The sequence below is a fragment of the Oppia nitens genome, unplaced genomic scaffold (genome assembly GCF_028296485.1).
Source record: "Oppia nitens isolate AA-2021 unplaced genomic scaffold, nextdenovo-longstitch-racon4-pilon3 scaffold2_pilon_pilon_pilon, whole genome shotgun sequence".
In the NCBI taxonomy this organism is placed as follows: Eukaryota; Metazoa; Arthropoda; class Arachnida; order Sarcoptiformes; family Oppiidae; genus Oppia; species Oppia nitens.
In genome coordinates, this window is record NW_026533210.1 from 8,320,996 (window position 1) to 8,389,042 (window position 68,047).

At 27.2% G+C, this 68,047-nt stretch overlaps 13 protein-coding genes across 16 annotated transcripts; 4 read left to right on the plus strand and 9 right to left on the minus strand.

Annotated features, from left to right (window-relative positions):
• Positions 1-3,797: 3,797 nt before the first annotated feature.
• Positions 3,798-8,117, minus strand: LOC128955082 (TBC1 domain family member 13-like). Its single transcript, XM_054300718.1, has 10 exons — positions 7,892-8,117; positions 6,997-7,162; positions 6,786-6,920; positions 6,539-6,701; positions 6,265-6,412; positions 6,058-6,188; positions 5,880-5,975; positions 4,283-4,435; positions 4,064-4,145; positions 3,798-3,961 (listed from the first exon to the last, which is right to left on the minus strand). The coding sequence occupies exons 1-10, from the start codon at positions 7,915-7,917 to the stop codon at positions 3,838-3,840; spliced, it is 1,224 nt and encodes a 407-aa protein (XP_054156693.1). The 5' UTR covers positions 7,918-8,117; the 3' UTR covers positions 3,798-3,837.
• A 433-nt stretch (positions 8,118-8,550) lies between these two features.
• On the plus strand, positions 8,551-10,106 carry LOC128955268 (syntaxin-6-like). 2 transcript variants are annotated; one of them, XM_054300918.1, is made up of 4 exons: positions 8,551-8,913; positions 8,993-9,553; positions 9,633-9,727; positions 9,815-10,106. In XM_054300918.1, the coding sequence occupies exons 1-4, from the start codon at positions 8,879-8,881 to the stop codon at positions 9,889-9,891; spliced, it is 768 nt and encodes a 255-aa protein (XP_054156893.1). In that variant the 5' UTR covers positions 8,551-8,878; the 3' UTR covers positions 9,892-10,106. The 2 variants fall into 2 exon arrangements, with proteins under 2 accessions (XP_054156893.1, XP_054156894.1); XM_054300919.1 differs by having other exon boundaries at positions 9,818-10,106.
• A 607-nt stretch (positions 10,107-10,713) lies between these two features.
• LOC128956009 (guanylate-binding protein 1-like) lies at positions 10,714-13,325 on the minus strand. Its single transcript, XM_054301690.1, has 3 exons — positions 13,064-13,325; positions 10,995-12,983; positions 10,714-10,908 (listed from the first exon to the last, which is right to left on the minus strand). The coding sequence occupies exons 1-3, from the start codon at positions 13,280-13,282 to the stop codon at positions 10,714-10,716; spliced, it is 2,403 nt and encodes an 800-aa protein (XP_054157665.1). The 5' UTR covers positions 13,283-13,325.
• Positions 13,326-13,673: 348 nt separating this feature from the next.
• LOC128955194 (probable palmitoyltransferase ZDHHC24) lies at positions 13,674-15,075 on the plus strand. Its single transcript, XM_054300838.1, has 3 exons — positions 13,674-14,123; positions 14,249-14,515; positions 14,591-15,075. The coding sequence occupies exons 1-3, from the start codon at positions 14,018-14,020 to the stop codon at positions 15,073-15,075; spliced, it is 858 nt and encodes a 285-aa protein (XP_054156813.1). The 5' UTR covers positions 13,674-14,017.
• Positions 15,076-15,649: 574 nt separating this feature from the next.
• LOC128955175 (SUN domain-containing protein 2-like) lies at positions 15,650-20,526 on the minus strand. The gene is made up of 7 exons (XM_054300820.1): positions 20,303-20,526; positions 19,908-20,217; positions 19,545-19,826; positions 17,167-17,217; positions 16,972-17,086; positions 16,480-16,890; positions 15,650-16,200 (listed from the first exon to the last, which is right to left on the minus strand). The coding sequence occupies exons 2-7, from the start codon at positions 20,196-20,198 to the stop codon at positions 15,836-15,838; spliced, it is 1,515 nt and encodes a 504-aa protein (XP_054156795.1). The 5' UTR covers positions 20,199-20,217; positions 20,303-20,526; the 3' UTR covers positions 15,650-15,835.
• A 3,559-nt stretch (positions 20,527-24,085) lies between these two features.
• On the plus strand, positions 24,086-26,033 carry LOC128956377 (suppressor APC domain-containing protein 2-like). The gene is made up of 2 exons (XM_054302111.1): positions 24,086-25,302; positions 25,376-26,033. The coding sequence occupies exons 1-2, from the start codon at positions 24,103-24,105 to the stop codon at positions 25,910-25,912; spliced, it is 1,737 nt and encodes a 578-aa protein (XP_054158086.1). The 5' UTR covers positions 24,086-24,102; the 3' UTR covers positions 25,913-26,033.
• A 161-nt stretch (positions 26,034-26,194) lies between these two features.
• Positions 26,195-27,202, minus strand: LOC128956380 (prefoldin subunit 6-like). The gene is made up of 3 exons (XM_054302113.1): positions 26,862-27,202; positions 26,660-26,784; positions 26,195-26,562 (listed from the first exon to the last, which is right to left on the minus strand). Exons 1-3 carry the CDS (start codon positions 27,012-27,014, stop codon positions 26,439-26,441), a joined length of 402 nt encoding a protein of 133 aa, XP_054158088.1. The 5' UTR covers positions 27,015-27,202; the 3' UTR covers positions 26,195-26,438.
• An 86-nt stretch (positions 27,203-27,288) lies between these two features.
• On the plus strand, positions 27,289-30,520 carry LOC128956379 (N(G),N(G)-dimethylarginine dimethylaminohydrolase 1-like). Its single transcript, XM_054302112.1, has 6 exons — positions 27,289-27,950; positions 28,059-28,105; positions 29,561-29,663; positions 29,750-29,946; positions 30,051-30,141; positions 30,232-30,520. Exons 1-6 carry the CDS (start codon positions 27,710-27,712, stop codon positions 30,390-30,392), a joined length of 840 nt encoding a protein of 279 aa, XP_054158087.1. The 5' UTR covers positions 27,289-27,709; the 3' UTR covers positions 30,393-30,520.
• A 774-nt stretch (positions 30,521-31,294) lies between these two features.
• LOC128955199 (selenocysteine-specific elongation factor-like) lies at positions 31,295-33,246 on the minus strand. Its single transcript, XM_054300845.1, has 2 exons — positions 32,368-33,246; positions 31,295-32,289 (listed from the first exon to the last, which is right to left on the minus strand). Exons 1-2 carry the CDS (start codon positions 33,160-33,162, stop codon positions 31,327-31,329), a joined length of 1,758 nt encoding a protein of 585 aa, XP_054156820.1. The 5' UTR covers positions 33,163-33,246; the 3' UTR covers positions 31,295-31,326.
• Positions 33,247-33,683: 437 nt separating this feature from the next.
• Positions 33,684-34,693, minus strand: LOC128956140 (uncharacterized). The gene is made up of 2 exons (XM_054301822.1): positions 34,457-34,693; positions 33,684-34,365 (listed from the first exon to the last, which is right to left on the minus strand). The coding sequence occupies exons 1-2, from the start codon at positions 34,629-34,631 to the stop codon at positions 33,716-33,718; spliced, it is 825 nt and encodes a 274-aa protein (XP_054157797.1). The 5' UTR covers positions 34,632-34,693; the 3' UTR covers positions 33,684-33,715.
• Positions 34,694-36,389: 1,696 nt separating this feature from the next.
• Positions 36,390-49,352, minus strand: LOC128955108 (WD repeat-containing protein 47-like). 3 transcript variants are annotated; one of them, XM_054300746.1, is made up of 6 exons: positions 44,601-44,665; positions 39,718-40,650; positions 37,655-37,872; positions 37,495-37,566; positions 36,886-37,394; positions 36,390-36,814 (listed from the first exon to the last, which is right to left on the minus strand). In XM_054300746.1, the coding sequence occupies exons 2-6, from the start codon at positions 40,570-40,572 to the stop codon at positions 36,453-36,455; spliced, it is 2,016 nt and encodes a 671-aa protein (XP_054156721.1). In that variant the 5' UTR covers positions 40,573-40,650; positions 44,601-44,665; the 3' UTR covers positions 36,390-36,452. The 3 variants fall into 3 exon arrangements, with proteins under 3 accessions (XP_054156721.1, XP_054156722.1, XP_054156723.1); XM_054300747.1 differs by lacking the exon at positions 44,601-44,665 and having other exon boundaries at positions 36,886-37,026; positions 37,126-37,394; positions 39,718-40,911; XM_054300748.1 differs by lacking the exons at positions 39,718-40,650; positions 44,601-44,665 and adding an exon at positions 48,672-49,352.
• On the minus strand, positions 49,321-50,849 carry LOC128956010 (WD repeat-containing protein 47-like). The gene is made up of 2 exons (XM_054301691.1): positions 49,426-50,849; positions 49,321-49,336 (listed from the first exon to the last, which is right to left on the minus strand). The coding sequence occupies exons 1-2, from the start codon at positions 50,607-50,609 to the stop codon at positions 49,321-49,323; spliced, it is 1,200 nt and encodes a 399-aa protein (XP_054157666.1). The 5' UTR covers positions 50,610-50,849.
• A 5,402-nt stretch (positions 50,850-56,251) lies between these two features.
• On the minus strand, positions 56,252-59,952 carry LOC128954888 (failed axon connections-like). Its single transcript, XM_054300493.1, has 6 exons — positions 59,424-59,952; positions 58,596-59,143; positions 57,729-57,861; positions 57,454-57,591; positions 57,107-57,385; positions 56,252-57,025 (listed from the first exon to the last, which is right to left on the minus strand). Exons 2-6 carry the CDS (start codon positions 59,111-59,113, stop codon positions 56,684-56,686), a joined length of 1,410 nt encoding a protein of 469 aa, XP_054156468.1. The 5' UTR covers positions 59,114-59,143; positions 59,424-59,952; the 3' UTR covers positions 56,252-56,683.
• Positions 59,953-68,047: the final 8,095 nt, after the last annotated feature.

Consider the following 68,047-nt stretch of genomic DNA (forward strand, 5'->3'; position numbering starts at 1 on the left):
ACTTTTAAAATTTTTCCTACACTTTCAAAAAAATGACAATTTGTTTGTAAAAATCACATCTTTGTCTCAAAACATTAATTGTTTCCTCTCTTTAATTATTTAAGAAAAAGTAGCAATAATTTCACTATAAAAATGATATAACGGTTTAGTCTCTAATTGTCATTATTTACTAATCTATTAATTATTATTATTGCATATTCATTAATATTATAGTTAAATATATAAATTATCTGTTTGCCAATTGTATTTTTAAATAAATATAGTTTTAATTAATTAAAAAATAGATATAAGTTTCATCTAACTTACCAAATAGTTATGTTACAACTGTGAACCTTATAGTTGATTAATATGCATCAGAAAACACACAAAAAAATTATATAATAATCACACAAATATATATATATCCGATGATAATAATAATAATAGTCACACACAGTTAAATATTAAATAAATAATAATTAAATAATAAAACTAATAATAATTAAAAATTATTTGTTAAATTGATAAACATCCGGCAAAATAAAACAATACACATCACAGATATATATATATATATATATAAATATATTTTTATTATAACTATCTCTTTGAAAGAGACAATTCAGAGCCTCTTTCTCTAATAATAGACATCAAATAGTTTTGCTTAACATTGAATTTTTTGGTTGTTGTTGTTGAGAGATAACAATAAAATTGTTACAAAACTTTTTTTTCGCTTATTTTGCTACTAAATTGATAACACAAAACTTGTGTGCTTTAAAAAAATTTTTTTAAATGAGTATTTATAGTAATTCACTTAAAAAAAAATATTGAAATTTTTCAATTATATTATATTTATATATACTGTTGTGTATAGTAGTAGTCGAGTTGTAGTATGTTTTCTCTATGAAAGAGAGTGAGGCTATTAAACGACAAAAAGAGAGAGAAAACTATATGTTTTGACTAATAATAAAATCTTAGGGTATATACTGTGTGTAGTACACTGTGTACAGTAATGTATTACTACTACCAATGTATGGCATATGGAGCTCACCTGCCGTTCACTTTTGTGGCTATTTCTCTCTCTCTCTCTCTCCTCTCTCTCTCTCTCTCTTCAAACATTACCTGAGATGAGAGGACCGGTTGATTGCCCTTCGATGAGCACCTCATCGCTGGCAAAAAGCACTGGAAAACCTGCTTAAGGAACTCCGCCCCCAAAAAAGGCATTCTCCCCTTAAATTTGAAATTATTTACCTGAGATATACATCCATTCAATATATATACTATATTTATATTGAAACAAACTTTTACTTAATTATTATTTTTTTGACTAACTTTTTTTAGGTCTCAATTGTTTTGCAATTAAAAATTATGTGAAGATCTTGTTTATTGAGGTTTCGGAGTCTTTTTTTGTGGTGAATAATAAGTATAACACATGTCATACACAACTATACAGTAGACATGAGTTATATTATGCTAATACAGTATCATATATAATATAAGCCCTCATTTGTCTTCATAAACCTATTTTGTGGACCAAAATCAAGGGTAGTCTAGCGGTTGGCTTTGATTTATATTTATTTTTAAATTTATTTTCTAAAAATTTTATTTATTGTTTATTCTAAGAAAATAATAATAATAAATTTCTTATTATTACATGTAATTTAAATCCATAATTTATCCAAATAATATACATACTATTAATACTACTGTATTAATAATACAAAATTTAATATTTGACACACAAAAATAATATCAAGAAATTTTCGATATAAATAAATTATATTTAAATTTTAAGCTAAAGTGGAAAACATTTAAGGATATCAACAACAAAAAAAAGATTATAACATAATATTAATTGAAAAGATAAATAGATTTAGAAATTGAAATTCAATGAAATGAGAGTTACAATTAATGTACTTACAAATTATTTATTTAATTTTTGAAAACATTTATTATATTATTATAATACTTTGTTTTTAATTTTTTAATAAATTAATTTGAAAAAATTTAATTCTACACAATATATTTTAATAATAAAAACAAATAAATTTATAGCACTTTAAAAGTGAAGTTCATTATACAAGTTATAATACAAAATATAATATAAAACTGCGAAATAATCAAAATATAGATAAATAACAGTTATTTTTGTTTCATTTTTTTGGGATAAAAATTTAATTAAAACTGAAAAATCAACTATAAATGAAACTCAACATTCACTGAATAGAAATTAAGCAAAAATTGTTTTATTTATTATTAATACATACAAAATAACAAAATCATTATCTTGTTTGGAGGACAAATAGCCATTAAAAATTATTTGTATTAATCGTGTACTTAAAAATAAAGGGTTAATTATAATTATTTGTTTTTATTGAATAAAATAAATATCTTTCTAAAAAAATTATTTTGAGTGCAATAATTATATTTTTAAAGAAATAAAAGTTTGGACTTTTCTCAACTTAAACTGCAATTTTTTAATCATTTAATTTAGTTTAACCAACAAATAACAAATAATTTATTGAAAGTAATGATTCAAAAGTACTAAACAAATTTTTTTTTTGAAAACATTACAAGCAATGTATACACACACACAAAAAACTAAAATCTCATATGAAAACACTCAAAAATACAATCAATTGATTTCATGAATTTAATATTATTTAGTCTCAGGATTTTTGAAGACTACAAAAAATTATTTAACTTATTATTCACTAAAGTGGTCGCACCGGGACTGTTGACCCTTTGATGTTTGAATCAGTGAAAGATGAGAAATTAACAGTGAGTTAGACGAAAGAGAGATTGACTCCCGAGAGAGAGAGAGAGAGAGAAAGAGAGAGAGAGAGAGAGAGAGAGAGAGAGAGAGAGAGAGAGAGAGAGAGAGAGAGAGAGAATCAAGACTTAAATTTATAGCAAAAGATAAAACAAAATAATAAAATAATTTTTGAAGAGTAAAAAAAGTTAATGAAAAACATTTTTAAAGGAATTCTTGGATAAGAGAGAGAGAGAGAGAGAGAGAGAGAGAGAGAGAGAGAGAGAGAGAGAGAGACCACAAAAAATAAGTTAAAGGACTTTCACTCAAAGTGAGAGTTCATCACATCTTTTAGACCATTCAATAGAGACATACAGTATATTATAAAGTTTATATAAATTTACTTTTTATATATAACTAGCACTCGACTAATGGCATTAAATGCATTCATAATCTAGATTTACAGTGACATGAATTACATTTAACTTTTTATTTTATTTTAAATAACACTATTCACTACTTTTAACTTATAAATATAAACTGGTTTTTATCACTTTTCAATTAAATGATTGCTAACAACAACAACAACAACAACAAAAAATTAAAACTAATTTAACTCTCTATTTAAAAGTTATTTTATATAATCATTAATATATACATTCAAAGCTCTGGTCTGTCTGTTAGGGTTTTTGACAAGATTTTCATTATTATTATTTAAGTTGTCATTCAATTTAAATACAAATTCAGTAAAAGTTTTTAAATATTATTTTATATTTTATTAGTTTATTGTAGTTTTTTTTGTTAATAAATATCGAAAATTTTTATGTAAAAGTTATTATGAAATAAAACAATTTATATTACAAATACACAGTTTATATAAATAAATTTGTATATTCATTTTGGCAATAAATTACACAAATATATGCTAAATATATATATATATTTATATCTTATATTGTATATAAAAAATAAAATTTATGTTCAAAAAAAATTATCTCATTAACTATATATTATGCATAGTTGATGACAATTATTGTTGTTAATTATTTAATTTTAATTTAGTTGTTATTATTATTATACTAAAAAAATATCATATTATTATTATATCAAGTGATATGTATTTGTTTAGCTCTTGCGATGATCTGATTGATGTCGATATGTTCGGGAAAGTTCTGCAATAGTTTCATATTAGTGGCAAAATCACCGTTCATTAGTTCGGATCGGATTAAACTGTATTTATAATTCAAATTAAATACAAAACAAACATATTATTGGAAAATAAATTATCATTTAAAAAAATATTTTTAGTAATCATTGGTTTCAAATACTAACCAAATCATTGCACAACAAGTCTGAAGCAAGAAATTGAAACGCTTCTCATCCGAGAACAGGAAATCCCAGAGTCTGAGTACATCTGAAATAAATAAATAGTTGTTTTATTCAGTTATATAAAGTAAATAATACTTAAAAATAGTAATTTGTTTACATATAGTTTTAGTGTGTGTGTATGTATAAGTACTTTAAATATTTATGAGGAGAGAGTTTACATACCGGGTAGTGGAAACTCCTGCGATAATAGAAGGGTTAGCCATCGGAATGCATAATAATGTGGTTTTATTGCCTGAACTAAAGTGATTCTGTGGTATAAATCATTGTCTTCTTTGGATAACAGACCTGTTAGACGAGTCATTAGACTTACGATACCTACCAATAGATAAATAGTCAACAAAAAAATACTTTTTCTTAATATGTATAGTACTGTATATATATAAATATAGAAAGTACAGTATAATATTATTTTTATAAAATTATAATTTCTAATAATAATAATATTTTTTTATAAATTATTATTTTTATTTGCATGACTCTGTATATATAAATATATTTTTAACAAATTCGCTATTTTAAAAACTAATTTTTCGTACATTAGTACTTATTTTTTAATTTTATTTATTGATATTTACAAAAATACTATTTTAGAAACTAGAAGTTAATTATAATTAATACATTAGAAAAATGGATTTCTCTCCGGGAAATAAATACATTGATTTAATAAACATTATTTTATTTATTATTATTATTATTTTGTTTTTTCTCAAAAAACATTATAATAATGATTATTGATATCAATCTATAATAATAATAATTATTATTATTATGCAGTTTTCTAGTGATTAACATTAAAGTGTGTGTTGGTTTTGAAAGTGCATTGATCAGCACCAGATAAATGGCACAAATTAATTATTAATACTTTTTTATAAGTAAGGTTTGAGGTGTTTTACGTGATTATTGATATTAAACTTATTATTAAACATATAAAAAAATAATTTATAAATAAATACAACTATATTTTTTTATTTTATTATATTTTCAATTACATTGCTAGCATGTGTTAACTAATTTTATTATATATATATATAGTATTAATAATTTATACTGTGTATAAAGTAATATATTAAATAGATTTATAAATTTAAAAAAATATGCCTTATAGATACAGGAGGTCCGATAATATCATAAAAATTAATATTTTGTTAACTAAAATGACATTTACCGTAAGTAAAATAATCTCAATATTTACTATAAAAATAGTTATCAAAATATAATAACGATTTCAATGTCCTCTACATTATAATTGATTTTAAAAATCATTTAATATAAGCAAAAATAGTAATAGTAATAATAAATTTTAAATTATTCAAATAATTAAAAAAAAAATAACTGAAATATTTAATTAAATAGTATTTTTATAGAAATCCTTCATTAAAGGATAATTTTCTAAAATCTATAAATTAAATACTAGTATTTATTATCAAAAAATAAAATTAATGCAAGTTTTTTTCAAAAAGTAATTTTTTACATAAAAACAATACAAATGAAATGAAAATTAATATTGTATTGCATTTTCAATAATATTATTTTTTAAAATCCATTCGTCATTATATTGTGTTATTTAATACGTTAGGCAAACAAACATTAATTAATTATTGATAAAACCAGTAAATAAAAATTATTATTAATAATAAAATCATTTTTTTGTTGCTTATTGATAATTATACTTTCAGATTATAATTGTTATTATTATAGTAATAATTTTATTATTATTAAAAAGCACAAACAAAACAAAATAAATAAATAAATAAATTACCGGTTGAATGATCAGAATCTGCGTGACTGTTATAAATGTCTCGGATTTCACTCATCAAACTTGTAAAACACCAGAAAGTGTCGGCTTCTGAATGATCTGTATATTGAAAGACAATTGAAATGAAGCAATATATCGACTGTTGATATCATCTAAGAGGACAACAACATTAACAACTGACCACTCCATCCATTTTGATGATCGTTGGCAAACACGTAATACAATGGACCGATAATCTCATTCATTCCTTGAACATATCCCTGACCCGGATTCAGTTTGGCATATATGAATAGTACCCTGGCCACAATCTGCCTGTCCCATACATATACACACAAGTCATTTAAAATTACGGTAATTGTCAATCAATTAGATTTAGAATTATTATTACCAATGAAATTCTTGGCCGTCGAGGCTTTTAGTTGAGTCAAAGTCATTGTCATCGCTAGTATTGTATTTCTTTTGATTGTCTCTTATTTCTGTGGCACCAAAACAGTTGCGAATCACATCAATGGTATAGGCTTTGCTTGACGTACGACCTTTTCGGTTGTCAAAAAAAATATCAATATACAGTATATACAAAAATAATATATTTTATATACAGTTATAGTTATAAGCCTTTGAAATTAAAAAATAAAACAAAAAATTTATTTATATATCAATACCAATGACATCACAAGCTGTCGATTTGGTGAATGTCTTAGCAATTCTTTGCTGAAAGAATGATATGTCTGGATATAGACGTCTGACGTCTTTATAAATTTGAGACAACACTTCATTATCGCGAAAATAATTTTTCCAATGACTGTTTGGCGCAGTGTTTAATGGCTGTCAAAACAAAATTAACAAATTATATTAAAGACATGTTTAGTGTATATGTTTAAGACATCAATAATTGAATTAACAAAATACATGATCGTCGGGTGATTTGACATTATTGTCGTCACTTATGATAAGCTCAGAAACAAATTGATTGTAAAGTTTTCGTTTCTCTGCCAAATGACTCGTCCATTGGCTCCTATCTGATGGCAAATATCCCAACAAAATCTGTAAAAATGTTATCAAAGATATTATTAATATTATGGTCAACACAATAGCAAACCACAACAACAACAGCACTTACTTTCCAGACCAATGACCGCACGTGTTTGTGGTCATCGGGACAGCCGATATCAAAGCATAGTCGACGCAAACTTCGCGTATCAATCACTTGATCCTTGTCTTGTGCCTCATCCACATCGTTATCACCGTCTTTGTCGACATTCAACAACTCATTGAACTTTAAATATCTTCAGAGAGAGAGAGAGAGAGAGAGAGAGAGAGAGAGAGAGAGAGAGAGAGAGAGATCATATCAGAAATGCAAAAATCAAATGTAATGATAAAACAATTATTATTTTTTGATTAAAATTGTATTGAAATTATTTGCAATAATTATTACAAACAAAAAAACACAGAAATTCATTGCAATTATTATTATTATTATTATAATACTAACTAATCGTACAATGAATTGACTGAATATTTATAATTAGAAAAACAAATCAAATAATAACTAAACACTTAATTAATTGAGTGTTTGTCGCCAACAGGTAATCATAACAACAAATCAATAACCGATTCAATGATTTACAACTAATATATGATATAATAGTATATTATATTTCATTATAATTGATAGCCATTTGGGTTTTTACCGATTGATAAACTAAACAACAAAACGGGTTTCTGTTTCGGGTCGGGATTCGATGTCAACACTACTAACTACTGATTAAATATTCTAATTATAAATAAAAAGTATTATTAATAATAAAAACCGTATGTTTTCTAATGTCTATTACATCTAAAAATCATAGAACGCTATGTTATGTCTATTATATTTAAGGGGTGTTTATATTAACAAACAGTTAGTGTTGTAAATGTTATGTTAAGTGTTAATGACATTCGATTGTTGTTTTTTCGGTGGACACAAACTAGAGTCGTAAACACCGCTACAATCATATCATATAATCGAACCGAACCTCTGTTTGTATTGAGTGGAAGCCATTCATTCCAAATGATGAGTCCAATGATATATCAATAATAATCGATGAGTCGAATCAAAATCGAATACTAAAATGTGTTTTCACTGTCAATGAGTTCACTCTCTCTATTCAATTGTCAATCGGTTTTGTCGTTCAAAATAAATATCAATACATTCATTGCAAACCAGTTCTCAATACTAATCTATATCTCTCTCTATATATATATACTGTATATCTCTCTCTCTTTAAACAAACTTATGGTTCCAAACAAATGTATGTTTGGTTTGTTTGTTATGCATATACTGTACAGTTGTTTTGAGTGTTTGTACGCATGCGTTAACATTGCAACAGCGTATTAGCGTATTATACGATTACCTGTAAGTAAAGTACAGGTAAATAGTGATGACTTTGACATAACTTAATGTAATAATAATAATAGCATTGAAAATACAAATTGTATTCAATATTGAAATCTATTGTCGATTATAACTATAGTATTGAAAAATGAGACAATAATTTGTTTCCTAAGTTTTAGTTTATTTATTTTTTTTGAAGTGTCGATACATTTATTATTAATATTATTATAATTATTATTATAATACTGTAGTAACTAATAGTTTTGTGTCGCTATAGTTGTAATCAGTTTTTATATCATATATCAGACACAAAACGGTTATTATATTATAATATTTTTATTGTTAAATATAATGAAATCATTTGTCAAATAATTTACAACTCATTTGTGAAATATATTATTAATTTTAATAATTATTATTTGAGATCAACTTATTCTTCCGGACAATACTTTTGTTGTTTAAGTTTTTTGTTTTGTTTTTTGCTGACAAAACTGCGACAGAAGTTGTTTGTCAAACATATTGTGTTTATTTGTTTTGATCTCAACTTTTGTTATCTTGAAATTTATTTTTAGTTTATTATTGTCTTTAATGTCCATCCAATAGACATATATATAGACACTCAAGAGTTATGTCACTCGAAGATCCGTTTTTCGTCGTCAGAGAGTAAGTAGTAGTAGTTGTTGTTTATGGGATGTGTTTGACTTGTTTTATACAAATTTCTTGTTATCACTAAAATTAATAGCGAAGTACTGAACGCACTGACCAAATGTCGCAATTATTTTGAACGATGGACTGATTTTTTGGACGATCCCAACAGTGAGACCAAGGAAGAGATAGATCGTACGACAACTGAACTACGAAATGGTTTGCGTAGTATTGAATGGGATTTGGAAGACTTGGAGGAAACGATTGGAATCGTTGAGAACAATCCCAAAAAGTTTAAATTAGACGAAACTGAGATCAATAGTCGACGCAAATTCATTCATCAGACCAAAGATGAGGTGAAGTTTATGCGCGAAAAATTGTTTGACAATCAAAGCAAAGATAAGAAACAACAACAGTTCCGTCAAAGTTTGTCCAATTTTGAAGCCACTAATGCCTCAAAATATACCCGTTTGGACAACAATACAGCCAACACCTCAACAGATATCGGTATCACTGTCGATGAGGGCAGTCATCTACAGCATCAACAGCGGATATTTATGTCGCAAAACAACGATACGTACGATAAACTCAGGGAAAGTGTCGGTAATCTGAAGTCAATTAGCCGACAGATGGGCACTGAAGTCGATGAGCACGCAGTGTATGTGCATATTATATCATATCTGATAATCTAAAATTATCGGTAATTTAATAATTTAGTTGTTATTATCAATTGACAGAATGCTTGATGAGTTTGGACACGAAATGGATATCAATGACTCACGATTTGATACTAGACTTAAAAAGATTGCCCGAGTCTTACATCTGTCCAATGGTTAGTATACTGAATATATTTTTCATACAATAACTAATTAAATAATCAAAAAATATTTTTAATAACCAAATTAACTTAATTTTTTAGCAGAACGTCGCCGATGGGCAGCACTGGGAGCTTTAATTGTTATTATATTAATCATATTGATTATACTTATAATCTAACCCCACTGTCCCATTGTACTGTATTAACAAACACTTGTACAGTATAATATAATTAATACAGTATACTTTGGCCAGGCATTTAGCACCAGAGGTTAATCTATCTTTAATTGACTATATATATAGTGTAACCTAATCAACCAGTGCCTTATCCATAGTGTGTTGTTTCCATACAGTATATTATACAACAATAATAGTAATTAATTAATATATTATTTATATATTTTGATCGTACCTTAAGTTTGTTAAAACAAACTAAAAAGTGAATTTCATTACTTGGCAATTACTAATCAAAAAATTTGTTCAGAAATTACTAATATAATACTTTATTATATATTTACGGTAATAAGTCTAGAAATATATATACAATTGAATATTAGTAGTAATTAATTAACGGTAAGTTAAACGACTTCGTATGATAATTAATACCGTAAATATATATCTATACATATCGTTTAAGTGATCAGTATTTTTTATTTATGTTATTTTTAGACAATATGTTGTTAGTTATGACTGCATTTAATGCCAATGTATGCCAACTTTTAAAAAATTCACACATATTTGCCTAATCATACCCTAACTTATTGACTAATTTTATATTGATATTAGTTTTATTTTTATATTATTATACTAACATTTTAATGTCTAATAGTATATTTTATTTTTTTAAAAATCAACAATTTGTACAAATTTCATATTTTGAATGACTGTAATAATAATAAACAAGAAAATTATTAATTAATAACTATACAATTAACTATTATAAAACAATATAATTATATAATAAAATAAATTATTATTATTTAAAAAAATATTTGATAACATTTATCCTAGATTTAAGATCCATAAAATCCATTGGAAAAAACCAATAATTGATGAATAGAGGCCAGACTTCGATTCAATTAATTCAAGCAATTGTTTATCACTACTAATAAATTCATCGATTATTTCTGACTTTAATTTTAATGACCAGTATTTAGGTTTTCCTTCATCTAAATGAAGTAAACACACGGAATGCATCTGTCAATTGAAAAAAAAAACAAATATAAAAATGATTGAAAAAAATCAAAAATAAATTTACCGGTAATTTAAAAAATATAACTTACAAATTGCTTGAAACTAAAAACAGTTGTATATTTGTGATGCGATAAACTGATTATCTTTTTAGACGTCTTTAACGGTGTCTCCACTTCTTTAGTAAAAGCCTTGACATTTTCATTACGTCTTTGATCACAAATTTCAACTAAATTTTCCTTAAACTTAACAAACATATCATCGTATGTTTGGTAAGTCGAATATTCGGTTAATAGATCCGAATAGTCTCTAATAGATTTGGATACTTCCAGTTTGATCCGAGACTCTAATTCGGTATTATTCACCGGTAACGGTATAAACGATGTACCCGTCTGTGACCGAAACTCATCGACCAAACGATTGGATTCATTTTGAATATAGGTTTTGGCAATCAATTCATTTTGTTTTTCTAAACTCAAAATCTTTTCATTCAATTTGATCTTCAAAAGAGCTAACTTTGATTCATAAATCGATTCACTGGTATATTGTTGACAATTGTTGTTAAACATGTCGAGCGCCTGTATGTTTGATTCTTCAAATATACGCCTCAATAGTGTTGGTTTTCGTGGCTTAACACGACTGTAGTCCGATTGTGACACCGAATCAAATTTACCGATAGATTCTTGTATTTGTCGATCGAAAAACTCTTCGATCGCCCGATTGTTTTCCAACTGAATACTTGACACTTGATTTTTGACAGCTTTGGTCAGTGTTTCCAAATACAACTCCATTGTTGAACTATCGACCAGATCTTTCACTTGATTAATATAATCACTTTTGATATCTTTGAGTATTTCTTTTGCTTGTGTTATCAGATGACTGGTCTGTACGGGCAGTTGAATGGCACGAATTCTTTGTTCGGATTTGATTTCCAATTCATGTAAACTCTGTGAACACTTGAGTTTGATTTTCTTTTCGTTGATATCACGTGTGCGCTCAAAGTGAATGGTAATCTTGTGACTCAAATCGTGTAAACCTTTGGTTAGCGGATCCTCTAAGCCGTGAAGCAATTGTTTTAATAGTTGAATAGATCTTTCCTGTGACTGGATGTGCCATTCGTCAAACTTTAATATATTGATAGCATTGTTGTCGTATTCATCAATAATCAAGACATTCATGTCTGCCTCGTAAAACTTGAGACAATCTTCAATGGCTGTCTCTTGTAATCGGGCGACAAACGCGTCCCAACGGTTAGGAATGTCGGCCAGTGAGCCATCGTTGGCGGCGTTTACTAATATTTCCAACAATGCGGCCAACTCTATACCAGTGATAGGATTAGTATTTTTTTCTTTGGGAACTATTCCGCGCTTTAGTTTATTAATCAACTCTTTCTTTTCAAATATATATTCTTCTGTCAGATCGGACTCTTTGGCCAACGATAGGTCATTCAATAAATGTTTCTTAACGGCCGGTAAAAACAGTGTGTGACAGTCAACTGATTTGAAAATATCTTTAAGACTTATTTCGTATAAATCATTTTCTCGTGTGTGTGAACCCATCAATCGATGTAACCATTGTTTCGGTGATTCCTCGAGAGTGGACTGAACAAAGTCCTGGACGATCCAAATCAGCGGCGGAAAACTTAACAAATCTTTGTTAAACTCGTTGGTCCACTTCTTTCTAGACATTTGTGACCGCAATGCAAACAACTGTGTCCGTCGAGCCAATAGTTCCAAGTAATCGATATCCGACTGGTCGATGATCTTAACCGAGTTATACAATAGAAATGATGACAGAAGTGTCGAAACGGCAAAAATCTTTGCGTCGTAATTCTCGGACACATTGTTGGCAGCAAAACCTTCGGTATCCAGAAAGACAATCCATGTTTTCAGACCAGAATCCAGTGTGTATTTTGTAGGTTTTCCCCACATCCATATGCCCATCGTTTTTGGTCGGACATCGGGTCCGACACCGAAACCGTTGGATTTGCCCATCAATTGATTCATGAGAAACGACTTTCCCGAATGAAACTTTCCGACCACTGCTACGGTAGCCACAGGTCCGACCAAACGGTGCAATAGCTGTTAAAAAAACAAAATACCGTAAAAAAAGTACTAAAACAACAATCAGAAGACAAAGAAGTAGTTTATAAATCAAAAACCTTAACATTTTCCTCGACAATCACCAGTCGTTTGTGATCGACGTCTGGCCGAACCAATTGCAATGGTTTTTCGGGAAATTCTGACTCGAAAGTAGCGGTCCGGACACTATCGGCTGTAACCAGATTTTCGTTGATATCTTTGGCCGTCACTTTGACCGCTAAAACGGCTACAAAAATGGCCAAAAGTCTTATGACACCAATGATTGTCAGGAATTTCATCGTTACGTTTGCCAAACATTTCTTACATTCAAAACGTGTTTATTATTATTATTATTATATTATTAGTTGTTTTCAAACAAAAGCGCTTCAATTGGTTCACAAATAACGTTGTTATCAATCATTTTGGTCAGCATTTCGTCATTTGATTCGGACTTTTAATTATTATAAAGTTTTTGTTTGTTTTCGGCAGACAATCAAGTGATGAGATATTTAAATGGACAGACAGTCCATTATTTGGCCGTTTTTTTTAATCGTCAAACAGTTGGACACCGAACCAGACATTCAAACTGTATGTTTCAATATCGACGCCTTAAACGACAAAGTGATCAATGATTGGACACAAAGAGTTGGCGTTACGTTAGAAACGAAAAGTCTTCAGATAATAAACACAAGACTTTGTTATTATAGATTCATTTCGTTATTATTTAATATTCAATACCATTGTTATGTGGTATCAATCAATCAATCATGTCTTTGTCTAATTAGGCCATCAATAATCTTCATCAGTAACTAATTTTGTCCATTAAATTCTGTGTCCATACAAATAGTATTATAGACTACACTAAAAAAAAATGTGCGGTCAGTAGTCATACATTCAAATACTATAGTTTTAGTCGATATCTGAAGTAAAATAGGGTTACTGTCGGCTAAATATATATATATATCAATGATCTATTAATTATCCAAATAAATTGTTGGCCACACTATCTCAGTATTGTCCAGTAGATAAAAAATATGGGTCGACACTACCGAAGACCGGTTCCCAAGACAGTGGCCGACGCTTTCGGTATAGGATTTCTGGTGTTTATGGTTTTCGCGACATTTGTTTTTGAAGTTAAAGGTTTCTTTCAAATCTTATTCCCGATATTATTGTATTATACTTTTTAAAACAAACAAATAATTAAAATTTCAAATCAATTTTTTTTGTTGGGTTTAATTATTATTATTATTATTTTTATTTTTTAGTTGTTTTACCACACATTCACACTATCGATATCACTGTTCAATACTTTCACATAATTGTCGGCCTATTTATTACATTCAATATAATGTCAAACTTCTTATGGTTGATAACAACTCCAATATCGACTGCGGGTTTACTAATGCCGTCATTGCTTAAACCCAATTGGCGTTTCTGTGCCATCTGTGAGGGCAACTCACCTCCCCGTTCATATCATTGCCAAATCTGTGATGAATGTGTCCTTAAACGAGACCATCACTGTGTCTTCAGTGGTAATTATAAATTAAATCCATTCAATTTATTTACATATAATCTTATTTTTGATCAATCAATCAATCAATCAATAGGCTGTTGTATTGGTTACAAGAACTTTAGATATTATTACGGACTACTTCTATGGGTAGCCATCGGCGGTCTATACGCTACCGTATTGAACCAATTTTTCATATGGCAAGCACTGGGAGGTTTGACATACGTAACAGTGTTTACCCATATATTTCCATTTCCATTCTGGCTATTCGGCTATATATCGTTGAAATGTTTTTGCTATACATTTCTATCAGTAATTAATTTTATTGGTTTCATGTTTGCAACGGGTCTTCTTTACTATCACTCAGTATTGATGGTCAACAATCAGACAACATATGAACGAAACAATGGTATCAATCAATACAGTTTAGGCAATTGGAGGACAAATGTTTGCGAAAATTTAGGACCCAATTGGTTGGCGGCTATACTATTGTCACCAATGGTTAAATCACCGCTACCTCGCAATGGATGCGATTATCCGACACTTAAGGATAACTTAATCAATTCAAACAAATCCAAATAAAATAAAAAACATTTTTGTTTTGTTTCATTTATATCATTAAATAATATTTTAAATTAAAAAAAATGATAAATTAAATTACACACGAATTAATAAAATATATATAAATTATATATAATGTATATATAAAAGACATCAATTTTTGTTTGTTATAAATATATTGTATGTTTGTTATTATAAACTATGATTGCATGCATTTTTTTTAAACAAAATTATGTTAAAAACAAACAAACAATTATTATATTAAGTTATTATTTCCCGATAGAAACCAATTTGTTTTTTACTGTGTATATATAATATAATAAATAAAAATTAGCTCAAAATTCAATCAGATTATTTTTTTAAAAAACTAATAAAATGAATGATAAATATTGATAATTATATATACTGTATATATATATATATTAAATAAAATGTTTAAAAAATTAATAATTAAATAAAATCATTAAAAATATGTTTTTTGTACGAATTGCATGTATATTGTTGTTTGCAATGCTATTGGTAAAGTATAATCAATACAAAATGAGACACAATAACAACAAAAAAACAACAATCAAAACCTACAACTAAAAAGTGATTTTTAAAAAGTTATGAATGAAATTGTGTTCACATATGAGAGTACCGTTAAATGAGTAAAACAACCGATCAGTTTGAAAACAATTATTAGATCTTTAGATTGTTTTTAAATGAGAAAACTCAATATAAGAGCCAATAAAGAGAGAGAGAGAGATATATATATATAGAGGAAAATAAGAGTGGCCACTCATTTGCGGCCCCGACCGCGATTGCGACCACGACCGCCGCCGCGACCTCGATTTCCACCTCCTCGTCCACCTCGATAGCCGCGACCTCTGTTTTGGTTAAACTCCTGACCCGAATAATTATTTTGATTGTTTTGAGTAGTGGTGGGCTGTATGGGTTGGCCGCTGTTAGGGGCGGCGGTGACGGCAGAGGTAGCCGTATTAGTGTTGGCGGCGGCGGCAGCAGAGGTAGCCGTGGGTGTGTTGTCGGCGACGGCGGCGGTGGCGGCAACTGTAGCACCTGTTGGGGCATTGGATTCACTAGTTTTATCATCCGTTTTATCATTGATTGGCTCAGCAATGTTTGCCTTTTCTTCAGATTTTATTTCTAACAATAGTACATACAAAACACAATTTTATAAATCAATGTAATCAAAACAAATTTAAAATTTATTTACAATATATATCGTAATTAGAGAAAAAAATTAATTAAGAGTTAATATTATATATTTGAAATTGGAATTATGGTAATGTACTAATAATTATTAATTTTTTTAAAAATAAATGCAATAAACAAAAATATAAACAAAAATATAAGTCAAAAGATAATTCGGTTCGAAATATAAACAAACAAATAGACGGTTCCTCTAGTTTTATAGAGACTGACCTTCCGGTTGATTAGTAGTTGTAGGAGTAGTAGATGAAGTAGTAATGGCCTCTGTTTTTGGCTCCTCTTTGGGTTTATCAGTCAAATCAATTGGTTTATCGGTGGTGACACTTGTCGTCTGTTCTGTCGTCGTCTTTGCATCGCTTGCCTCACCGTTTGGCAATTCTGAAGCTATCTCCGGCTTCGGCGGCGACGTCTCTGAAGTTACTGTCGCTTCTGTAGTAGCAGTAGTAGTCTTAGTCGTCGTTTGTTCATTGGATTCATTAGTCTCTGTCTTTGGATTCTTATCGGATTCTGCTTTCTCTTTGTTGATCCGTTCCTCTTCTGATGCATTAAACTTTTCCAAATGTTGTTCACTCTTGCAGTGATCAAAGCGAGCGGTTTTGTCTTTCAAGAATACACTGCAAACCTCTGGAAATTGAAAAAAATAAATATATTTTTAATTATTATTATTATAGCTAAAGATTGTACAACAAATTGATGGACACATACGGCAAACATAACCAAAGACAGCCAACAAATATTTTTCTTGTGCCGAATCAATGTCTAAATTCTTATTCTTGTCGTCGTCTCCTGCTTTGGCAACCTGTGTCTCAATCGGATACTCCTAATAATAATTTTTTAAAAATGATTAACAATTAGGTAATCAATAATTATAATCAATTTTCAACAAAAAATAATAAAAACCTTATTTTCCAACGATTCTGCAGACTTTTGGGCCAAATCATGTTGTTGTCGCTATTTATAACAACAATTAAAGAGAAACAAAACAAAAATGTTAAATTCATAATTGAAAACATAATAATTACTCTAAACTAAAATCGCTGCTTATATTGTTTAAAAAATTCTCAAATAATTTATGCAATTTTATTGCAATCTAAAAAGTAAGTTATTATTTGTATATATAGTTTGTGCTAAGCATTAAAATGCTGTCCTTTTTTTAAGTAATTATGTTTAAAATCTTTAAATAGATTTTTATTATAATTACTATTTTTTAATTATATATGATATATATTAAAAAAAATTGTTATTAAATTTTATTTGTTAATTTTGTGTTCATTGTTCATAGATTTTGATTTCAAATCATTATTTTTTTTAAATAAAAAATAGATAATTAATTGAAGGCACAAAATTAGTAACATTTGTCCAAATGTGTTACAAAAAATTAAAAGTTTTACAATGATTTTTTTTTATTAAATCATTATACAGTATATATATTTATCAAATATAATTATACTGTATATACAGTACAGTATAAAACTTATACATAATTTAACTAAAATTCACAATTCACTTAAAAATTTCAAATTTTATATTAACGGTAATTGGCATAAAACTTATGGTTGATATTACAGTTAGCAATGCCATCATTACAAAAAAAGTTGAGGATTGGTTATTATAATATGAGGTTCAAAAAAAATTTTTGCAATTGTTTTTTTAAAAATATTTTTTAGTATAAATCAATTGCAATTAGCACTATAACCAGTTTATAAATAAAAATTTATAAATCATAAGCAAAATTCAAATCCAATTGGTTTGAATTTATATATAAAAAAAATTTAAAGTTCAGATTTGATAAGACACATGTAAGTTGAATCGCCAGCCCTTTATTATGGCAATTCATTGGGAGTGCATCAGTCAATCATATAAATTAAGTTTATATCGTATTTAAAAATACGATTTTTTTTTAAAAAAGGCATTATTTATATCATATAAAATATAAATAAGTGATTGTTTAAACTGAAGGCATATTTATTTTTTAAGGGCTGGCGTTAAATGCATAGCCGAGTAATCCAATTGTCGACGATATCGACAGCACTTATTTCTATTGGAAATTCCTTTTTTTCTGGAAAAATAATTAATACATTTCATTATTTCATTTAATTTCAAATAAAATTGTGGTTTTTGTTTGAGTAAATATTTTTTTAGTAATAATTTACAATTTTCTTTATAGATATAAATACCTAATCATTAATTAAAAAAGCAATTAATTAATCAATTTTTATAGTATACATTCAATTAAAATTAAAATTCATATAGTTTTTAAAATATTTAAATAGAAATACTGTATATTAATACATTTCATATATATTATTTCATATATTAATATTTGCAAAACAAAAAATTTCAAAATTAATAATAAAAAATAAGATAATTTTAAATTAGATAAAAATTTATAATAAAATAAAATCATGTCTTAATACGTACTTTTTTTTAATGTATATCCAAAATGATGTCCAAATCCATTGGGTTAACAAACACTTTTAGCACTGAATACAAACAAATATTATAAATATGACCCCAAAAAATAAGTAAATTTTCAATTTGATTTCGTATCCCATTATCAATCAGATGTCCCGGTGTTTGCATTTTTGTTGTCCCAAATGCTTGCATTTTTAGAGTTAATTTAGTGATGTTTTCATTAAAAAATGTCAATATATTTATCATAATCTTCATATATATATATATATTAATACCATTTATGTTATTTATATCAATATTATTATAAGTTATTATTTTGAAGATTCTTCACTATATTTCATCAATTATGTTAAAATTATTATCAATTATATATTCTTTTAAACTAAAATATATATTAATTATTACGGTATATACCGTATAAATATATACAATATATATATATATATCACAAATCACTCATTCATACTATTAATTAAAGCCAAAATAAAATTATTTTTAATTGTGTTTATATATACCCTATATTATTCTTGTTTGTAAATCACATTATCATCTGTTTGCTTAACAGATTATTATGAACTCAATTGTATTGCAATTGATAAAAATTTTGTTGATGTTTTTGGTTGATTATAAATTTCAAAACATAAAAATACTGGTAATTTAAAAACTATTTTTTGTTTAAATATGTTACGTTATAGATAAATCCATATAATTACCGATAAACTATACGATAGTATATATATAACACTTACGGTACTATCAGCTTATGTAGTAATAAATGGTCGTATTTTTTGATCGCAATTTTTAGCGCATTTTTAAAAATCAAAAGACAAAAACTTTATTTTTTAAAGACAGTGAAGACTTACTCTTTCAAGTTGTGTATCAATTTGTTGTTTGTTTCGATTCACTTCCCGATTGTTACTATTGTTTCGGTTGTTATTCTTGTTATTATTATTATTAGTATTATTATTACTATTATTATTGTTGTTTCGGTTCTTATTTTGTTGGCCACCGCCGCCTCCTTGACGCCAATAGCCTCCTCCTCCATGATGTCCACCGCCTCGGCCACCCTTATTATTGTTGAATCGCTTATTTGGCGGTCCGTTATCCCATTGATTTGCCCGTTTACCAGTTGGGCCAGACATCGGCTATTAATAAAAAATTTGGCCAACAATTACAATCAAATTAAAGATTAATTATGATATCATCAATGAATAGCCGGTACATACGGGTCTCATATTAAACTGTTGACCACCACCACCACCGCCGCCCGGTCGTCGCTGATGTTGTTGTTGCTGCTGATATGGTTGCAAAGCGGGTGTAGGTTGACCGCCCCAACCACCGCCGCCGCCGCCAGTGTTGCGCATTTGCGGCGACATACTCCACGGGCCAGACTGACCGTAAGCCGGCTGCGGTGCGGCGTATTGCGGAGGCATTGGCGGTGCATGATGATTGCCATAGCCATAGCTTGGCGGTGCACCCGATGTCCACGGACTTGATTGGCCACCGAAACGACTCATTTGCCGCTAATTTGTTTGACTAAAAAAATTTTTGACAGTTTTTTGTTTGTTTGACATTAGTTTTGACATTCAATTTAATTATTATTATTATTATTATTACTTACAGTTTTTCAACGATTGGTTTGAATTTAATAATTAAAATCAGTGGTGATATCACTTCCCAAGAAATTTGTAGACAATTTTTTGTTTTTGTTTTTTTTATTTATTGTCTCAAAGTATTGGTGAAGATATCGCATCCAAAATGGCGTCCAATCGCTGCTTCACTGCTCACACAAACAACAGTTTTTTTGTGAAAACGTTTTTTATGGCATTTATTATTGAAATACCATTGAATTCAATGTAATCTAAAGTTATTATTACATAAATAATGTCATAAATTATATATAAAATCTATTCATTTATTTGATTTATTGTATAAAAAAATAAAAAGTTTACTAATTTTGAATATTTTTATTGAATATAATTTTTAAAAAATTTGTTTTAAAAACTTTATTCTGATATATTAATTATTATATGACCCAGGTTACATATATTATATGCAATTAATTAACAAATTTTATCACATATTAGTTTTTTTTGTGTATGAAATTAAAGTATTTAAGTAAACTATGCTTTCATTTAATTAATTTTTTAATAAGTAATTTAAATGAATATATATTTTGTTTTTACTATAATTTCTATTTTATTTATAAAACTATTTTTTTATAAAAGTTAAATCATTTGTATGTTTAGCTAATTATTTTTAAAAATCTAAAGGCATTTAAACAAATAATTTTTATATTAAAATTATCTTTCAAATTATATTTTCTAATCGTTAAATTGATTTTTAAAAATAAATTATATTTTTAAACTATTAATATTATGAAATATTGAAAAACCTGTTGAATTTGATTTGAAAATAAGTGATTAAACAAAATAATTTACTTTAAATAACAATAAAAAAACAAATTAATTTCTAATTGACTATTATTTAACATTTAAATCATTACATTTAATTTAATTGCTAATTTATTTTTAAGTAGTAATATTTAAATCAATTTTTACTAATTACTAAAAAACATTTTTTTTAAAAAGATTATTTAGTTAATATATTATATGTCAAATTAATTTATATTTAATACTTGTAGTTTATCAAGTTTATTGAGTTCAAAGTTAGCAATAAAAAAAATTGTTTTATAATAAAACAATAAACAAATTTTTTGATACAATTTTTAAAAAATGAAAAAGTTTTTATTTAATAATAAGATTATTAGCATTTATAATAATTAATCAATCAATTTGCTGATTAATATATAGTTAATAAATTTAACTAAACAACTATCACTGTAATTGCTTTTAATAATTTTTTAAAACAATTTAGATAATATTCAAATAAATACTTGAAACGTGCGAAACATAAGATTAAACTATTTTTTAAATAAATTGTTATTCAATTTATTTTGTTTACAAAAAAATAAATAAATAAATTTTTAATGATTATAAGTTATAATTTATAACTGTCCTAAATAAATGACACAAAATCATTGTTAGTCACAAATATTTATATATAGTCTATAAATAAATTAAACAACATTTTTATAAATGACAAATAATAAAATCAAAATATTTCACAAATGTTTTTTAAATAAAACAGTATTTTGAATATATAATACTACGATTGCTTGTCATAAATATATATAAATATATTTTTTTAGAAACATTGACATTGAAATTTCATACGTGAATAAAATAGTAAATTGTTGAAAAAAATTGTTTGAATTTTTCAAAAAAATAAATCATTTTAATTCAAAAAAATTATTATTAATGCACCCTAAGCTTAAATTTTAATATATAAATATTTGTATATTTCTCTAAGTCGTTATAATAATAATATAAGAAACAAATAAACAAAAATATTAAATAACAAAAACGAAATTTTCAAAAAAAGTTTACATTAAATTTTATTGAATAAAATTAAATAAATTAATATTATTTTTATATTATAATTTAATATAATTAACTAACTAGCATGTAAAATTTAAACTATATTATTTTTTAGAATTTAAAACAATTTAAAATATTTAAATTATTTTTTGAAATTAATACTTTAATATATTTAAATATTTTATATAAATAATGTATTAAACTTTATATACACTAAAAAAATTTACTAAAATTCTAGTATTTATTGATTACACAATACAACTTAACTCTATTAACCTACATATATAATAATGAATGATTAGTTTCAATGTTTTAATAAATGATTTAAACAAATAAAGTTTAGTAATATTTAATAGTCAACCCATAATAGCTTTTATAGAGTAAAAGTTTATATTATTATTAATATGTTAATGAAAAATCCTTATATAATATTGGATAACCATAAAAAGTTGAATAAGTTTCAACAATATTAGGTTAATTTTAATTTAAAGTAAATAAAACTTAGTATTATTATTCATATTAAGCAATTTATCATTAGTCAACATATTATTAATCATTAAAGTCATTATACATTATATAAATTTATATATAGTAATAGTTTAATAAATCTAACAACAAATATAGCAAATTATCATATCTTTGTTGGTTTTTATGAAATAATTTACTGGAGGAGAGAGAGAGACAAGAGTTTCCAATTAAATAAACAATTATTGTTGTGATTCACAACTTGTGAATATAAAATAATAATAATAATTGTCGTCAACTAAAAAATGAAAAATGAGACCAAAATGACAGATAATTGTCATGAAAGTTGACATGACTTGTCTGATATCACAACAGTCCTATTGATAGCAATGTATTATTTTCCACAACATTGGCTCCAAAAAGATTTGGTTGAATGCAATCATCTTTTTTTATAGAAGATCCGCTCTCTCTCTCTCTTTCTTTCTTTCTCTCTCTCTCTCTCTCTTTCTTTATTTCTATCTAAATGTATTGTTAAATCAGATCCAGTATATATATATATTGTTTAATACCTTATGGGAAAACTTGTTTTTTCTACTATCCATCCATTAGATTATATATGATATAAAAAAATGTATAAAAAGTTATATACAATCTAACACTTATATATACTGTATATATATAGAGAGAGAGATTGCTTTTATGAAAACTATAAATACATTGTTTTCTTCTTCTCGCTCTTAGAGTGAGAGTGAAAAACCATTGATGAAATCTGTAAGTAGTGGTGTGTGTGCTGTGGTTAAAGAACTAGTGTCAAGAAGAAGTAGTGACCCATTTAAACAACTGGCAGATTATGCTTTACCCAAAAACTTGCTGTATATATATGTGTGTGCAGTTGTGTGCACCCAACCCAACACCACGTACTACCCAATTGGTGGAGAAGTATATCTTTGTTCTCCAGAGCAAAGTCAGTGAACGAGACTCACCAGAAGTTGTATATTAGTTACTGTACTGTATATATAAGTATATGGAGAGAGAGATAGAGAGAGAGAGAGAGAGAGAAGGGCCACATAAGCCAATACCTGCACCTGTATTGCAAACCAAACCAAAAACCAATACTGATATTCCAGTTTATGTGTTGTAGTGTTTTCAGACTTTTCCTTAAAAATTTTCAAATTTTTTTCTCATATATTTTTAAAATCCTAACAGATTTTTGTGTATCACTATATAAATACCTGTATATATATATATACACCAATGACTAGTGATGATATGATATAATGTGCATTTAATACATAGTTATATAACAACTTAAAATTAGTCTAACTATTAATTATTATTATTATTGGATAAATATGTGAATAAACTTTTTTTAAATAACTTCTCTCTGCTCTCAAATGTTGCCAACAAGTAATCAATTTATTTTTGATGACTACACGCTATTTAAATAATGCATTGAAATTGTTATTTAAAAAATATCTTTAAATATCACTTTAAAAACTGATTTTAGAAGAAAACTATGAATACGATAGATATGCCTGAAGTTAGCGAAGAAAACCCATTCATCTACGGAATGTCCAAACAATTTGTTAATGCATTGCATGAATTGTTTGATGTAATGGACAGCAATGGTATGGGTTATGTTCGGTATGCAGACATAGCCACCCAATGGGAAGAAGACGACTCGGATCCACTGTTCCCGAAAGGACTTATCAATTGTCTATCCAAAGTGACACTACCTAACGGTCTGTTAACATTTGACCGTTTTTGTGCCGGAATCAAGTTATGTCTACTTAAAAATCAAGTCGACTTCAGCAGTAATGATGATAACAATAATGGTATTACAACACTGTCGCCAACACCACCACCACCTGCACTGCCTTTGGCTCCTCCGCCACCATTGCTTCCCAGTCCCGGATCGACCGAATCAGTAACACCAACACTGCCTGCACTTCCACCTCCTCCAGTACCTCCTCATCAAACATCTCCAGCCCTTCTAGCAAAACCAATACCTCTGTCTTATAATTCAATGAAATCAATACAGACATCTGCCTCCAATACACTACCAGAGACAGTGCATCAGAAAAAGCCAACGGCTTCCGTAACACCTGTTCCTCCACAACAACCTCCACCACATGTTTTGCATAATAAAAATGGTGCAAACAGTGATTATAATAGTTCCGATAGCTCATCCACTACTAACTACCAGAGAGCTAAAAGTATGCCTCAGTTGATGATCAAAACAAATGGTGATTCAAATGGTGGTATAAATTGTGGGACAAATGGTGAAATTCGCAATATTAAAAGTGATGCCAAACTTGTCCAAAGAGATGTCAATGTAATCAATGGTCAGAATAATGCCAAGAATCGTCAGATTCGTTCGCCAATTCAATCGGTAAAAGCATTGTCCAAAAGTTGTATTATGAAGACATTGCAGAACTGGAAGGAGAATATGTTGGGTAAACAAGTACTGGAATTGGAAAGATTGAGTTCGGGTTCGGGTTCTGGTGGCAGCAATAAAGATAATATATTGCCAGCTAATGGTGCCAACAACGGTGCCTCAGACACTCCTCGCAGCAATAAATATCAACAATTGGTACCATTTCTACCTCCGCCGCAGAATATTCAGCCAAATGGACCGGCAATGAGAAGGGCAGCTAATAAACGACGAGAACCAAGAAGGCATACGGTTGGATCAAATGGAATTGATTTCAATTCAGTAAATAATTTTGTTTTACAAATTTGTCATTCATTGTAATTACTAATTAAAAAAAATATCATTTAATCTTCAGATAAGACGTATTCAACAGTTGGAACAGGAAAGGAGTATCTTCTTTCAGGGTTTGGAAGGTATCGATAGGGCCAGGGACTGGTATCTGAGGCAAATTGCAATCATCCAGGACAAGATCAGCTATGTGACCAAAGTTGGTACACATCCGGCCGACTATACACTGGATGCCTATCAGGAGCGGATCAACTTTCAGGCCGCAAGAATCATGAATATTAATCAACACTTATCGACACTTTACGACAATGAAAGAGGATTTCCAATACACATGAATCTGGCTATTCGTCCAATTAGTGCACAGATGACTATTAATGGCCGATATAATGATCCCAATCGACAGCAACAGTTTGTTGTTAATCCCAATGTTGTCAATCGACTCCGAGATCAGAATCGATTGCTTACCGATGAGGTCAGCAAAAAGTGCGAACGAATTACACAATTAGAACGGGAAAAGTCGGCACTAATTCGCGAATTGTTTCAGTCGAGGACACAGACCATCAATAAGGTTAAGACGGATACCGACGACACAACTTTCATGTAATTAACGATAAACTTTTATAAGACTTTATTCATCAACTTTCGTCGACAAATACAACAACAAACTTATTGTAAAAAAATTTAATAATTATTTAATTTAAGTTATTGTAATTATATAATCTAAACCCCGGTTTTTACTTAATATAACAATTATCTTAATTTATATTTTTTAAAATTACTATTAAATGTAATAAATACCTCAATTGGCATTGAATTTTGCCACAAACTAACTCTTTAACGTATATCTTCTTCAATAATTGTAATCCAATTATAATAATAATTTATTATAAATTAATTTATAACATATATTGTACAGTATATTACGGTAATTATTATTATTATCTTAATCATAATCACCAAACAATCAAAATCAAATCAATTCATTATTCATATATATATTTATAAGAAATGTTATAAAAAACTGTGTTTTTAATGCAATAATAATTAAAATCAAAAAATAATAAATGATTTGTTTTTTATATAAAAACGTTTGAAATCCTAAATTAATTAATCAATCAATTTGTCTGCACTTATTTGGCTGCAGTGGTAGCCTTCATCTGGAACTGTTGCAACTGTTGCTGCAATTTTGTTACCACTTCTCGTTGTTGGTCCTGTTGTTGTGATAAATCGGCAATTTGTTTGTCGTGTCTTTTACTGATAAAGTTGTCCAATAAAAACAAACAACAGATTAATAATCAAAAAAAAAAATAATAAATCAATATTTAGAGCTAAAATTGATTATTATTATTACATCTCTTCAGAAATATATTTGATCCTAGAGTTGACATTGTCTTTGGCTTCTTTGAGATCGATTCGCTGAAGCAAAGGTCCCACCAGTTTGTAGGTCTTGGCGTCGTCTTCTAAGAGATCCATTTCCTATTAGACATTAACAACAACAACATATTAATTATCATCAATAATATATGGTAACTCTGACATCAACCACTACTAACCTCTTTGACGATATTGTTTTCATTGAGCTGTGAATCTAATTGTTGTCTCAAATGTAATGTCTTCTGATAGGACTTCTGGAGTACACCAAACTTGTTGATCTCATCGGATAATTGTTTCTGCAATCCTTCCAACAGTGCAGCCGTTGATGTCATTGTTGATAATCAGAAAACCGATGGTAACTAAAGCAAACAAACTGATCCAATCCTCTTCGGTCAACAAACAAATCACAACAACACATGTGCTCAACGAATGAAGAAGTGTTAAGACTTTTGTATTGTTTTTGTATTCAATTCAATAGTATTGCTGCAGAAAAACGTCACACTATTTGTGAATTGTATGTCCAATAGGTTTATAAAATACATTCAATTATATTAATACAGTATTTGATGAATGAATTGACTGTTTGTTAACTTTATTTTTACTGTACTTTTATATTACAGTATAAAAAGCCATTACTTTTTGAGGAGTGAAAAGTGTAACCAATTTTTGACTGTCAATTGAAATCCCTGTTTATGTGTTGTGTATATGTATTGTGTATTGAGTTTGTAATACACAGTGTATTGCATTTGATTTTTTTGACTGTTGTTTATTTGAAGGCAACAAATGAATGACACAAATAATAATTGTGTCTAACATTCAAACACATCAATAGAGTGAAGGAAAGAAAGAGAGAGAGAGGAAACCATCGGTTTATAAGAAATCAGAGGATTGTCGACATCGAAGAGATCAGATGTGTTGATGAAGAGGAAGCGATCGGTTTTTTTTCTTAAAAGAAGTGACAGTTAAAAGTGTTCCGACAGTCAGTCAGTCAGTCCGACAGTTGAGTTCCCCCGCACTCACAAACGCGATGTCATCGGTGCCGGCATTTGGCCGCTACTCTCATGCCATAGTGTCGCGTATACCCAACTCTTTTGTCAAATGTATGCCCACGAGTGACAACGGGATGATCAATGTTGATGAGGCCCGTCGAGAGCACGAACAGTACTGCAAAGTATTACGATCTCTTGGTTTGGATGTCATTGAACTGCCACAGGACGAGACGTTTCCCGAATCGCCGTTTGTCGACGACACGGCTGTCGTCATCAATGGTAAGTCATCCAAGTCAGACAATTTGTTTGTTTGATCCATCGAAAGTTGTCATCAATTGAAGACCTAACTGTTGATATCTTTCTCTCTCTCTCTTTTTGTTGTGATAGGAGTGGCGCTAATCTGCAGACCTGGTCATCCCTCTCGGGTTAAAGAGGTAACTAAATATCTGTTTTTTTCATTTGTTTGTTTGTTTGTCTAATCTATAAGATTGTGTCCAAAAGCTTAATGTGTTTTTTTAATTTCAATTCTTATTCAATTACAGTAATAAATCATGTTTTTGTATATTTCAAAAATAATAAATTGTATATAAATTTAAATTTTCATTATTATTAGTAGTAATTTGATTATTATTTATGACATTAGTCTTGTCATCATTAAATAGCTTAACAATTGATATTAATATTACATTAATATATGTAAGACAAGTTATATCCCAAAAAAAATTTTATTACACGAGACTTATGATTCATTAGTTAGCTATTCATTTGGTAGAAAGTGTTGCAAAAATTGCATAGATTTAAAATAACTATAGATTTAATAATAACATAAATTTTATTTGTCATAATTGCCATAATTTTGTTTAGCTATAAAATTGTATTTATTATCAACTGTTGGCATGAAATGTAGGTTTAGTTTCCAAAGCGATATATTAAAAGTATTTTTTGTTTGTTTGATAATAACTTATTACTAATAGAGTCTATCTATTTAGTCAAACACCTATTAAACTAAAGTTTTTATTTAATAAATAGATGTTTCCGTTTACATTGATATAACTTATACGGTATTTTATAGTTAGAGTACTAATATAATAAAATAGATATTTATTTTTATCGCCCAAACAAACAACTAAAAGCATATATTTATTATTTATCACTAGTTGTACCAAATTGTCTCAAAAAGTTATAGTTAGACTGATATTAAAAGAGAAAAACAAAATAAAGTCAATTATGGGAAATGTTTAACATATTTAGCAATAAATTGTTTGTATAACTAAATTATGTAAACATTATTAAATAATATCATAATTATGATAAATTAGTATTGATTTTAATTATATGGGGAGATATGTTGCAATTTATTTGAGTTGTAATATTTAAGGTTTTATTAGTTAAGATTATACACTGTATTGTATACTATACTGTATTTATTATAATAAATATATGAATATATATTGATTTTTTAAACATAAGCATTATATTTAATTATTTATAATTTAACATGAACTATTCAAAAATAACACCTATAAAACTAAATTGGGTGTATAAAATAATGTTTTTTATATTAATTATTAATATATACTAATATATACAGTATAAATTACATACAGTATTTAAAGTAATTAAAAAATAATAAAATAAAATATATGTACCGTATATTTCTTTGAAATGTTAATTGTTTATAAATAAAAATAGTATAATTATCGTTAAATATTATTATATATATTTATGTTACATGTATACCATAGTTACTGTTGTACAGTAAAGGTATATTATTATTATTATTATTATTATTATTATTATTATTATTATTATTATTATTATTATTATTTAGACAAAACTTATAAATAGTAAAATAATTTATTGATTGCTAATTATCATTGAATAAAAAGGTGGACACAATTCGAGCTATTATTAAGAAAGAGCTTAAACTTCCTGTTGTTGAGATCGCGGACCCGAAAGCCACTATCGATGGCGGAGATGTACTCTTTACGGGTATATATATATTGTTTAATTATTATTTGATTTTTATTTCATATATTTTATTAAAATCTGATTATTTTTTTTTATAACACGAAAAGGGCGTGAAATATTTGTGGGGCTATCCCAGAGAACCAACGAGTCGGGTGCCCGGGCAGTGGCGGCAGCTTTTCCCGAATATCCGGTGACTCCCATCAGAATTCCCAATAAACTATTGCATCTCAAGTCATGTTTATCAATGGCAGGAAATGATATATTATGTGTCAGCGCATCGCAAGAATCACAAGAAATTTTAAGAGTGAGTCATCGATAGATTCAATCATTTATTTAAAAAATAATAATAATAAATAAAGCAATCTTTTGTTATTTAATTTAATAAAAAATAAATTATTATTTTAATAGAGAATAGTACGCGAAGCCACTCATAGATATCATACACTAACGGTTCCTGAAAACTCAGCCGCCAATTGTCTCTATATTAATGGCACTTTAAGTAAGTGTTGCCTTTAATAATAATCATATAAATTATAGTCTAAATTGAAATTAAATTGAAATTTTTATATCTCATATTTAATAAAAATAGTTTATAGATCCGAATTTACTAATTGCGGTAACATATTTGAGGACAAAATAGATTATAATAAGATTGGACTGAAAATATGGGAACTATCGAAACCGGGATCCAATTTGACCAGTTTGGCTATACTTGTTAGGAAAGCACGACAAATACATACTATTGTTTGATTTTGTTTTGATTTTTAAAAAATTGAAACAAACATATGAAAAAAATAACTCATCATAACTTTTTTCACAAAAAACAATATATAATCATTAACATTCATTAAGTAGTTTTATCACCAATTGATATTTACACCAAAAAATTTTTTAGCATTTATTTTGATATATTATAATTATGTATTATAAAAAAATTAATAACGATATCACACAAATTTCTATTAATACAATAATTATTACGTTTACATTGCATATAAGTACTATACATGTAATAATAATAATAATCAGTATTATTTGATGTGATATTTACCAGTATATATCAAACATGTATACTATTATTGTTAAGCTTTAAATTATACTTATTATTATTATATATAAAAAAAAATAATTTTGAATTATTATGAAAAATTGAACGAACAATTTTTGCTGAAAGTTATCTATTAATTATTAATATATATATAATTCGGTGCCTTTTTATTATCTGTTTTATTGAAAAAACCCCGGTTATTAATAACAGTATTTATTAATTTTTAAAAAATATTTAAATTGATTTTATCTATAAATATATGTGTGTTTGAATTATTAATTGTCACTGCTCAATTGATTGTCGTTATAAACAAAAATCATGTTAATTAAATATACATGTATTATATATTGCTTTATAAAAAAATAATAATGTGAAACAAACAAACAAAAAAATTCAACAACATTTTTAATGTAATTAATATATAATTATTGTCTCAGTAAATGATTTAAGCTATAATGTTTTTTTTTTAAAAACAAACAATTTGTTTCCCATTATATTATCCATTATAAATGTATCGAAAATTATTTAATTTATTAATCATTCAATGTTTTGTTTTGTCACTAATTATTGCATAGATTATTATTATTAATATGTTATATATTATAATATATATTTAATTACATAATAATTTATTCATTAATTTTGTATCATTTTCTTATTTGGATCGTAAATATATCGCTTAAATTCTAATAAAACTCTAATCTGTGTCTGATTTGTACTATTGTTTGTATCACTGTTTTCATTGTCTGTATTGCGCTTAGACTTAGATGTATTAGTTGTTGTAATCAATGACTTATCTTTGATAGTATCGTTTAAACGGACTTTGATTTTACCACTTTTACCAAAACATCCATCGATGATACCCTGGTCACCGGTACTCAACTTAACACGAAGACCGACAAAATTCTGGACATTTGTCTCGCGTTTCAACAAATTTTTGACAATAACTTCGTATTCATTGGTAATTCTGTCGACTGAACCATCTTTTTGTTTGATTTTGAAAATCTTTAAATTCTTCAAATCGTTTTCAACATAATTTTTATCACCGAATAGTTTCAAAACATTACCATAGAAGGCAAGTCTACAGACATTGGCATTGATATCGGAATCAAGTTTTGATGCAATATATAGGGCACCGGTATTTAGGATAATTGGTCGCTCAAACTCTATTAACACATAATATTGATTATCCTGTATCTCATCATTTAGTTCATCGACATAACTGTATTCACAATTCATATCAAATGATTCATCGCTTTTATTTTGATTGCAATTATCTGTATTGTTGTCATCAATAATAGTCTTCTTAAAGAAAGTGGTTTTTGCGATAACTGTTTCGTGAAGAATAGTAATGTGAAACTTGGCTTTTGTCGTATACTTTCCCTTGAAGTAAGCAATTCGATGAACATTAGCTACCATTCCGTAGACAAGTATCATAAAACCGGGCGAACAAACCACTCCTCTCTCCAATAATTTCGGATCAAACTGAGTGATACAGACGCCAACTCTGTCTCCTTGAATGGCTCTATCGATCTTCTGGTGAAACATTTGCATTGATTTGACTTTTTTGATGGTTTTCACCGAAGGAATCTCTAAATTCTTCAGTTCAGAGATTAAGATATGATAATTATTTTTGATTTGTTTTTTGTAAAGTTATCAATTGATTCAAACACTTACATCATTTACCGAAATTGACCCCTGAATTATAGTACCGGTCATAATAGTTCCCGAACCGCGAATCTGGAAGCAGTGATCAACCGATAAAATCAACTCGCCATCGGGACTGCGCTTTGGAAGCGATATTTCCATACATATGGTGTCCAACAAGTGTTGAATACCGATACTGTTAACGACATCACTAGTGCCTAAATTATTGGTCGTTTTGTTATCATTTTGATCGGTCGGATGTGCGCTGACCGCCACAATCGGTGCCGAACTGAATCTCGTCTTTTCCAATGTTTTGCGGATTCTTTTGGTCATCTTATCGATGGCAATGTTTCGTTTGTTATCATCGGGGATGAGATCCACTTTGTTCAATACGACAATCATCTTATCGCATGTAATCTCTCCGATGACCAAACACTCGGCAGTCTGTGTTTGGACACCTTTGCAGATGTCGACCACCAGAATCATAATGTCGATGATCTGTGCGCCGCCGATAATCGTCTTAATCAGCGACGAATGTCCCGGACTATCAACAAATGTCAATTGCAATGACCAATCGTTTTGGTCGCCCAACTCTTCGGCCGACTGTTGTCGGTGTCGTCGCATGTCTTCAAACAATCTTTGCGGACACTGTATGGACAGCGAAGAAAAACCCAAATCAATGGTTATTCCTCTGTCGCGACTCTGCGGACTCTTATCATAGCAAGAGGTCGACTGTGTTGTGGACAGGGCTTTGGCCAGCGATGTCTTACCGCTGTCCACATGTCCTAAGAGACCGATATTTACGTTCAAAACTTTGTTTGGCATTTGTTTTGACGACAAAAACCCAAACAATTCAATGACAGACAAAACAAGTCATGTGTTTGTGTTGTCATTGCATTCATTCAATACAACAGTGAATACGTCAATGCATTTCATCACTTGTTTTGCTATTTAAACAAAATTTTCAGTAATTTTTCAATAATTTGCGACAAAAAATATAATAAAATAATTTTTTTTCTTTAATTTTCTTTTTTTTTGTTTAAATAATATATTCAATTATTTCACGGACTTGTCTGACCAGTCGGTGACCACAAGATCGGTCCAAACTAAAGGGACTTAATTTAACTTTAAAAAAGTAATAATAATTTAACTCAAACTTTCAGATAAATTTTGGGTTTCAATTAAACTATAAATAATATTTTACTCTTATATCATATATTATATCAATTTATTATTATTATTACTATTAATACTATATATAATCAGTTTAAAATGTTTACAATAGAAATTAGAAATTTAAAAAACAAAAAATAATATATAAATTTATGACTTAGACGACAATACTGTAGATTTAGATTATTATTGTATTATTATTAAGTTATTTTTGGATATCAATAGCTACCAAATCATAGGACAGTCTAAATGATAAGACAATAGATAGTATTGAAAGCATGAATGTAGTCATAAAGAAACCCATTTGCCATTTAAGATCATCACTGAGTGCAGTATTCAACACTTGGGAACAGAATCGGATGGCCGGCGGCTGATGTGTTGATGGACACAATGCCGCAAATTTGGTAGTATTTTGATAAACACTTTGGTTGTCTGTTTTGAGCAGCAATTCAACAGAAGTACACAATTCGTAGTCAAATTGACGACTATTTTGATTGCTTCGGCAGCACTCACACGGCAGTAGAGACAGGTTTCGGCCAAACTTTAGTTCATTTATGGAGTGTTTATCCCAACCGCAACACTTGTAGGCGCGCATCACTTCCCGTACACCGAACTGATAGTCCGGGTTCGACTTGTCCGACATATACTCTTCGAACGATAGTTCGGCGAACGAGTTGACCAAATGGGACAATTGGTTGCCGTATATGTAGTTGATTGCCATCAGTTTGCATAGTATAACTGTAACGCATATCATCAACGATGGACTCAATATCAACTTATTTACAGATTCTTCGATAAAACCGGTAAACCCGGAATATGAGGCCACAAATAGCAATATTGCCGCGTAGTTCATACCTGGTGTGGGTCAGCCGATAAAATAAAGTTTGGCCGCAAAAAATACAATTAATAACTTAATAAACAGAAACAAAAAATCTATAGTCTTCACCAAAATGGTAGTAGTAGTTGATATCGCTGATGATGTCGCTGTTGGAATCGTTAACCACAGATATGATCATCAAAAGGGCACCAAATATGGCCAAAATTATGTCACACATCGATAGGATAGCGCCGTACAGATTGAACCAAACATAGGTTAGTGTCTCAATGTGTGTGTCATTCATGTGATGTCCGATATCTTTGTCTGTTTGGTTAAAGTGATTGATATTATTATTATTATTCAAAAACTATTTTCTTTAAAAAAATCAAAGTTATTGTCGTTTTTATAACAAATAATTGAATAAATAACAAAACAATTATCTCCGCAAAAAATATGTATAGAAATTGTTACAATAAAATTTGAATTACAGGTAGATTTTCAATGTTATCGAGATTTTTAGTTTTTTTTTTAAAGCGCGTGCATTCACATGCATTTACGTGCAATCATTTTTTAAATAACAAAATTGATACTTTGGTACATATATTTGGTCGCTTTTTTGTAATTTCAATATAAATTACCGATATCTGTGATTTCACGCACTGTTAGGTCAGGATTAGGAAGTGGTGTACTGTTTAGGGTTAGGGTTGGTGTAGTGATAGGAGATATATAGTATAACTTATCTTTCATCAAATATAACTAACTATTATAATAGTTAATATAAATTAATGGTTTTAACAGCCCGTAAAATCAAGACAATCGATGGGACAGAAAATATTGAAATTTTTGTTTTATTTGTTTTGTTTTTATAACTGTAGTTAAAGTCTTATTTTCTAAAATATTTTTAATTATTTAATAATAATAATAATTATTATTATTGATTGTAAATTATAGATAATAAATAGGAAAATCTTTATCAATGATGATTATCAAACAGTAGCTATCGTCGAGTTTATTCAGTTATTAACTTTTATTTTTATTTTCTAAAAACTTTAATTAGATAAAACAAAATAATTATAAACATTTATATACATGAATCATAATACAATAAATTATAGGATTTATATTTAATAATTTTATTTTATTGATATTTTCCACAGTTATAAATTATGATGATTATTTAGATATACAGTATAGCTATCAAACATATTTTAATAGCTATAGATTATTATTATTATATTTTCTATTTTATACCTTTGTATTGTGTATGTAATAGATTGTATAATAATTTATTTAATTGTTAGACATGTCTGATAATGATGAGGACAGGTGGGTGGCATTGATGACTGCTCTCTCTCTCTCTCTCTCTCGCGTCCACGAAGAGGTACCGGTATGTTAGTCGGACACTCCCATAGTTTTATAATCTCTGAATTTTTAAAATTAATGTATTTTCTCTCAAATCGTAATTTTTTAATTTTATTTTTGGGCGTCAAATAATTTAAATTTGTTAAAAATAACTTATCAAAAAAAATTATTTATTTATTTTTTATTATTTAAAAATATAATAGTTAATAGACACAACAACATGTGATTAAAAATATATATGAATATACTTTTCTTTCAACAAAAAATATTTTTAAAAAAAAGTTAGTTAATACACATATTAATAGAAACACTTCTAAAATGTGTGGTTTTTTGTTGTCAATTAATAAAATGTATGATTTATAATTCATTGCTCATCAAAAAAAAAATTAATAATATTAATAATATACTCTATATTATCGATAATTATTATTAACAAATATTAATATATATTATAGTGAGAAAAAACATATTATAACTTTGATCATTAAAATATTACAAATAAATTAATTACCAGTAAATTTGTGAACAATTGAGAAAAAATAAACAGTTTTTTTCTTTTTTTGCTTTAAGTATACAACAACTAGTGATCACATTAATGTTAGCTTAAATTTTTTTGACACATTTTTTAAAAATATATAACAAAATACATTTTAAACTTTTCAAAATTTTCAAAAATGTATATAAACTTTCAAAACAATTATATACTGTTATAATAATAATAATAATATCATCAGTGTAAGTGTTAAGTCAAATAGTGTTATCATTATTGTGGTAGTGCCCATAGAGTGGCCGATTTATCGGCACTGGTAGTCAGGAATGTGAAGTCATATGGATGCCATCGGCCCTGAATCACTTTATCGGAATGTTCGGCCACAACAATACTGGGCAACGGCTGTGTGAGGTCGCCCTGTAGGTCAGTCAAAACGATTTTGTTGTCGTAGCCGCCGGTCAACAGATAGTAGGCTTTGTTTGAGAATCGTATGGTTCGGATGTCAGAGGAATGCGGTTGGAATGTCTGTATTATACGACCCCCTCGTATGTCGTATAGCATACAATTGGAGTCTTCGTGTCCCGAAACTAATAGCTTACCGGACGGATCAACGCAAACAGCTGCCACAGCACTTCCTATATATTTATAATATAGATATAAATCATTATATATTTCAAATCAATTTATCCCAATTTTTTTTAAATACCCGGCCCTTTGCCCGTTGCAGGCGGTGCTGTAATTAGGTTAACACATCCTCTGGTTCTTAGATCCCAGAATCGTATGGTCCTGTCTTGAGATCCACTAACAAACATAGCACCACCCCATGTATACAGCGACAGGATATTTCCTGGACAGAGAGAGAGAGAGAGAGAGAGAGAGTGGGGGTACGCAACCAATATGTTTGATGAGTAATAATCCTTTTTGTTTTTGTTGATAAATTTCATACCTGAATGGCCAGTGAGTGCCTGGAATGGTGTCATCGTTTCGCAATCGGTTATATATATTTTGCAATCGCCGGCACCACCGGATATCAATAAACTTGAATGATTGGTCATGTCCTCCATGAAGCACATGTCCCTAACTGTCCCGTCGTGCATCGTTAGCTCAGCTTCTCCACCAACCAATTCGTTAGTCGACGGATCAAATCTCATCATTTTGATGCTCTTATCATTGGAACCGGTGGCCAATAGATCGCCCGTTGCATTCCAGGCCAGACTACATGTTATTAATTATTGATAAAAAACCAAAAACAAAAACCAATTAATTAAACAAAACAAATAATTCAATTAATTAATTAAAAAAATAAAATACAAACCAATAAATGCTTCCCTTGTGATGCTTTGAACGTTTTGTGATGACATTTGGTGGGCGAGGGATGTGCTCCTCTCTAGTCGTGCAAAACAATTGATTAACTGTCTGTTTGTTTATTTTGCAAACATATGTTTTTTAAAAAAATATTAACAATCAATACATACTTCAGAGCTCGTAGTTCGTGTGCTTTCGGGTATTCGCATATTCGCAATGTCTTAGAATTCGATCCAATGGCGTAAAGCTGTCCATTCGGATGAAATTCGGCAGTCCGTATGGCCTGGACGTCGTCCAATCGGGTGATTGGAACAAACTGTGGTTTACGGGTTGTCAAATCAGAGCTGTCAGATGATAGAGTGCTTCTGTAGGATGAGTTTGGGCCGTGCTTTACAATGCAAACAATTTAAACAATTAATTATTTTATTTATTATTATTATTATAATTAGTATTATTTTGAGTTACAAAATATAATAATTAAGTTGAATTAAATATATGATATTAATTCAAAAATACATTTAGTGTAGGCGATTGTCAAGGTTTAGAGTTATACACATTTATTTTAGAAAATAAAAACACATTATATAATAATTCAATACTAAAAGGATGGGTAGTTTTATTAAATGGAAATACACTATTCAAGGACAGGTGTGTGGAAACAAAGGAGACAACACTGGGATTAGGTTTTTTAAATCAATTTTTAAAAGTCCCGATAAATTAAAAAAAATGTTTATATATTTATCATTTATTTAACATAAAAAAATAAAAATAAAACATAATCCACAAAAAATTACATACATTTCCACGGCATCGGCATATTTTTGAACTTAATTTCATATTTTGTGTTACACTATACTAATACAAGTAACTCTTTTTGATTGCAATATTTATGCACACATTTGCTGATTAACTTTGATTTTTTTGCGATTACTTTTTTTGGAGAGACCATCTGTGCATACAATATATACATTATATTGTAGTACAATATATGCATATACAGTATATATATATATATTGTAAAAGTTATTGTGTGCAAAAATGTTATGGGAGATAAAATTAGAGACAAATCTATTATATTATATAACAACAACAAAAACTAGACAATTGTATGGGGAATTCAGGCGTTACACTAACACTACTGTCTAAAGATATATATATATATATAAAAATATATACTAAAAGGGGTTTTGTTGTGCCATACAATTAGGCGATAATATATATAAATTATATATATATATATATATATATTAAATATGAAACAGTTTCATACATATAGTTGTGTTAATAAAAATACCGTTTGTCATATTGTGGACACTTTTTTCAAAGAAACAAAAAATTAAATATAATTAATCATTTGGTATAAACAGTACTGTATTTATAATAACCAGTATTAGGTCTATAAATATATCGCATAATTTATTGTTAGTTATAAATTATAAATAATATATATATATAAATATACTGAATAGAGAAATACAGGTATAAATAAAAATAAATATTTTTTAGACTCAATTGTCACACCAAAACACCAAATAGTATATAAGATATTATTGGTGTTTATTAGCAGTTTATTAACTGTTTTTAATTAAATACTACAGGCATTTCAAAATAACGAAAGCGTGTCATATGTATAAAAATTTATTAACTTTATATATAATATAATATAATAAACTGTCAAATCCTATTCACAGTTAAGACAATTTATTATCACATTTTTGTTGTTGGTTTGTTAATTGTATAACCAATTAATAATAGGTAATAATATGTAATAATATGTAATAATAGGTAATAATAATAATAACTTGAGATATATATTGCGTGCTGTCTATAGCCCACAAAAACAGTCAATTAGATCGACATTAATTGTGAGAAACCCGGACACTATTGAAGCGATTAAATTATCCACAAAAAAAACATGACATATTGTATTGAATTTATTAAAAAAACAACATAACAATAATAAATTAGTCAATTTAATAATCAGATTATAAAATTAGTGTCAGTCAAATATAATGAAATAATAATAAAAAAATTATATATATAAAATTCAATATTTACTTATTAAATAATCAATTAATGTTAAAATCGTTAATCTTTTTTGTTGTTGTTATTGTCAATAATTATTAATCAGTTAATGTGTCAATTAATGTCAACTCATTATCATTGAGATAATTAACAAACAGATAATAAGTTCAGCAATTCATTCAGTCATTTTAAAAAATAGGAGACTTACTGAACTCCATATACCATCACCACCGGTGGTTAGATGATGAAAGGGTGCGCCCACTTTCTCGTGCAATATTAGAGGTGTATTACTACGATACGGGTGTATGATATAGTTATCGCCATCATCGCCGTAAGGAGTCATAGCTCTTGGATATATTGGCGAATAGGAACGGGAGGAACCGCTACTGTTTAGATCGTAATGGACACGCTTTTCGGTTTTAGTAGTTGGCAGAGGACTGAGACTGGCTAACGATCGGTAGTCAGTACTAGGTTTCAAATAATGACGATCTGTGTCCTCAAAGTAAGTGTTGCTTTTGTCGGCCCAAAAATTACCGCTAAATTTGTTCTCATAGTTATCGATATCATATTTCTTGTCGTAATTACTACCACTGCTTTCGTAATTATCTTCATAAATATCTTTATAGATGTTATCATATTTATCAATATTGCTTTCATCCTCATCAGCATATATGTCATCAAATTTATCTTCATATCTGTTATCATATTTGTCTTTATAATTATCTTCATATTTGTTTTTGTAATTGTCTTCATAGTTATCTTCTCGATACTTGTTAAATGAATCTTCAGACACGGAATCATCAATAAACGATTCGTACTGTTTGTCTAACATACTCATCGATTCGTTTATCTTGTCATCGATGGCTGAATGCGAGTCATAAGTTTCGTTAATCTCATCGAAATAACCATATTGTCTAACAATTGGTTCCTTATACTGGCGTTTCTTTGAACTACTCGAAGAATATTCTGTACGTCTTGTTGGATCTGTACCGCTATTCTTACTGTAGGAATAACTGGAACTGCTTTTTGTATTAGAATTCTTGTACTTCGGCGATGAATACATGACTTATTTATTCTTTTAAAACCACAGTTTTCTTAAGATTTACAAATATTGATTGCAATAAATTTAACACACGTTTTGCTGTCAATAATAATAATAATAATGTTTTTAGGATTTGTTTAGTGACGACAATGTTATGGTTTAAAGACTTTTTTCAATATACGGTTTAACAAACAAACAAAAAAATACTATTTGTGAGCTATCGGTGCAAAAGCGTTACATTCAAAAACCAAAGTTAATTACATTAAGTCAATAATAATAATAGTAAACCAAACCGTTATATAAAGTGGTGAATAAATCTTATTAAACCAAACAAATCGCTGTGACTAATACTTTGAATAGATTTTTATTTATTTATTTATTTTTCTAAAAAACACACATTTGACTACTGACACAACTGTTTTTTGTATTGACAGTAAAACACAATATATAATTCAATAGACAATAAATTTAAATATCTATATATTGAATATATAGAGAGAAAACAATAACGAAAAAAATATCTGATATTTTGTGGATTATTCAGAAAAAGACAATTGTTTTTTAAGACAACAATAACTACTACTTCTACAAACACAACAAGAAAATTAATGACAACCAGTTTGGTTGTGTGATTGATAATATAGATATATTTATAAATATAAATATATATAAAATATGTTTATATATATAGAAAAATCTACACAAGATTTAGGGAAAAGGGATGATATGATTGTGTGGGCGACCAGTTTAGTCAAAAACTATCAGTTTTTTTGCATCATTTAAATAAATAATTACACCATAAGATTGTTCAACAACAACAAAATATGCCTCTTTGTTGTTGTTGTTGCTAATAATACTAGGCTTTGCAAGTGGTGTACAAGTAATGCAATCATTTTTATTGTAAAAATATGACATTCAATAGCAATAGGATTGGGATATACAGCAAAAAATACAGGTGCTGTTGTTGTCGAGCTTTAATTAATAGCAATTTTATTTAAACTTATTAAACAATAAGTAGGAGAGAGCTTAAGGTCACACTTGAAAAATCCAAGCATAACATTGATTTTGAAAAACATCAACAAATAACTCAATTTTGTTTTATTTATTAAATTATAAAAATACCAATTAATGAAATATCTGCTTATTATTATTATTATTATTATTACCTTTAATAACTAATATTATTATTAAATACTTAATAAAGCGCTTAGTATATATACTGTATAAATAATAAAATAAAAATTTTTATATTGTATAAAATGCCTTATTTATTATAATATTACGTTTTGCAAATCTAAAGCAATTATAAATTTTTTATTTTGTAAAATAATTGTTTCATTATTTACACATAACTATTATCCAATAAAAATTAAGTAAATATACTTCACTTAATTTAAAGTGTCGTATATATATACTGTACAGTAGTATTAATTTACATCACAATATATAAATAGTACATAAAATATTTTAATATTTAAATAATTAATTTCAATGAAATTATTTTATTTTTATATATAATTTATGAAATTATTCAATGCATACATAAACTACTGGAGAGAGAGATTAGTAATTCTCGTGTGAAATAATCTAATAATAGTATGAAATTTATTTCAATTTAATATATTATAATTAAATTATAGTCAGTACTATAAATTATAGTCTATAATAGCATTAAAGCAATTGTTTTATCCCTAAAAAAATTGAGTTATTTATTTCATTTCATAACAATATAATTAATATAATAAAAATAATAAATAATTTGTACAGAATTTTATTAACAGTTGACTTATATTTTTCCAGTGAAACAAATTCACTAATTTTTATTATTATTTTATCTAAATAAATAAAATACCAAAATTTAAATTAGAAATTTTTAATGAATCTCATCTAATTTGAATAAACAATTGAATTACTAATTAATAGACAATTTATTTTATGCTAAAAACTCAATGTCAAAACAAATAGTTTTTAAAAATCCTAATTTAAATCCAATATTGAAACACTTGCTTTAAGAAATTAAAAAGCAAAAGTTGCTTCAAAAATCTTAATTGTTTTTAATGAGTTTATAAATAAAAGTTAAGTCAATATATATATAAAATAAAGCCTTGTGATTGGTATTAATGATAAAAAATTTAAGTTAATGTTTAAATTATAAGCACGATATATAGTACATATTATGGGACCTCTCATTATTAAAATTATATTTGATTTTAAAATACTTAATAAATACTTAATTTTCTAGATTTATAATTTTAAGATAATATCTAAAATAAATGGGTGTTTTTAAGTGTTGTGTTTTTTATTAGAATATATTATTTATAAAAATATTTTGTTTGTTTTACTATTACTACTACTACTAATAATTTAATAATAATATTTTACTTTTAAAATATTCACTTTCTACAGTTATAGTATAACTATAAAAAACAAACATTTTTCCTAAATATCACCACTCGAGTCAATGATTTACAAAAAAATATTACCAATGTTTATAACAATGAATTAGCATAAATAACAAAAATAATATATTAGATATATATTGACAATAATTTATATGTACTGTTTATACAAACATATAAAATATTGGTTAAGTAATGTTTTACGCAAAACAAGTGTAATATGACTGTTTAAAAATAAAAATACCAAACATTTTGTTTTGTTTTTCTGTAGACTAAACAATTATTATGTAGACATTTGTCTGTAAATATAAATACAGTATATTATAATTTGAAATCAATTTTAAAGTGAAAACTAAAACAAAATAACAAATAATGTATTTTTCCGCACTATTTTCCAGTTCACATATTTTACAACTACTATCTAAATGATATCAATGATATATGAGATTTATTTTTATTTAATAATAATACTGTCATATTCAGGAAAAAGCATTTTATTTTTATATTAAATATAAAAAATAATACATAAATAGTATAATTAAATAAGAAACTAAATTTAACGATTGTCATATGGTTTTTTTTATTTGATTGTTATTTATCATTTAATATCTTAATCAATATAATAGCCAGGAAAATGTCAAACTTGATAACATAAAAATAAAATTTTGATTGAAATTAATTAAGAATTGATCTACATAATAAATACAGTACATAAAGTAATATATATTATATATATATATATTTATTTATTTATACGGTATATATCAGTAATACAATATGACATTATATATTTCAATCACATAACTCTAATTGCAGTTTTTGAATTTAATATTTATTATTTTTTGTTAATTGTAATTATCTTTACAATCAATGTTTTTTAAATAATCAAACTAACTATAAATGATTAGAGATGTCGCATAAAATTTACAACATGTGAGGCCATAGATATATACGATATAAATATAATAATTTACTCGAAAAATACTACTAATATCATATAATAAACAATGTTTCCTAACGTTTTTAGCTGTGATTTAGATTTATGGCAATCAACTAAATAGCTATTAGTTTTTGGTTTCAATTCTTCGAGTCTTTTTAAAAATACATTTAAATTTTTGAGGAAAAACAGTATATTTATTGTCGACATTATATATTATATATATATCATTATTCGTAGGGGAATTCTTAGTAAAAATAGTTTATATATAATTTATATACAATAGATAATACCACTGAAAACTAATAGTCAGATAATATACACATATTAGTAAAACTCTGGGTATCAATAATAAATCATTTAGTATGGTATTGAAGTGAAACCTACAATCAATTAATGTGTGGTAAAAACATAAACTTGCCATAAGGTTCATCAAAACCTCTAAACAACACAACATTAAATATCATTCAAAAAAACAACAAAAAGTTAAGGAAATCAATGATACACACATGTGTGTGTGTGAGTTGGTTGATAGTGATAATATCAGTAGTAGATCATAATTAATGCATATTTTTTTAATGGCAAACAAAAAATAATATATTATTATAACTGTTGTGTGCATTGAATCACAAAAACAAATTGCTAACAACAATACTGTACACACAAATACACATTTATATTATAGTATGCAATCAATGGTCGGCGAGACTTACATGACAACTACGAAGCGATAATGTCGACTGACTGAGCACTGGTATACGGGAATAGTTACTGTCATCGGAGCTGAAACTACTGGACAGACTGGATGAGCGCAGTCTAATGGCTTCTTTCATCGGACAGATCCGGAAGTGATGCAAATGCGGTGACCGTTCGGGCCATTGATTCATCATTTGATGGCACGGTTTTTACAAAAATTTTAATGCAAAACAAATGTCTAACATTTCGATTGATTGATTATTTTTCAACAAAAAAAAACTTTATATATATTTTCTTTAGCAAAAAACTATCATTTCATTTATAAATTTTAAGTTGAGTCACAGCTGTTAGTTTTACATTAATATAGCATTCATCATAATATATATACCGTATATATATATTGGTAATGATTTATCATTTAATAATTTTTTTTCGTTAGTTATTGATAATTTTCATATATACAATATATATATTTTATAATATATTACGTTTAGTTAGTTAGTTAAAATAACTAACTTGTAAGTTACAATTACAATCTATTAACATAGCAAACCAATTGTAAACTAATTATTAAAAAAACTTTATATAAAACAATTATATATCAATATAATTATTAATATTTATATAGCAGTATATTTAAAAGCAAATAAACGGTTTTTACTGATAATTAAAATTTTTATGTTCAAACAATTACATTTTTAACACTCTTTTATCAAAAAATTTTTGCGCTAAATATGTATATAAATAATATAAATATTATTGAAACAAAAACTAACATTTTATTAACTATTGTTTGTCTTTTTTTTTGAGTGTGCGATTAAAATCTCTTTGAAATTTCAATTTATATTGTAAATTTACAATACATTATGTTATACACACATAGATATAAAAATAGTTATACAATACGTGTGTTAATAATTAGTATATTACTATATTGGGTAAAAATATAATATATTATACAGTGGTATTGTATTTGTTATATTAAATGAATAAATGTATGAAATGGTCATAAAAATAGGGGCCAATCAAGTAATGCATCGATTGTTTTCTAATATTTCCAAAAAGACAAATATCGTGCCATTTGGTCGAAACGGTAAAAAACATATAACACAACTACCAGTGCTCTGTCTATATGTGTGTAACCTTGCATTGGTTAGGCATCAGTTGTCCTTCCAGTATATATTCTCAATATATATAAATAAATACTGTATTTACAATTTGTTTCACTATTTATATATTGTACTTACAGTACATAGAATTGTGTGCATTGTGTATCACACTATATGGATATTTAGCTATAATATCTCATAAAAAAATTATAATAATAACAAATCTCCTTTTTTGTTTGGGGAGAGAGAGTATCAATTAATTATACAAATACATGACAATAGTCCACGACTATGGGAGCTATTGGTGGTGCCCATGAATACAGTGCTAAAAGACAGGTGCATTATTCACTGTTGTTAACCAATTCAATAAGTTTAATAGTGTTTAATAGATAATTTGTTAAAAATTAATAATATATTTTTACAGACACACACACACACAATAAGTGACCAAACTTTTTGTTTTTTATATTAGCTATTATTATCAACTAATAAATTAGCTATTTAACATTGTTGTTGAATAATAGCCATAAATTTAAATTAATGATTATTTTTTGTGGAAAAAGTTTCGCCCCGTTTTTACATTGTATTCAAAATTATTAAACTGACTGAAATTATATGTAATATATTGTAAATTATTATTTTTTATTAAAAGCATACTTTTAAAAATACATCATTTAATTTGATAACAATTTATATTAATCTAAATTAAAGTAAACCGGACATCATCATAAAAAACAGTTTATCAGTCATTATTATTTATATTAAAAAATAATTCAAACAAAACAAAAAACATTTGCAAATAAAATTCAAATGTTTTTTAGTTAATTAAATATTTGAATTTTATTTTAGATATAAAAAATAATAATAATAAATGCTTGCGATATACATATCAACAACAAAAATTCAAACGATAAACTCATTTTATATCAGTTATATATATTTATACATATAGTTTATGATAGTTAGTTACAAATTGTAACTTACAATACCTCTTCAAAAATAAACGTGACGTTAGGTTGATGGGAACGGTGTGTATCTAAAATATTGGGATCGGGCTCTCCCATCATATAATCAATTTTACTTTTGATTTCATATTCAACCATAGTTTCAACCATTTATGAAAAAATTAAAAATAACTATTTTATGTATATATTAAAAAATAGTCTTAAATATAATATTTATAAAAAAATAATTTTAAATTCTTATATATTGAATTCAAACACAAAACATTTTTTAAGGGGAGAATTTGAGTTGAAAACTAAAATAAAATTTTATTAACACACAAATCCTGTGTCCATTAAACATATAAAATAGAAATCTGCAAAATAGCAAATACTTTATAATTGTTTACTATATATAAAAGATTTAAATTAATCATAGAAAAACTTGTATAATAATAATAATAATAAAATTTAATAATAATATAATTTATATAGATTATTATCTAACATATTTAATGATATTGACCTTTAGGGAAATTTCATATCAATAATAACAACAAAAAATAGTTAATTTATAAATTTTATTGATCATAAATACGCCTACAATATACGTCCTTCTTAATAACCATTTGTGGACAATATTGTAGAAATAAAATCAAATAAAATCAAACATTAAATGTAGTTTTTATACTGTAATGCCTTAATCTAAACTCTCAACAAATGAATCTCTAAATCACGTTTATAAATCAGATATTAAGTACTATATATAAAGCATATAAAGATATATTATATAAATTCAATTAATTTTTATTTTTATATGAAATAAACACAAATTTCAAGTAGTTTTATAAATGAAAAATGAGTTCAATATTCAAATAATGGTTATGTTTGGATCAATAAATGAATCCCCCATTGAAAGCCATACACAACTCTTAAAAAGTATATATACCTTAAAGTAATATTTATTTCTAGATATAAATACTGTAATTATTCAGAGAGACAATAAATTGTTTATAAAAAAAACTTTTTTCAAGTCATGTTTTCAAATACTTTTAATATAAAAACAAAAATTAAAAACATTTTTATTTTGAACAACAAGTGTATATTATATGTTGTATAAAATTTATACTGTATATAAAATCGTTTTAAATGCCATATAAGGTGATGTAAGAGTCGCTATACAGTAGAGAAAGAGTCAAAACATTGACAACACATTGATATCATATCATTATAAGGTTTTTCTCTATCGTATATCATATATAATATTAAAATAATAATAGCAAAACATAACATACCGTACAGTATAACAAACTACTACTACATCAATAAAAACTTCAATAAAACACCGGTTTTTCAGTGAGTTATTTGAGAAATTTTAAGAAAAATAAACAACAAAAATAAAATTTTAAAAGTCAAACATTCAAAAGTAGTATACAGTAATACCTTGTTTTTATAAAGCATTCTCTGCAAGTATTTCTCTCAAAGTAAAGTATAAAATCGTTTTCATTAAGATATACTTTAGCATTACTTTTATAATAATTAATATTTATTAATCATTTAGATTTTGATATTTATATTGACATAAAATATTAATACAAAAATTTCAAATAATATAATAAATACAATATATGTGTAACGCATGTGCTTTACCTCATACTTTGTAAGTATGGTTTTTATTAAGTATTTGAAGTCTACTTTCTCTCAAAGTTTTGTGTTTTTGCTAACTTTAAAAGTAAAGTATAAGTAGTGTTTTTATTAAGAAATTTAGAAAATACTTTCAGAGTTTTCTTTATGAAAACAGGGTATAATACAGTATATAAAATCTGTAATTATAATTGTTGTGAACTTTTTTCTCACTTTGGATCACACAATCATATTGTGTTCACGTTTATATGGGTTATATTAAACTATTAAATTAATATTATTTTTGTTAAATTAGTAGTTTTATAAGCAATTTAAAAAGACATTATTACTAGTAGTAGAGGTAATCACCATAAAAATTATAATTAAAAAAACATTTATTATATATAAAACTTACCGCTCTATGACTTGAATTGTTGACCATAGGTTGCATTTGTGTCCTTAATTGATGGTGTGTTTGATGATATGATGAAGAAGTATTTGAATAATCAGATGCCATATCATTGATAGTACTGGTACTGTCAAATGTAGAGTTCTTGTATTGGGAACCGCTGTTTTGTATGCTCGTTATCGGCGATTGATTTGGTGTTTCCCGATATCGATGATAATTGCCTTTTGGTGTACTAGTAGTTAGACGTTCGGGATTCGGATAATTCGATTGACCCATTTGGCCAATTGGTGTCACTTTTTGATTATTGATTTCATTGTTGTTATTAATAATAATTGGCGTATGAATTGGTGGCGTCTGATATGTATTTGTTATAACCTGTGGAGAGGCTGTCATACAAATAAACTCTTCCTCTTCGTTCAACAACTTTTCCAGAAGTTTTTGTTTTTCTTTATGAAACTTTTGCCATAAATCAGGCGGTGTTTCACTTTTATTTGTCATGTCTTTGGCACTATTGTTAGACAATAAATGACTTGGAGGTGAACCGGTAGCGATCTCGATGTTTGTCATGAAACGGTGGTTCATTTCATCACCAGAAATGGTTGACACCGGCGATGGTTTTTCGGAAATTGTTGGCAATCGCTGAAAGCAACTCGAGTTAAACACTTCTCCCTCTTTGAAGAGTCGCTCAACCGATGTCTGCGAAGAAGACTTCTTTGCAGAATTGTTTAAAATACTATTATTTATATTTGAATTATTATTAGTATTATTATTATTATTACTATTATTAGCGGCAGAAGTATTATTATTATTATTGGTAATACAATTGCTATTATTTTGAGTATTATTATTGTTTGAATTCAAGTGGAATCCCGTGGAGGCATAGGATGACCTACTCATAGCTGTCATATCACTGATTGAGAAGTTCATCACACTTTTGGTGAGAGCGTCCACCAAACCGGGTGTCAATGATTTCGACATTAAATCGGATGCCTTTTTCCGGGTAAACGGTGTGGCCGAATGGGGAAATACTTTGGGTTTGATTGGTGTGACCAGAATCACCTCAGACCACGAAGCCATCAGCGATGGTTTGTCAAGTTGTTCCACTTCGACATTCAACTTTTTTTGTTCAAATGGATGGTTAAATGTATCGATAGGTATGGACTGAAGCCACGATAACAGACTGGCATCGGAATTGCTAAATCCCGTACCGTCTAATATATCCGAGTATTTCATTTGTGACACTATTTTGCCACCGGAAACGTCATCAGCTTTTTGACGGCAATACTCGACACACGATTCGTAAAGAATGCCTTTGATAACCAATTGCATGAGACGATCGCCTTTTGCCGTCTTCTGCGATGCGTTGGCCGACTTCTTGTCGATCGGCAAATACTTTTCAATGAGCTGTAAAACTGCTTTGAAACAACTGATCCGCCAATTGCTTGGATTCCATCTCTTATATTCTTTTAGTTCGCAAATGTTCGGTATCGTCAACAACAGACACATCTCATTGTAATCATCTCTGTTTGGACACAACTCTTCCAAATTGCTCAGACAGTTGACCACATCGTTGACAGCGACCTCAACGTTATGTATGGGTCCCGCCTCCGAGCGAATGCACAACAATTCAATATACTTGTGTTTGTGGATCAGATACTTGAACTGCTTCTTGTCGAACGTATCGACCGATTCTAGCGGCTGAACAAAGTGCAGGACATCATCCCATTGGCCATCGAGGATCAGTTGACGCAAAAATAGTAGATCATCGCTGAAGACATGATTGCTGAGACCTGTTTCGCGTTCGACACTCAACTGCGATATACTGAGGTCACGATTGCCAAGAAATTCAAGAACCAGACGAATAACATCGTCTTCGCGAAGTGTAAACTGACTGTTGTTGTGGTTGTTGTTGTTGATGACGGTATCGGCGCACGTGACAGACATTACGTGTTTTGTTTGTGTGACAGACAGACACACGTGTCGGCACTTTTCAAATAACAGACATTTGTTGCACTCAAACAATGCCAACAATTAGTGGCATTTAATATACAAACAAAACATTAGGTTTTTTTTCAGCTAATGTTTTGATGCAAACATTGTTGCGTTCATTGACTCATTCATTCAAACAACACATACACTGTATATATTCAAAGTCAAAGTCACAACAATATAACAACATTTACTAACACAACAACAACAGTGCGCCAAACACTTTGCAGTCCGTATATAGCGTAACACCAATTATTATGTGGTCAGACATACAGTATATATAAAATACACATTTATTATTTTAATACCCATTGATACCTAAAAAAAATTATTATTTAATATTTTTTTAATAATAACTTTATTATTATTATTCAAATATTGTATAATATTAGTAAATTTTTTAATAATAAGTTTATAACTTTTTATTTATTCACATAACTTGTATGCATATATTATGTATTTTATATTTCTATTATATATATACAGAATATTTATGTTATAATCAGTTATAGTAAAGTATAATAAACTTCTTATATGAACTTTTAATAGATAGCTAATAATATTTTCAATGGCACTTATATAATATATATATATATATACGATAATACCCAGTAATACCTTATTGCTGATAATAGCTTAGATCATCAAAATTAGCATAATATTACTTATATGATATTACATTTTTTGGTTTTATAGTTAACAAAAAACTTATATGTAATATTATTATTTTTTGCTAAAAAATATATTAGTTTGAATTTCATTAATATTTTACTGTCTAAAAGCCGGTTCTCTCTCTCTTTCTTTCTTTCTTTCTTTCTCTCTCTCTCTCTCACCAGTAATACAAATGTCAAACTAATCATTATGTGAGAAGAGGTCTTATGTAATAAATGTAATAATAATGCATTGTTTCAATTGTCTGCACACATATAACTACAAGTATACCTGTAATAAACTTATAAGTTGTTAGATAAATGGCTAATGTTTTATGTTTCAAGTCATTCAACACACAAAATATTTTAAAACATTTTATCTCATTATATTGAAGCCAACCAATGAATTATTAAAATCATAAATAAATTGTCTAAATATATATATATATAATAATAAAATGCTGAAATAAAAAATTGATTATCCATTCAATAAACATATTCAATAAGTTGATTAGATTTTTTTAGTCTGTATATTATTATTATTATTATTATTATTATTATTATTATTATTATTATTATTATTATTCATTTATAATTTTAAATTTATATAACTTAGAAAAATGCATTTTTTCTCTTTCTCTCTCTTTCAACAAAACTAATTGATTGATTCAGTATTTTATTATTATTATTATTATTAGTTAGTATTTTCTACTTAACCAACCAATAAATTTATTAAACTACAAATAATAATAATAATCAGTAAAAAAATAAAAATAATTGCTTTCAATTTAAAAAAAAGATTTTGTGTTGTCTTGAAATCAGCGCTAAAGATCAACACTCGGCTATAGAAATGTGTTTTAATAGTTTTAATAGATTTTTAAATATACTGTATATATAAAGTATAAATACTATATTGTATATACTTTACTACAGTAATATAACCAATGTGTTTATGTGTGTGTGTGTGTGTGTGTGTGTGTGTGTGTGTGTGTGTGTGTGTGTGTGTGTGTGTGTGTGTGTGTGTGTGTGTGTGTGTGTGTGTGTGTGTGTGTGTGTGTGTGTGTGTGTGTGTATGATCTGAAATAATTGTAAAAAAATCGTTAGACTTAAAATTGATGTGAACTTGAATTGATGTGAGAAAAACAAGTTTTTTTGGGCACACTTTTAAAATTCATAAATAATCTCATAGTCTCTCTCTCTCTCTCTCTCTCTCTCTCTCTCTCTCTCTCTCTCTCTCTCTGTTTAAAACAAATTCCTTGAGTTTTCTAATATAAAAGTCAAACATTTAGCTTTTCAAAGAATGTGATGTTATTTTCTTGTAAAAAAATATCGCATTTAATGTAAAAATCAAAATACTAAATGATTGCAATTTGCTACAGTATTTAATGTATAATAGCTTTATTTTGGAGTCTTTAAAATAAAATAAGTAACTTATATATAATATTATATAAAATAATTTTTGAGACCAAAGAGAAAGCAAACTGTTAATTATTGGTATTTAATAATATACTTGAGTGATATCATGTATTAAACATGTATTAAATACAATATTAAATACAGTATAAATTTATAAATTATATATACATAAAATAAATATATATTATGTTCATAATATCTTGTCTAAAATCTAATGTGTTTTTATTATTTTATACAATAAATTTTAAACGTGAATGCAATGGTAATAAGCCATTTAAAAAATATATACTGTATACCGATATACAGTACAGTATATTTTATCAATAGAGACAACTATTCAATATCGCAAAAAACAAAACTGTATTCAATCAGAACCACTAATTGTTTTTTAAAGTAAAAATATAGTATAATAATAATTATTATTATTATTAGATTCAATATTATCTAAACAAATTTTGGTGTTTATCTCATATATATTTAAATTAATATATCTGAAAAGATATATAATAAACATAAAATTAGCATATAATACATATCATCAATATATTTACAAATCTGTGTATAATTTAAAGGTATATATATATATTTTTAAAAATCCATATTATAACTCAGTATATAAAAAAAATAATTTAAAGACTCCTTATAAATAAATTGATTTCTAAAAATTTTCCAATTATAATGCCCATTGATTTTTGGGATCGTTTTTCAGCGAAAAATACATAAACTTCAAGCACATATATACAACACTTATCTCTTAAAAAAGCTTATCTATTGGAAAATTATTATTATTATTATATTTTTATTAGTAATAGGAAATATAATGAATTGAATTATTGAATATAAGAGAGAGAGAGAGAGAGAGAGAGAGAGAGAGAGAGAGAGAGAGAGAGAGAGAGAAGTAAACAACATTTTTATTTAAAAAATACAAACAAAAAAAGCAAGCTAAGTTTTTAATTGGTTTTTTAGATTAAAATAATAATAATGTAAAATAAAATAAAACTTGAAGTTTAATCGCAATTTTACAATTTAATAAAAAAAATAATCCATAGATAAATAAAACTGTTTTTTCGTGAGTTTAGATAATCTAATATAAAATATATTTTTTAATTTCGGTATTTTTAATGATATATATAAATTTATATATATTTTTAGTAGATTGAACTTCTAGGTATTTTTCCCTGAATTATTTTTGTAAAATTATTTACAATACGGGTAAACTGTATAAATGATTTTATGTTAATCAAACTTTGTTTTGTTTGTTTTGCAACGAAAGTCAATTTTTAAGATAAAGTACCAAAATTTGCAATAATTTCTATGATAATAATAATTGCACTCTATTTATACACAAAAATATCGATAATAATGTTGTTATTAGTACAGTATTAATATATTACCGGGTATTATATTTTTAACTACTAATTTTGATGATTGAATTGTTTAGAAATAGAAATAATAATAATTATTATTAGATTATTAATATTTAATAAATTTAATAATTGTTTTTAGTTACAAAACAAAAATTTGTTAAACAATTGTGCAATCACTTTAACTTTTAATTATATAGGTATGCCATATATATACTTTACTACTACAGTATAAATTTATATATATTGGGGCGAACCTATACCACAACCACTATTGGCACCGACCATCAGGTATGCCAAACACATACACAATATTTGAGCAGTGAATTAGTTATTTATACAATGAATTAAATAATAAATTTTTTGCTAAATAGTGATTCAGATTATATTTGTCGTGAACTTCTGGGAAAAAAAATCTTATCTCACATCACACGATACAAACACATACATAGTATTACATACACATACACTACATGACACATGATATATATCAACAAAAACATTATATATTTTAGTTGTAATCCTATATAGGATATATAAAAAATACTAATTATTTGACACACAATTTGACACTGCAATATACAAACACAATAGTCGACAATATGTATTGTTTGTGTTAGAGTTTTTATGACACAACCAAAACCAATAACAAAAAAATATTAGTTTCATATTTCAAATAATCCTTTATTACATTAAAAAGATTCAATTAATTGAATTACAAGAATTTTGATCTATAAATATAAAACATTTTTATTTTAGTTAAATATATGTTTCCGTTTTTGTTGTTGTTGTTATTGGTAAGAGTTTTTCAAATAATAATAATAATAATAATAGCAATTACAATATTTAAAGCGTAAATTAAATAATTTATTATTATTTAAATTAATTTATTCAAAAAAAAAAAGTTTTTTAAGGATTTTAATGATATAATTTATTTTTAAAAATCCCCAGATGTATGTTATTATCATTATAAACATTTTGTTCCCGCAATACTCTGTTTTTTATAAATATTTTAAAACACTGTTTATTATTGTGTATATATTTATACTGTATATATAGAAAGTTGTAAAAACTATTAAAAGTATGAATTAGTTGAGAAATATATTGAATTTTTTCAAATTTTTTGTTTTGTTTTGATGAACAATGTCAAGGTTTATAATAATAATAATAATCAAAGTTATAAAATTATTTTATCAATTGTTTTTTTTTTTGTTTGTTTCTCTAGAAAAAAGCAAATATTTAGCACATTTGACAATATATTATTATAATTATATATTAATAAATATATATAATATTTATTATGTTTAAGTGCCCACAGATTTCAATTGACTTAGCATTTCAATTATACAATTAAGTATATATTTTTTAAAATATAAATTAGCTCTTGTTTTGCGCTATCGTTTTAAACATTTATAATTAAAAAAAAAAATTGATTATAATTTTGATATATCGTTTTGAAAAGTAGTAGTAATTTTCATGTAATATAACTTTATATATATATATATATAAACCAATTAGTCAAATGTCTGTCATTTAGGTGGCAAATATATTTAGCTGTATTTTAGTTGAGTGGTTGTCATAATAATAATAATAAAATAATAAACAAATGAAAATAAGAAGCATTTATATATATATTTATCACACAAAACATGCAATTAATCAAAAAAATAAAATAATAATAATGAGCACACAAATCACTTAATGGTAATATTTTATGAGCAAATTTTTTTAAACATAAAAACAATGGGTCTTTTTTTATAATAATAATGCAAACAATTTTTCATATAATTATAAAAAAAATCAAAATGAGTTGTTTTTAATAATAAAATTAATCAATAAATTTGTATATTTTTTTATAATATATATATATATATAAATGGCATTTTAAAGCAGATATAGAAATTTAAATAAAAATTAATGTGGAGTACAAAAATACTGTCATGCCATACAAATTAATTATGCTATTTTTTGATAATGATAATAATAATCAAATTGATTTGAGAATCGTTTGAATTAAAAAAAATTATTTAAAAAATAATGAATAAGCGATGGAATGCCGTTTCAAAATAAAGTTATTGTTTTTGTATTTTTTTAATAATAATAATAATCAATAAGTTTTTAAAATCATTAGGCAGTAGTTTTTATTTACGATATATAAAGAGCTTACTTTAAATGCTATGAGATTATGAGTGTTTTGTCTTTTTAATAATAATTTTAAACTAAGAGCTAATGTTAGAGTAAAATGTGACCAAATTATGAGAATTAATTCATTTAAAGCACAATTTATAATTAAATAATAAGAAAAAACGAGTCTTAAAAATACAATCAACAGCTGATTCCTGTACTACTATATTATAATAACCAATCATTAATTAATTTTCTCATTTTTAAAAAATACATAAAACAAAATTACTTTAAAAATGAAAACATATACTTTTGTCCCGAAAATTATGAATAATAAAATTATAATAAAAATATTTGTTTAAAAAAACTTAAAATGGATTACAAATTTTGGTCATTTGATGAGCTGTTGACAGTAATGAAACAGTTATTTATGAATTAATTATTGTTTTCTTTTGTTTTAAACTACACAACGAATTCATTCTTTTTTATCCGACGATTCCTCGGCTTTTGGCGCCTCCTCTGCGGCGGTCTCTTTGGTTTCGGGTGTCGATTCTGTTGGTTTCTCCTCAGTCTTGGTCTCAGCTGCTGCTGCTGTGGCCGCTGCCGCCTCTGCAGCACTCTTCTCTGCTTCGGCTTTCTCTTTGTCGGCCTTTTCTTTTGCTTCTTTCTCTGCCTTTTCCTTCTCTTCTTTTTCTTTCTTCTCCTTTTCTTTTTGCTCTTTCTCTGCCCGAGCCTTCTCTTCCTTTTCCTTTTTCAGTCTATCCTTTTCCTCTTTGTCCTTCTTTTTCTTCTCTTCTCTTTCTTTTTTCTTCTCTTCCTATTAAATATCGACAAAAAAGAGCGGTTTTAGTGTCAAATCCAGATGACGACGACGTGGTAATCAAAAAATCAAACAAACCTGTAATCGCTTTTTCTCTTCCTTTTTCTTTTTCTCTTCTTCTTTCTTTTGCTCCTCTTTTTTCAACTCTTCCTCCTTTTCAGGCGACAACTCTTTTTTGGGCAAATGTGTGTTCAGCTCGAGAGTGGTACAGATCTCTTCCCAATCGGTCCAATACTTGTCTTTGATGCGATTGACAAATGCCACTAAGTTGGCGGTCTCGGTCTCCATCCATTCGGTCATTTCGCCGAACGGTATGAACACAAATTGAGCCAAATGTGCGAAAGCAACGCAATCCAACTGAAGTAAAAGAGGAAAAAAATGTGTTAAATACCAAACACTTCCAATCAATAGCGATAACAACATACCAGATGAGGATCTTTGCCAAAGAAGTAGTCTTTGTCGTCCAATAGTTTGCTAAGAGCTTTGAGGTCACTCTTACCAAAGTCGTAGATCTCGGCTTCAGTGTTGTGTCCAATGCCGTGACCCAACACTTGCTTAACATTCTGTGCATGTGGTGATGGTGTCAATCAGTTATAAATATATATTTAAATATGTTAGACATGTATCATAAAATTATGCATACAATCATAAAAAACAACATAAAACCCATCGATATATTTGATGGGACAGACAGACAAACCTGTTTGAAGCCTATCTTGAGAAGTACGTTCAGCACACTGTTAGGCAACTTTGATAGGGTAATCCTTTTCATATCCATTTTGGAGGCATCAATAAACTGTTGAGGATTATTGTATCGCCAGTATCGCACCACCCTTTAAGTTTTAAATTAAAAAATTTATATATTAAATACATTGACAGACATTATTATGAAAAACATTACTAAAACACAAATCAATTTTAATGTCATAATTATTTATACAATTAAACCATTATTTTTCATCATAAAGTAAATGACTCTTTAAGTGTCTGGTGATACTATAAATATATGCCCAGACATTAAATGTGAAATCGATATCGACATAAAAAACATACAGACCGACACTAAACCTAACTGTCCCCAACAAAACTAATATATACACACACAGTGTATTATTTGTGATCATTATTTTATAATATTGTATTTAATAATATAAATATATAAATACATATACATTTTGAATGTAATGGTAAAACACAGTAACTGACAGTTTCTATGGTAAACCCTATATAATAATAATAATAATAATACTGACTATCAGTCAAACAGTTGTTTAGATAACTCTCGCGAAGTTTTTAACACTCAATTTAATGACCTTTTTTTCTTGTGGTATGAGAGGAATGGGAGATATAGGGAGAGGAAAGGCAGTCAATAGACAATCAGTAAAACACATATCATATATAAATAACTGTGTGATGAATAAGTGTCAATCAAGCAAATCATATCAAATCGTAATGACCTTCACTAAACACAACTACTATCACCACATTTGTCAACAATAGACAACAACAACACTATTATCAGTCAATTATCATAATCAATGGTTAAGCCATAAGAGAGAGCACTCACCAACTCGTGTGATTGTCGAGCATCGACTGGTAGGCGTGACTGTTATTTTTCTGCTCTTCAGTCAGGCCTTCGTCAAGATCTTTCTCGAAGATTTTAGTCAAATCCTGAATAATGATGTCCGAATCGGCAATCTCTTTGCCATTGAGTTCAACGAACGGCAGCTGACCCTTCTTCGAGCGAAATTTTAGCTGATGGTCAACATTCTCGTAGGCGATGCCAGCCATACGCAAAAAGGTCTCCACTTTCAAACAGAACGGCGATGACGAAGGAATGGTAGCGAATCGGGTGAACTGATATAAGTAGACCGTATCCTTCTCGTAGTCTGTCTTATGGACAGTCGGTTTGGGTACCGCTTCCTTCTTAGGGCTGGCAGTTTCGGCCTTTGATTCATTAGTAGTAGCATCGGTCTGGGCTTCGGCAGTCTGTTCAGACACTGGCGAAACCGGCTCCTGAGTGCCGGCAGTCTGATTGTTGGATTGATCTACAGCTGGAGTTGCAGTTTCGGTGGTCGAAGTCATTTTGCCGGTCGGATTGAGTGAAGTGTATATCTGCGATGACAACACAATTCAAAATTATTATAACTTTTCTTTAATAACAATATCACTTCATATCATATATTAATAATAATATTAATAATGAAGAGTCAATGAGTCATGAATTGGTGGGCAATCGTATTGACACCAACTCTAATGACATCCACTTTATATATCAAAAAAAGGCGAAAGAGATTCACACAAGTGATGACTAATTTGTGGGTTTTTTTGTCCAATCGATTCAAACAGAGAGATGACAATCCCTTTTTAGACACACAGACACACCAATGCTTACCGATTCAAATGGATGAGTGCTTTGACGAGATGGTAGTGTTGTGTTCACTGAAGAAGTGGTGTTGTCGTAGTAGTCGTCGTCGTTGTCGACCGAGTCGTTTGACACGATATGAATGAATGTCTGCAGTTATTGAGTATTGAATGGCTTATAATACATATATATAATACAAAACTGATAGATATATCTCTAATGCACTGGGAGTTAGTTATGTGAAGAGAGAGACAAACACATAGATATATAGTTAGAGAGAGAGAGAGAGAGCACAGGCAGTGCCAAGAAGTAGTCTATAGTTTTCCACCAAAAACTGCAGTACTGTTTCAATGGGTATGAAATGGCGACACAACAGTACAGACACACACAAAAAGTTTAAGTCAAACGCTTAGGAGAGTTGGTATATATATATCGTTAGCGTGTATGAGACACCCGAGCACTGGTAGTTTAAAAGACTGTGGTGTTGGTGTGCAAGTTTTCAATGCTTATGTATGTATAGGAGAGAGAGAGAGAGGAGATGGGATGCGACCAAACACACTGTGTGTATGTGTGAGTCAGCTCAACGACTCTTTTATATATAGACACTCACTGTATAAGTAAACTGTATGTCTATTGCATTATAAAGTACAGTATAGTTCACTTATATAGTGACACAATATTATATATTTCTCTCTCACAATGTGTATGCGCTATTCAAATGTGCAACAGTAGTGCAGTGCCGGCAAAACAATATACTAACAACACTAGCACTGATAGCTAAAGCACAGGGACGGCAACAGCGCTAATATTCATATATGCAGTATATGTATGTATATAATGTACTGGCGATGCGTTTGGCAATGCAGTCAATGCTTTAGTGCCACTCCCGACCCAACAATGCAGTCATTGCAGCGTTCAAGCAATTGATTGGTGCACTCATACACACACACACACACACACACACACACACACACACATACATACACTAACACCAGTGCTCTATTGCTGTCATTTTTTGGCGGTTCCCCCCTATCTTAAACATTACTACATATAAGCCAAATACAGTATACGACTACCAGATCTCCACCTGATGTACAATCAGATCCCTAATACACTAGTGATTCACTGAAATAATTTGAAATTTGTATGAATTTTCTGAATCATATATTTATTTAATGCTAAATCTCTGTATAAAAGTTTATGTGTTGTTGTTTTCTATGGTCTGAAAACTTTTTTGTTGTTTGATAACCATATAATAGTTTGTTGTTGTGTTATCTCTCGGATAAAAACTTTTTATTTTATTTTTGCTAAACATTATTTTTTTATCACTAATTACTTCCTCTCATTTAACACATGTATTAATTTATTTTTGGTCTATGACTTGTTGTCATATAAGTGTGATCTCACTATTAATTTGATGACTACTACCTATTTATTTGTTAACTGTTAATAATACTGTATACTAACAAGTATTACACTTTAATAGTAAATATATTTAATTAAATGTTTTTAACCGCTTAGCAAATACTTGACATTCACTTGACTTAAAGGGAGTAATTGTGAGAAACATTGAGAGAGAGAGAGAGAGAGAGAGAGAGAGAGAGAGAGAGAGAGAGAGATTATAGAGATATATAGAGAGAAATATGTTTTAAAACTTTTTTATTTACTTATCTATATATTTATATATAAATATATGATATTTGTTTGCATAGAAATATGTGTAAACATTTTAGACTTTTCCTCATATTTTGTTTGTTATCGCATATCATATGCCAAAAGAGTTTTTTTAAAAAAGTAAAAATAAGTATTAATCTAATTAAATATAACTAATGGTTTGTATTAGTTTATAATAATAATAATAATATTATTATTATTAGTTTTTCATTATTATTATTTAAGTGCATAATATACAATCTAATCTAACAATAATTACTAATTTATTAGTACTATATATTACAACTTGTAATTACAACAACTTTTAAATTGATGTTTAAAAATTATTGCGATATTCAAAAATGAAAATAAAAAAGTTTTTATATATATATGATATAACGTTTAATATAAACACTTTAATAAGTTGTTTATTAATCAAAAACATATATTTAAATACCTCGGTTAGCTTAGGACTGAGAGTCCGAAAATTTTTATGCAATATATTCGCCAATACTTATGCAAAAATGAATTTAAAACACAAATATGTAATCAAAATTATAATATCTAAAATAATTTTCGAGTCATTTAAAATTTTAAAAAATTAAAAAATTATTTTATTTTACGTAATTTCTGTATTATATAATGATACAGAAATATGATATAGTTATGATATAATTATATTTACTTATAAACATTAAAAACAGAAATTAAATAATTAAAAATAAGTATTAAAAATAATTAAAAATTAAGGTTCATTATAAATAATGGGTTGAATGTTAGCATAATTCAAATTAGCTTTACGAGTTGGACCAGAAAAACGGCGCGAAATGTCAAATAAAAAGTGGCCTAATTTTGCACCTGATATAATGTAATTTAATTAATAGTATAGCAACTTTATATAAAAGTATTATATACCAGAATTATTGCCATAACTTCCTTTCAAGTTATTGAAATAAATAAATTGATCGATATACTGGTCAATATGAAACTCATTTTGATAAGACTTAATGTATTTATCCAATTCTCTCCAAACTCTTTCAATATGATTTGTGGTTACAGTAAAGTCATCTATAAAGCAGTAAATATCAGTAAACATGGTATTATCTAACTTTTTAATATTTAATTACCACCAGTGAACGGATTTTGAGTGATTTCTGAAAATGTTACAGAATGATTTACCCAAAAATGAGCTGCCATACCAATATCAATGATATCATTTTGGGCATTATCACCGCGAAACCATCCGTCCGTAATAATAATCGACTGTTGTTTAATAGTAGCAGCCATTAAAGTCAAAAGATGTTCTTTATCACGCGTCGGAACTCGAGCTAATACTAAACGATTTTCGTTAGGACCTGCATCGTTGTCACATGCTCCCCATATCCATTCTTGATGTTGTAAAATTCTACCTCGACCGAATTTACGGGACACTAAATGATGTTCATCGCACTAAATAATATTTACATTATATTATAATTACAAATAATATAATATGTTAATATAATACCTCAACAACATGTCCATTACCACCAACTTGTAGAAGTTGTTGATTTTCAAGTGCAAAACTACAGACTTCACGGCAATATGCAAACCAATCAACAACTGTCGATTCGGCAACATCACATTCATTTGCTGTATCTTCAACTTTCCATCTCATTATAAAAGCGTAAGTGATTAATACAACTGTCGGCACCGGCAATCGACTTCTCTGAATCCATGTGTTCTATAAAACATTGTATCTTATAATACAGTTATATATATGTTTAATATATGCACCTCAGTAAATGTTAATTTAAAAGTAACACCGTTTCTTCTGCAATCATTACAACTCAATCGATATTGAATAATACTTGTTTTAAAAATAGTCTTTGAAAGCACATGTGCCGGATTATTTGTGCACAAATAGATCTCCGGGTTGAGATATGGAAGAACACCAGATTGTTGAAGCCATTGTATGCACTGTTCATCTGTGTGTCCAATATGTCCGATAATGTTGAAAGTAGTGATTTGTCGGCACATATTCACTACCTCTAATCGTGTCGGACGTGCCATTGACTGAAAATCAATAAAACAAACCAATCACTACATATAATTGTTATTATTATTATCGTTAATAAAATCAGTAAATAGACTATACTTTGTTGCCATCTTGGCTGGCTCTATAAATGTGTATTGTCTACCGGTCAAATCCAGTAAACGTGTCTGAGTAGTGATTGGCCAAGTCTACTTGTACTTGACCCGTACTATAATTTTTATGTGATTTTAGCAGTACGTGTGTGTGTTCCACTTTACTACCCCCGTAAAGGTCGAGGGAGATGGGGTAGACCCCACTTACAGGGTTAATGCCGACTTATCGTACATCCTATGGTCCATGGTACCGGTCTTGGGATGCAGAGGAATTATCAGTTGCGACATTAACCCTGCCGGTACTGATCCCCGGTTACAGCTCCCCGTGGATGCCGTACTGCTCACGGTCTATATGTCAAACAATTTCAACAAAAATATCTTCAATTTGTTGGCAAACAATAACTCTTTAAGAAGTCGTTTGTTTTCATTTATTAATTGATCCAAAATGTCTTCAATTGTCACAACAATTGATGTTATCATTCAATGTATTCATACAATCACTCAATGATTGTAAACAAAATTATTTTTTATTTATTAATAAAAAATATTTATAATTTTTAAAATTATATCTATTATTTTATTAAAATATAATATAATTACCTTAATATTAATATTAATAACAATTAATAATTAATAATTAATAATTAATAATTTAAATAATATTAATTAAAAAACAAAAGCAAACCAAAACACATGCTTTTGACTAAAAAACTACACACAAAACTAACAAAAAAAATTATTGAAAAAAACGCCGGACTCTCAGTCCTAAGCTAACCAATACCTCTACTTTTAATCACTCTATTATCAATGATAAACACACACACATATATATAAATTTTTTAAATATAATTTAAATGTACATAACATATATATATATATATAGTATTATATACAATACGGTATATTTAAATGTAGTACATAACTAAAAATGTAAAACTTGATTGCCATATAACCAATCCGTTTACTACTATTTCATTGAAATTATTATTATTATTATTATTAACTAACATTTTTTAACTGGAATTCTTGAAATATGTTAACATATTTTTTGCGTGAATTTTAATTTTATTTCTCTGATTTTTTATTAGTTTTTTATGATTATTATTATTATTATTATCAACGATTGCATTGTCTATTAGTTTTGTCGTTTCTCTTTAAAAATAAATATCTATGAAATATAGCGCGTCTTTTCCGGAGATACGATGCTTTTTATATATATAAAAAAGTTTATATTTATAAATAATATGTGATATGATAGCATCAGAAAAATAGCTGTATAACCATTTTTATAGGATTTCAATTTTTTAAATAGTATTATTGTTGTTATTATTGTCATTTAATATGCATTTTATGTGTGTTTACTATGGTTAGTCATCACTGACTAATTTCATCAAAATTATGTTTAGAAATAACTTTTAGAAAAAAATATTAGTTATATCTTTACTTAGTTATTGTTGTTGTTGTTGATCTACTAAACAAAAATTCAACAACAATAAAAAGTTTGTTACAAACAAATTCATGTCATACTTATAAGCGATAGTCAAATATGACTTTGTGTTTGGTGTGTTAAAAGTTTATAGAAATTTATATACAGTTTATTTGTCACAATTCATGACATATAGAGAAATTGAGAGAAATTGATATAAAAATAAATTATATTACTATGTATAATACACTGTATAGCATAAGTTATTGTTTAAATTATTTGAATTGCAGATCAAACACAATAATAAAGAGAGATAATACTATAGTTTTTATTACATTACATTTTAGATTATTTGGTTAGGAATTCCAGTGATAAATTGATAGCTTTTTGTGTATAATTTGGATTATGTCACCCCTTATAATATAAGACAGTTTTTAGGTTATAAATAGTTATATTCCTCTACTACTTCTGTGTACAGTACTATCAGTTGTAAAAATAACACCAAATCCTTACACAGTTTTTCTTTTGTGGGGATTTATTGCTATTTAGTTGTAATCTAATGGTTAGTGTAAAGTACTGTTGGTTATTACTATTACGGTACATACCCCGGGACTGTATAGTTGACGGGGCCTGTTATGTATGTATACGATAGAGAAAAAACAACAACAAAATAATGTCAAACCAGTGATACTAGAGTTAGAGGTCACGACTCGATGTCTGTCACGACTATTTCAACGAATTTTTTTTAACAGTTATATAATACATATGATATCAGTTGTCTAACAAATAGTAATAAAATATATATAAAAAACTTTTTTTTAATAACAATTTACAGCGCGATTATCTGTTGCACTCATTTTTTTGTTGGTCGAAATGTGTTAAATAATAAATTATATGCGTTTTGTGTGTGTGTTGTAAATATCGTATATATTTTTATAGTATTATTATTATTATTATTATATAAAAATAAGATTTATATGTATATTATATATAAGTATAAAAATAGACATTACTACATAAATTTTCTTTATTTTATTAATATATAAAATTACAAAAAAAATAATAATAAATATATTTTTGTACATTTAAAATCCACACAATATAAGGTAACATAACATACTTGTTAGTTAGTTAGTTGGCAAACAGGTATAATACCGAAAATGTAAATTAAAATAAATAGTTTTTTTCACATTATTTTATACACATTTAGAGACAACAAACAAACACACACACACTGTATATCGTATACATGATATATAGTTTAGCAAAAAATTATTTAATATATTTACCGTTTATTAGCGATTTAGTATGAAATTTTTTAACAGTGATGAAATAAAATCTAATGGGCATAATGTGTGATACATCACGTATATATTAATTTTTTAGCTATTATGGTCTATTTTTATGTTTAAATGGTCAAATTTTTGTTGTTATCTAATAACTATGTACAGAAAATAATTATTATTATATTTCAAGGTCAATTATGTAATTTATACACACACACAAGTTTTGATTAATAAAAAAATTGTTTATTTCATATGTGTTAAACATATATTATATATGTATAAATATATAATCGTCTACTTATATGACAATTGCATTTATTGCAAAATTAATGAAACTTATTTGGGTGTTAATGGGTGTAGAATCTTAAATATTTTTCTAATATTAATTTTTTTTATTTTTATTTTATAATAAATATGTTTGAATATAGCAATACGATTTTTTGATGACCTTTTTTATGGTAGTAGATTTGGTTATTAAAAAAATAATAATAATATTTTTATTAATAAATTGTATTATTTATGTAATAAATAAAAATATGTTAACATAAAATATAGTTATCATAGATTTTTCTTTTAATAAACTGTGTACTTATATACTGTGTATAATATATCATATATTTATTACATAACTAATAATTATAATAAACTATAGAATTTTTGTGTATAAATAAAAACATATATTTTAGACATTTATTAATATAAATTTGTTATTGAATTTATGTTTTAACGACTTTAAACGATACATATTAGAAAAAACTAATTATTTGTTTGATCTGAAAAAATATATTTAATAATAATTATTTATTTATTTGACACTTAAATATAATAATATAGAAAAAAGCATAATTTTTTTACAGCAATGCTAAATATTACAAAATTTATTAAAACATTACAAAAATGTGTATATATTTTGAGTGATGTTTAGTGAGAGGGGGGGATGACACTGAAAAATAGATACTAATTAAACTAAATACCAGATAGTTTTTTAAGGGTAAACCTAAAATAACTAATATGATAAATAATACTTGTAAACAATTTTTGTAGTTGTAACTAGGCAAAACAATAATTGACATATTTGTTAAATATATATATATATAACTAATTATGTTCAACAAACTTGATATCAATGTTATGATAAACAATAAATTGTAAAAATATTTATCGGAAATATGATAATATCTAAATGTTTCATAGTTTTTATTATTATTATTATAAATTTAGTTGGCACAACAATGTGAGTTAAATTATTTTATATTATAATATTCAATTAACATTTAAAAAAATAAATTATAATTTTTTATAAAAAAAACTCAAGCATTTGTTGTTGTTGTTGATGAGTCTGTTTTTAAGTGCCAACCCATTAATGATTATTTACGAGAAAACTAACTTTAATTAAATTTTTTGTTTTATGAGTGGTAGAAAAAAAGTTTTTTCTTAAAAGTTTTTTATTTTAGTTTTTTGTCCTAAATATGGTTTAAATTTAAGCACATATTGTTAATTGAAATGCTAAGCAACGATACTATGAGAAGACACACACATACATACTGTATATCATATAATAGTAATATAATAATAAATATTGCATAAAAAAGCATAAAAAAAGTTATTGTATTTAAAATTGCTATTTCTATATAACTGAAATGTATATAATATATATTTATAGCAAATGATAAAAGTTATATTATACTTATTATATATTATATTTTAGTAAAATAATGTTAGAATATAATACTGAGAGTAATGCTATTACTATTAGACTATTTATAAATGCAAAATAAATAATTCATTTCATAATTGATTTAATATATAGTTAACAAATACTTCTATCGTTATTAAAGTCAAAACTTTTATAAACAGTATGTATGTATTGTACAGTATTATAAAAAACGGTAATTTATACAATCGTAAAAAAGCATTAAAAAATTTAAAACAAACAAAAAACTAAAGTCGTTTCAGTACAGCATAAAAAATTTATCATTATATTATATAATTTATATATATATAAAGTATTTGTAATAATAATCCCTATAGAAATGATTGAATGCAAAGTTAAACAGTTATAATATTATTATTATTATCGTTTATTATATTATCAGGCAATTAATGAATCACTCAACATAGCCTATCCATACAGAGATATGAGATCATTATATAATTATTTT

Bases quoted from the DNA above. Each gene is read 5' to 3' on its own strand.
- LOC128956377 (XM_054302111.1), top strand. From the start codon at position 24,103: ATGAATACGATAGATATGCCTGAAGTTAGCGAAGAAAACCCATTCATC. The intron at 25,303-25,375 runs GTAAATAATTTT...TTTAATCTTCAG, and splicing joins ATGGAATTGATTTCAATTCA to ATAAGACGTATTCAACAGTT.
- LOC128955108 (XM_054300746.1), bottom strand. From the start codon at position 40,572: ATGTATTCATCGCCGAAGTACAAGAATTCTAATACAAAAAGCAGTTCC. The intron at 37,567-37,654 runs GTATGTATTGAT...TTGCACGACTAG, and splicing joins CACGAACTACGAGCTCTGAA to AGAGGAGCACATCCCTCGCC. The intron at 37,395-37,494 runs GTTTGTATTTTA...AATAACATGTAG, and splicing joins CACAAGGGAAGCATTTATTG to TCTGGCCTGGAATGCAACGG.
- LOC128955194 (XM_054300838.1), top strand. From the start codon at position 14,018: ATGGGTCGACACTACCGAAGACCGGTTCCCAAGACAGTGGCCGACGCT. The intron at 14,124-14,248 runs GTTTCTTTCAAA...TTTATTTTTTAG, and splicing joins ATTTGTTTTTGAAGTTAAAG to TTGTTTTACCACACATTCAC. The intron at 14,516-14,590 runs GTAATTATAAAT...ATCAATCAATAG, and splicing joins CCATCACTGTGTCTTCAGTG to GCTGTTGTATTGGTTACAAG.
- LOC128955082 (XM_054300718.1), bottom strand. From the start codon at position 7,917: ATGGCTTCCACTCAATACAAACAGAG. The intron at 6,189-6,264 runs GTAATAATAATT...TGTATGGGACAG, and splicing joins GACGGCCAAGAATTTCATTG to GCAGATTGTGGCCAGGGTAC. The intron at 5,976-6,057 runs GTCAGTTGTTAA...TTCAATATACAG, and splicing joins TCATCAAAATGGATGGAGTG to ATCATTCAGAAGCCGACACT.
- LOC128954888 (XM_054300493.1), bottom strand. From the start codon at position 59,113: ATGACTTCGACCACCGAAACTGCAACTCCAGCTGTAGATCAATCCAAC. The intron at 57,592-57,728 runs GTTTGTCTGTCT...CCACATGCACAG, and splicing joins TCAAGATAGGCTTCAAACAG to AATGTTAAGCAAGTGTTGGG. The intron at 57,026-57,106 runs GTTTGTTTGATT...GATATTTAATAG, and splicing joins AAGAGAAAAAGCGATTACAG to GAAGAGAAGAAAAAAGAAAG.
- LOC128955175 (XM_054300820.1), bottom strand. From the start codon at position 20,198: ATGAGTCGTTTCGGTGGCCAATCAAGTCCGTGGACATCGGGTGCACCG. The intron at 16,891-16,971 runs GTATGTGTCCAT...TTCAATTTCCAG, and splicing joins TGTCTTTGGTTATGTTTGCC to AGGTTTGCAGTGTATTCTTG. The intron at 16,201-16,479 runs GTCAGTCTCTAT...TACTATTGTTAG, and splicing joins AACTACTAATCAACCGGAAG to AAATAAAATCTGAAGAAAAG.
- LOC128956009 (XM_054301690.1), bottom strand. From the start codon at position 13,282: ATGAAATTCCTGACAATCATTGGTGTCATAAGACTTTTGGCCATTTTT. The intron at 12,984-13,063 runs GTTTTTGATTTA...TTTTTTTAACAG, and splicing joins TTGTCGAGGAAAATGTTAAG to CTATTGCACCGTTTGGTCGG. The intron at 10,909-10,994 runs GTAAGTTATATT...TTCAATTGACAG, and splicing joins TTTTTAGTTTCAAGCAATTT to ATGCATTCCGTGTGTTTACT.
- LOC128956380 (XM_054302113.1), bottom strand. From the start codon at position 27,014: ATGACATCAACGGCTGCACTGTTGGAAGGATTGCAGAAACAATTATCC. The intron at 26,785-26,861 runs GTTAGTAGTGGT...AATGTCTAATAG, and splicing joins AAAACAATATCGTCAAAGAG to GAAATGGATCTCTTAGAAGA. The intron at 26,563-26,659 runs GTAATAATAATA...CAACTTTATCAG, and splicing joins AAATATATTTCTGAAGAGAT to TAAAAGACACGACAAACAAA.
- LOC128955199 (XM_054300845.1), bottom strand. From the start codon at position 33,162: ATGCCAAACAAAGTTTTGAACGTAAATATCGGTCTCTTAGGACATGTG. The intron at 32,290-32,367 runs GTAAGTGTTTGA...TCTGAACTGAAG, and splicing joins GGTCAATTTCGGTAAATGAT to AATTTAGAGATTCCTTCGGT.
- LOC128956140 (XM_054301822.1), bottom strand. From the start codon at position 34,631: ATGAATGACACACACATTGAGACACTAACCTATGTTTGGTTCAATCTG. The intron at 34,366-34,456 runs GTGAAGACTATA...GACCCACACCAG, and splicing joins CAACTACTACTACCATTTTG to GTATGAACTACGCGGCAATA.
- LOC128955268 (XM_054300918.1), top strand. From the start codon at position 8,879: ATGTCACTCGAAGATCCGTTTTTCGTCGTCAGAGA. The intron at 9,554-9,632 runs GTATGTGCATAT...ATCAATTGACAG, and splicing joins GAAGTCGATGAGCACGCAGT to AATGCTTGATGAGTTTGGAC. The intron at 9,728-9,814 runs GTTAGTATACTG...TTAATTTTTTAG, and splicing joins AGTCTTACATCTGTCCAATG to CAGAACGTCGCCGATGGGCA.
- LOC128956010 (XM_054301691.1), bottom strand. From the start codon at position 50,609: ATGTCTGTCACGTGCGCCGATACCGTCATCAACAACAACAACCACAAC.
- LOC128956379 (XM_054302112.1), top strand. From the start codon at position 27,710: ATGTCATCGGTGCCGGCATTTGGCCGCTACTCTCATGCCATAGTGTCG. The intron at 29,664-29,749 runs GTATATATATAT...TAACACGAAAAG, and splicing joins CGGAGATGTACTCTTTACGG to GGCGTGAAATATTTGTGGGG. The intron at 29,947-30,050 runs GTGAGTCATCGA...TTATTTTAATAG, and splicing joins AATCACAAGAAATTTTAAGA to AGAATAGTACGCGAAGCCAC.